The 70,340-nt window shown below is 37.4% G+C and overlaps 5 protein-coding genes and 1 pseudogene across 5 annotated transcripts in view; 3 read left to right on the top strand and 3 right to left on the bottom strand.

Annotated features, from left to right (window-relative positions):
• Window positions 1–18,348: 18,348 nt before the first annotated feature.
• On the bottom strand, window positions 18,349–21,709 carry LOC132100392 (macrophage mannose receptor 1-like). The gene is made up of 5 exons (XM_059505805.1): window positions 21,077–21,709; window positions 20,851–20,889; window positions 20,411–20,758; window positions 18,979–19,326; window positions 18,349–18,815 (listed from the first exon to the last, which is right to left on the bottom strand). Exons 2-5 carry the CDS (start codon window positions 20,885–20,887, stop codon window positions 18,454–18,456), a joined length of 1,095 nt encoding a protein of 364 aa, XP_059361788.1. The 5' UTR covers window positions 20,888–20,889; window positions 21,077–21,709; the 3' UTR covers window positions 18,349–18,453.
• An 11,512-nt stretch (window positions 21,710–33,221) lies between these two features.
• On the top strand, window positions 33,222–43,308 carry slc12a10.1 (solute carrier family 12 member 10, tandem duplicate 1). The gene is made up of 27 exons (XM_059501540.1): window positions 33,222–33,490; window positions 33,864–34,205; window positions 34,621–34,764; window positions 34,849–34,924; window positions 35,181–35,276; window positions 35,621–35,760; window positions 35,861–35,971; window positions 36,227–36,338; window positions 36,884–37,014; window positions 37,191–37,275; window positions 37,372–37,529; window positions 37,694–37,801; window positions 37,915–38,038; window positions 38,424–38,525; window positions 38,780–38,935; window positions 39,030–39,129; window positions 39,666–39,777; window positions 39,877–40,008; window positions 40,236–40,342; window positions 40,809–40,891; window positions 40,972–41,037; window positions 41,119–41,223; window positions 41,343–41,454; window positions 42,407–42,493; window positions 42,603–42,738; window positions 42,818–42,885; window positions 43,071–43,308. The coding sequence occupies exons 2-27, from the start codon at window positions 33,897–33,899 to the stop codon at window positions 43,207–43,209; spliced, it is 3,099 nt and encodes a 1,032-aa protein (XP_059357523.1). The 5' UTR covers window positions 33,222–33,490; window positions 33,864–33,896; the 3' UTR covers window positions 43,210–43,308.
• A 1,452-nt stretch (window positions 43,309–44,760) lies between these two features.
• LOC132100376 (solute carrier family 12 member 3-like) lies at window positions 44,761–56,576 on the bottom strand. Its single transcript, XM_059505804.1, has 26 exons — window positions 56,197–56,576; window positions 55,949–56,038; window positions 55,750–55,825; window positions 55,472–55,567; window positions 55,110–55,249; window positions 54,851–54,961; window positions 54,642–54,753; window positions 53,852–53,979; window positions 53,487–53,571; window positions 51,564–51,721; window positions 51,242–51,349; window positions 51,036–51,159; window positions 50,858–50,959; window positions 50,628–50,783; window positions 50,450–50,549; window positions 50,265–50,376; window positions 50,009–50,143; window positions 49,815–49,921; window positions 49,659–49,741; window positions 49,479–49,562; window positions 49,163–49,261; window positions 48,978–49,089; window positions 48,807–48,893; window positions 48,587–48,719; window positions 48,380–48,447; window positions 44,761–44,924 (listed from the first exon to the last, which is right to left on the bottom strand). The coding sequence occupies exons 1-26, from the start codon at window positions 56,428–56,430 to the stop codon at window positions 44,786–44,788; spliced, it is 2,979 nt and encodes a 992-aa protein (XP_059361787.1). The 5' UTR covers window positions 56,431–56,576; the 3' UTR covers window positions 44,761–44,785.
• Window positions 56,577–60,727: 4,151 nt separating this feature from the next.
• On the top strand, window positions 60,728–64,362 carry si:ch211-63p21.8 (kelch-like protein 33). The gene is made up of 4 exons (XM_059505803.1): window positions 60,728–61,577; window positions 62,146–63,094; window positions 63,274–63,444; window positions 63,730–64,362. Exons 1-4 carry the CDS (start codon window positions 60,851–60,853, stop codon window positions 64,247–64,249), a joined length of 2,367 nt encoding a protein of 788 aa, XP_059361786.1. The 5' UTR covers window positions 60,728–60,850; the 3' UTR covers window positions 64,250–64,362.
• Window positions 64,363–67,257: 2,895 nt separating this feature from the next.
• LOC132096268 (cerebellin-2-like) lies at window positions 67,258–68,309 on the top strand (annotated as a pseudogene).
• Window positions 68,310–69,157: 848 nt separating this feature from the next.
• Window positions 69,158–70,340, bottom strand: part of LOC132100344 (kelch-like protein 13) — a 4,161-nt gene continuing 2,978 nt past the window's right edge. The window contains exons 2-4 of the mRNA XM_059505802.1: window positions 70,272–70,340; window positions 70,013–70,183; window positions 69,158–69,740 (exon numbers count right to left, since the gene is read on the bottom strand). The exon at window positions 70,272–70,340 is cut by the window's right edge and continues 871 nt beyond it. Of these exons, the coding sequence (XP_059361785.1) occupies window positions 69,218–69,740; window positions 70,013–70,183; window positions 70,272–70,340 (763 nt within the window). The 3' untranslated portion in view covers window positions 69,158–69,217. The remainder of the gene's footprint in view (window positions 69,741–70,012; window positions 70,184–70,271) is intronic.

Here is a 70,340-nt window from a genome sequence, read left to right as displayed (position 1 = left end):
TTTGGTTTCTTAATGTGAAAATCTGTTACTCCCCACTACATTTTCTTTATCATTATATTTTTATTTTTTCTTAAGTGTTGTTTTATATATTTTACATTTATTTTGTTTTATGATGTACAGAGTGTGAACAAAAATTGAGTGTAATCTCAGACCGTATTTGTAAATCTACCAGTAATGGACGTCTTTATGTTTTTAATGTTTAAAGCATCGAATAAAAAATAAAAAACACACACTAACACTTCCCCAACCACCCTAATAACGTTGGTCGCAAAGGTTTAAATGTATGTTAAAAGAATTAAACAAAGAAATGTTTTTAATAACAACACATCAGTTCTCATTCGATGAAAACATTCTACCTGGTTTTAATATTAGACCGATGTTTTAACTATAAAATTAGGTTTACATATACGATTTAATTTTTTAATCTCAACAAAATTCCTTGTTGGAAAAAGTGTTGTTTTATTTAATTTTAATAAGTCACTCACACATACTTTAGTAGTCTAAACCCTTGAATACGTCTTTTATGTTGTCAATATTAACTTCTATCATTGCTATATCATTGCTATATCAATTAAAACATGCGTTTAGGCAAACACAAATATTAAACAGGAATGAATGTGATATGTCAAGATGGGCTTTTCTTGCCAAAGAAACTTTTACAACATTACAGGAAAGGCTAAATATTTCATCTCTAGTAGTGCGTAGAAACGCGTCTGGTGTCTTTGTGTTAACTTTTACGACCATGTCAGACTTTAAAACATCTAAAGGTTTTTGGAGGGGGGTTTGCAACTCAACTGTAATCTAATTAGTTTTCCGGGGGTTCTGGTGTTTTCCGTGATCAAAGGGTGACAATTTCAACTTTATGGGTTAGACCTGGATAGTAAGTTTAGCTGAAAGTTCATCTACTGGTCAAAAGGATGTGAAATCTTTTAACAAGTCAGACCATAGAAAAATGTAGTTTAATTCGAATTAATTTAGTTTATTTTAGTTACATTTATAATTTTATTAACCCCTAGATCTTTCAACCTCAACATAGACGTACTGAGAATGCAAACAAGTACACAAACACAACCATACAATCATAAACACACACATACACACACACACACACACACATACACACACACACACACACGCACACACACACACACACACACACACATGCACACACACACAGATACAAATGTAGACATACAGAAAACATGAACATGTAACCAAACAAATACAAATATACACTCAAACAGGTACATAAATACACAAACAAACAAACAAAATAGGTCACAAACACGAAAATACCTATATTAGATTGAAAATGAGTTGTCATAAGTTTTCTTTGAAACCAAAAGTGTTTGTTGCGACAAATGTCTCACAGAACTTTATACAATAGATTAGATGGCCTTTATCACTTTCCAAATGGTGTTGTTAACCATGATGTTTTTTAAAATAGATTAAAAAGTATTATTTTTTAGCTTTCATGTAGGATTCATGTCAGCACTCAAATGTTTTTAGCAAGAGTCCAGAGACAGATGAAAATAGATGCGTGAAGAAAAAATGTAAGAGGTTTTTAATGACAGACTAGTTGGTTTAGATTGTTTAAAACAACTTGAGTTTATGCATTTCTCTTGAATGTGTGTACGGTAACTGTTGTATACATGAAACAGAAGAAATACATAAACGCATTGTGATTGATGTTAAACAATAAAAAATATATTATTTATATATCATAACTTACTTTCTTTTCAAAACACAATAAACATTCTTATGACTTTTTAACTGCGAACAACCGGTTTGGTTGGAAAATAAAAAATAAATAAAAACATATTAGGTTTCTTAGTTAGATTGCTTATAGTTTGTAGTAAAATCACATATATAAGCTAAAACATTTTTCTTTCAAACCACGCCGTTTTCACACACATTCCTCACAAAACTGCCAACAAAGACCTTAAGTTTTGGTTTTAACGTTTAGCTGTAACTGAGACCTTGGGGGGAATTATTTTACGCACAGTTTTGGGGAGGTTACTATGAACTTTGCAATAGGTTATAGATCACAAATGAACCTATTTAAAATCTAAAAGGTTGAGCAACTATATAAATTTCTTTAAAAAAAGTAATGTAACTGATAACATTTGATTACATGTTTATGACTTGTAATGTTTTTAACCGTTAATCTTTTGAAACGTGTAAACAGGACGGGGTTAACAGTGCTCAACAACTAATGACCGTCAGACTTTTCAAAATCCTTCATCACTTAAATTAGGATCGTGATCGTGATTTCATTTTAAAGCACAACCACCACAAAATCAGATTTGCTTGGAGATTAAATACATAGAGTAGTTAAAGTTAGTTAAGGTGGTTTACGAAATATATTAATTAAATCTGTACGTGTGTGAAAAAATATTCAGATGTAACATTTTCATAATTAACCGCAATTTAATTATTTTTCTGTGACTGTAACTGATTACATTTTATTTTTGTAATCAAATGATATAATTTAGCTATATGTAACTAGTTGATCCCTAACACTGATTATGCATTCTGACAATAATAGATTGTGAAAGTGTTCATTATCCTCTTTAACTTTAAAAATGCGGACAGTGTCGCTTAACACTAGTTTGGCAAACAAGGGTTTGCTCTTAAAACAACCACCAGACCCCGACTTGAAAACACCGTGACAAGTATAGCCATTGCAGAAAGTTATTATAGAGATGCAGTAAGATAAATTCTGGATGCACAGTTGACCGACTTATGACATGTTTACCATATTATTACAAGGCCCTGCTTACCTAGTTTTATAATGAAATATGTCTGTAAAATAAAAAAACATACACACAATCTCCAGAACGGGGTCTGATGATGGGGGTTCATCATTTCCTGATGAAGACAGACTGGATATTCAGACCACAGCAGCAGGACACGATTGTCTTTTTCTAAAGATAAAGACAATTATTTGGTTTCAGGACACACGAATCCTAATGGTTCACAAGATAACATAACAACGGTTGCTCTATTACAGCATAGCCAACCCTATTTTAGCCTGTTTTAGCACATGTACAGTATATCGTATTATTCTTGAATATAGTCGTTTAGTCTAAATATGTGTTAACAGTTATTTATTGTTATTATATGTATTATATGTTTTTGTTTTACAAAGGGGTTCAATTTAATACATTTAACTAATACCCCATTCAAGCTATGTAGATCTTCAGGTCAGGGAACTACAATACCCATCATACACCTTTGCAAATATCTTTTTTGTGATCTGTTTTACTGATGCAAAGTTGGATTCACTTCTGAAAATGATTCATTTGGACAGTTTGGTTCAATGAACTGATTCATAGGCCCCTTAATTCATTTTCGCAATTATGTCAGTACACATATTTTTCTTCTAACAACTCAAGAGTCATTTCATTTCTGTCAATCATCTAAATAAATGTATTGTGTGAACACATATTGGTGGTTATTATCATCTGTTCATTTAAGTTAATGCTGAATCATCTAAATAAAGTTAACTGTGTGAACACATATTGGTGGTTATTGTATTTTGCTCATTTAAGTTAGTGATGTTTGTGTTCGCAGTTTTAGGTACAGTGCCTCTGTCATTTGTTAAGCTTAAACATCGGTTTTTAGTCAGTTACAAAGGTGTCAGGCATTAAGTTTTTGTATTTTTAACTAACCTAATTATGACAGAGTTACAGGTTTCAGGTGTTTTTGGTAAGTGTAACCGGTGAAAACTTAAATGTGACCGTCGAGTAACGTTAGCTACTCAAACGAAGACAAATTGTGTAAGTGTTCATTAAGATGTCGAAATGAAAATAAGCGTACAAATATCCATAATGACAATAAGTACAATATACCCTAAAGACACAATAGCCCCTGCTAAGTACACCCAAAATTTGTTAGAGTGGTGAGATATTTACGTTTACATTTATTCATTTAGCAGACGCTTTTATCCAAAGCGACTTACAGATGAGCACGGTGGAAGCAATCAAAACAACAAAAAGAGCAATGATATATAAGTGTTATAACAAGTCTCAGTTAGGTTAACACAGTACACGAAGCATGGGCTTTTAAATAATATAATAAATAAAAAGAAAACAGATTGAATAAAAAAGAATAGAGCAAGTTAGAGAACTTTACACACACACACACATATAAATAGATATAAACCGCAATGTTTTTCATAGCGTTACACTTTGAAACCAGAACGATTATGTTTCCATGATTTTGTTAGCTCTTTCTGTTTGAATCTGTTTACCGTAGTTTTCACCATCCTAATTGCAATGCTTTGGTCTTGCGCTTAGGGCCTATACGACTCGTTTTCCCAGTTTTTGGTCTCGTGTAAGTGGGTCTCTTTGTTCATACCAAGCAATATTTCTGTGAATTTGGGTATTAAAATATTGCTTTAAACATCGTCTTCATTCGAGACGTTTACTTAACATCATTATATTATCCTAGTTTATATCAGATATAAGATATGTTGCTTATTTTTATTGAATTGTTAACAAACAAACAAGTTTCTGAACTCATAGAACAGAATAGCGAGTGAAGTGGATCAATCTTTTATTTCAACACTATATTGTTGAATATACATCGATGTAGTGAAGAAAATGATCAAATTGTCATTAAAAACAAACATGACATTACAGGGAATCTAACCAGAATAGAAAATCTCTGCAGATTAACATGTTTTGCTCCAATATAAAATCAACCAACGATGCAACAATTTCACAGGTCATAGAATCATAATTTTTGGAAGCCAACAGCACACATTGATCTGTTACAGATGTACACAGATAGAGAACATCATTAACGTCCATCTCATCTTCACATTCAGACATCACTTCCAGAATTTTACGTGCAGAAACATACACCGGGTCCATCCCAGTTAAAAATATGCTCGTCAAATCAGGCCATGTATATTTCAGACTTCTTACAAGTTTCATTTGGCTACTGAGATTTTTTTCCCGCTTGCTATCGCCCGTACAATCGTGATTTGGGTCGCATTCCGCCGTGATGATCTTTTGCATCAGACCGATCATCTCTCCTCTGTAGTGTAGTTTAAAAACAGGGTCGATAATGTCTTTTATCTTTTATAATGTCTCAACAGCGCCGCTCCATTTACCCCCCATGGGTCTTTGTGCAGCGTCAGACGACTTTTTCAGAATTCGATTCTTTCCAAGGCATAAACTTTGGCCTTAATCGATATAGAACTTTGTCGCAGAATTCGGATGTAATGTTTTAATTCACGATGAATTTACGGTTTATAGATTTATTGTATAGTTTATTGTTCACAGCAGGCAACTGTAGCATAGTAGTCTTTGTTGGTTTTAGTGATTGGACTCACCCTCAACCCCTTGTATGATGTACACGATAGGGGGGTTGTCATCAGGAAGTCATAAAGATCGGTCACGCCCAAGATGGCTCCGCCCAAGATGATCAAGATGATCACTCGAGTCGGCCGTGATATTTTGGTTTGTTTGTTAACAATTCAATAATAATAAGCAACATATCTTATATCTGATATAAACTAGGATAATATAATGATGTTAAGTAAACGTCTCGAATGAAGACGATGTTTAAAGCAATATTTTAATACCCAAATTCACAGAAATATTGCTTGGTATGAACAAAGAGACCCACTTACACGAGACCAAAAACTGGGAAAACGAGTCGTATAGGCCCTAAGCGCAAGACCAAAGCATTGCAATTAGGATGGTGAAAACTACGGTAAACAGATTCAAACAGAAAGAGCAAACAAAATCATGGAAACATATCGTTCTGGTTTCAAAGTGTAACGCTATGAAAAACATTGCGGTTTATATCTATTTATATGTGTGTGTGTAAAGTTCTCTAACTTGCTTTATTCTTTTTTATTCAATCTGTTTTCTTTTTATTTATTATATTATTTAAAAGCCCATGCTTCGTGTACTGTGTTAACCTAACTGAGACTTGTTATAACACTTATATATCATTGCTCTTTTTGTTGTTTTGATTGCTTCCACCGTGCTCATCTGTAAGTCGCTTTGGATAAAAGCGTCTGCTAAATGAATAAAGGTAAACGTAAATATCTCACCACTCTAACAAATTTTGGGTGTACTTAGCAGGGGCTATTGTGTCTTTAGGGTATATTGTACTTATTGTCATTATGGATATTTGTACGCTTATTTTCATTTCGACATCTTAATGAACACTTACACAATTTGTCTTCGTTTGAGTAGCTAACGTTACTCGACGGTCACATTTAAGTTTTCACCGGTTACACTTACCAAAAACACCTGAAACCTGTAACTCTGTCATAATTAGGTTAGTTAAAAATACAAAAACTTAATGCCTGACACCTTTGTAACTGACTAAAAACCGATGTTTAAGATAAACAAATGACAGAGGCACTGTACCTAAAACTGCGAACACAAACATCACTAACTTAAATGAGCAAAATACAATAACCACCAATATGTGTTCACACAGTTAACTTTATTTAGATGATTCAGCATTAACTTAAATGAACAGATGATAATAACCACCAATATGTGTTCACACAATACATTTATTTAGATGATTGACAGAAATAAAATGACTCTTGAGTTGTTAGAAGAAAGAAAAATGTGTACTGACATAATTGCGAAAATGAATTAAGGGGCCTATGAATCAGTTCATTGAACCAAACTGTCCAAATGAATCATTTTCAGAAGTGAATCCAACTTTGCATCAGTAAAACAGATCACAAAAAAGATATTTGCAAAGGTGTATGATGGGTATTGTAGTTCCCTGACCTGAAGATCTACATAGCTTGAATGGGGTATTAGTTTAATGTATTAAATTGAACCCCTTTGTAAAACAAAAACATATAATACATATAATAACAATAAATAACTGTTAACACATATTTAGACTAAACGACTATATTCAAGAATAATACGATATACTGTACATGTGCTAAAACAGGCTAAAATAGGGTTGGCTATGCTGTAATAGAGCAACCGTTGTTATGTTATCTTGTGAACCATTAGGATTCGTGTGTCCTGAAACCAAATAATTGTCTTTATCTTTAGAAAAAGACAATCGTGTCCTGCTGCTGTGGTCTGAATATCCAGTCTGTCTTCATCAGGAAATGATGAACCCCCATCATCAGACCCCGTTCTGGAGATTGTGTGTATGTTTTTTTATTTTACAGACATATTTCATTATAAAACTAGGTAAGCAGGGCCTTGTAATAATATGGTAAACATGTCATAAGTCGGTCAACTGTGCATCCAGAATTTATCTTACTGCATCTCTATAATAACTTTCTGCAATGGCTATACTTGTCACGGTGTTTTCAAGTCGGGGTCTGGTGGTTGTTTTAAGAGCAAACCCTTGTTTGCCAAACTAGTGTTAAGCGACACTGTCCGCATTTTTAAAGTTAAAGAGGATAATGAACACTTTCACAATCTATTATTGTCAGAATGCATAATCAGTGTTAGGGATCAACTAGTTACATATAGCTAAATTATATCATTTGATTACAAAAATAAAATGTAATCAGTTACAGTCACAGAAAAATAATTAAATTGCGGTTAATTATGAAAATGTTACATCTGAATATTTTTTCACACACGTACAGATTTAATTAATATATTTCGTAAACCACCTTAACTAACTTTAACTACTCTATGTATTTAATCTCCAAGCAAATCTGATTTGTGGTGGTTGTGCTTTAAAATGAAATCACGATCACAATCCTAATTTAAGTGATGAAGGATTTTGAAAAGTCTGACGGTCATTAGTTGTTGAGCACTGTTAACCCCGTCCTGTTTACACGTTTCAAAAGATTAACGGTTAAAAACATTACAAGTCATAAACATGTAATCAAATGTTATCAGTTACATTACTTTTTTTAAAGAAATTTATATAGTTGCTCAACCTTTTAGATTTTAAATAGGTTCATTTGTGATCTATAACCTATTGCAAAGTTCATAGTAACCTCCCCAAAACTGTGCGTAAAATAATTCCCCCCAAGGTCTCAGTTACAGCTAAACGTTAAAACCAAAACTTAAGGTCTTTGTTGGCAGTTTTGTGAGGAATGTGTGTGAAAACGGCGTGGTTTGAAAGAAAAATGTTTTAGCTTATATATGTGATTTTACTACAAACTATAAGCAATCTAACTAAGAAACCTAATATGTTTTTATTTATTTTTTATTTTCCAACCAAACCGGTTGTTCGCAGTTAAAAAGTCATAAGAATGTTTATTGTGTTTTGAAAAGAAAGTAAGTTATGATATATAAATAATATATTTTTTATTGTTTAACATCAATCACAATGCGTTTATGTATTTCTTCTGTTTCATGTATACAACAGTTACCGTACACACATTCAAGAGAAATGCATAAACTCAAGTTGTTTTAAACAATCTAAACCAACTAGTCTGTCATTAAAAACCTCTTACATTTTTTTCTTCACGCATCTATTTTCATCTGTCTCTGGACTCTTGCTAAAAACATTTGAGTGCTGACATGAATCCTACATGAAAGCTAAAAAATAATACTTTTTAATCTATTTTAAAAAACATCATGGTTAACAACACCATTTGGAAAGTGATAAAGGCCATCTAATCTATTGTATAAAGTTCTGTGAGACATTTGTCGCAACAAACACTTTTGGTTTCAAAGAAAACTCATTTTCAATCTAATATAGGTATTTTCGTGTTTGTGACCTATTTTGTTTGTTTGTTTGTGTATTTATGTACCTGTTTGAGTGTATTTTTGTATTTGTTTGGTTACATGTTCATGTTTTCTGTATGTCTACATTTGTATCTGTGTGTGTGTGCATGTGTGTGTGTGTGTGTGTGTGCGTGTGTGTGTGTGTGTGTATGTGTGTGTGTGTGTGTGTGTATGTGTGTGTTTATGATTGTATGGTTGTGTTTGTGTACTTGTTTGCATTCTCAGTACGTCTATGTTGAGGTTGAAAGATCTAGGGGTTAATAAAATTATAAATGTAACTAAAATAAACTAAATTAATTCGAATTAAACTACATTTTTCTATGGTCTGACTTGTTAAAAGATTTCACATCCTTTTGACCAGTAGATGAACTTTCAGCTAAACTTACTATCCAGGTCTAACCCATAAAGTTGAAATTGTCACCCTTTGATCACGGAAAACACCAGAACCCCCGGAAAACTAATTAGATTACAGTTGAGTTGCAAACCCCCCTCCAAAAACCTTTAGATGTTTTAAAGTCTGACATGGTCGTAAAAGTTAACACAAAGACACCAGACGCGTTTCTACGCACTACTAGAGATGAAATATTTAGCCTTTCCTGTAATGTTGTAAAAGTTTCTTTGGCAAGAAAAGCCCATCTTGACATATCACATTCATTCCTGTTTAATATTTGTGTTTGCCTAAACGCATGTTTTAATTGATATAGCAATGATATAGCAATGATAGAAGTTAATATTGACAACATAAAAGACGTATTCAAGGGTTTAGACTACTAAAGTATGTGTGAGTGACTTATTAAAATTAAATAAAACAACACTTTTTCCAACAAGGAATTTTGTTGAGATTAAAAAATTAAATCGTATATGTAAACCTAATTTTATAGTTAAAACATCGGTCTAATATTAAAACCAGGTAGAATGTTTTCATCGAATGAGAACTGATGTGTTGTTATTAAAAACATTTCTTTGTTTAATTCTTTTAACATACATTTAAACCTTTGCGACCAACGTTATTAGGGTGGTTGGGGAAGTGTTAGTGTGTGTTTTTTATTTTTTATTCGATGCTTTAAACATTAAAAACATAAAGACGTCCATTACTGGTAGATTTACAAATACGGTCTGAGATTACACTCAATTTTTGTTCACACTCTGTACATCATAAAACAAAATAAATGTAAAATATATAAAACAACACTTAAGAAAAAATAAAAATATAATGATAAAGAAAATGTAGTGGGGAGTAACAGATTTTCACATTAAGAAACCAAAGTCCTCTAATGAAGAATACAAAAGTCTTGGTTTGGGACTTTTCATGCCTTTTAACGCCCCCCAAATACATCACAAATTCCACTTTAAACGCCACTAAACGTGGGGGAATTTTGAAAAACATACATTTATGAATCTAGAATTTCGTGCCAGAAGTTAATAAGTTAATAAGAAGTTAGTAAGTGTGAGTGGCTTATTAAAATAAAATAAAACATCAAGGTCTTTTGTTTAGATTAAAAATAAAGAGCATAGAATACCAGAAAGAACATCTAATCATCCGTCCGTTTATACTACAGAAATGATTGTCATATTTTTGGCTCTTCAGTGGGGTTGAACACATTAAAGTAGTCATATGTTCAGACTCATTTTCAGTACTATCAAGTTTAAAGAGTGGTGAAGCTTCTACTAGACAAAGCATTTTGTCAGGCATTTTACAGAGTTTGTTCAGAATACAAGCAATAACAAAGATTTATTTTGTATGGATACCCACACATATAGTTAATGAAAGTAGTGGACCAGATAAAAGTGGACCATTAAAATGTCAGACATCTTATTTAATACTCCAATGAGTAAATTAGAAATAAAAAGGTCTAATTAAAAATAAATAAAAATAAAAAGATACGTGTCAAATTAAATGGGTTGGTTAGAATAAATGCCAGCATTTATATAATATTCAAAGACCGGTTGGAAATGAATGGAGAATTTTTGGGAATAGAAGAGAAGATCTCGCCATAGAATTGGACGCATTGCACTTAATCAGTCATTATTTATAAGATGAAATACATGTGTCTGGACTTTGTGTTAAATGCGATATTGTGAAACAGTTGAACCTATTTTAATAAAATGTAAAAGATATGACAACGAAAGATTACAACTTACAGAAGCATTTAATATAGCAATAAATCAGATCTCATTTTAGATTTTGTTAAATAAAGATGTGGCTATAGAAATGTTTCACAGAATAAGCATGGGGGAAGGAAAGTATGTGTGTGTGTTTTATATATATATAAAACACCCTTTGAAATTAGTTAGTTTCACAAGCCAGTTACAAGCATTTCAAATCCTGTTAGATGTTTTTACAACCGCTTGATGTCTAACTGATATGTAGACGCCTGTAATCACACAGACACCGACACATTCGGGTTTCGGTGCTTGAGATGACCGAGATGACGTCTGGTTTATTTACTAGATAATGCGACACAAGCTTGACAGAAGGAAAGTGTGTGTGTGTGTGTGTGTGTGTGTGTGTTAATTGACATAGCTTGAGAAATTAAGCTTGACAAAAATAAAAAAATATATCGACGGAGATAGTCTAAATTTAGACTAGTCATAGATTAAAGTAATTAACTTAACACATTAAAAACAAATAACGCTTTTTCAACTATGTTTTTTTTTTTTTTTTTTTTTTTTTTTTTAAGACTAGCCTAAAAGTAAATAAAAATCGTATAGGCCTACATCATTTAAAAAGTAAAAATTGACCATATGTTTAAACGGATATAAAGTTTTCACTAATTAAGGACTGATGTCTATTTATTAAAAACTACTTAGTTTAATTATTGTAACGTTTAAATCTATTTAATGCTGCTATCACGCCTCCTGCCCGGCCCTCTCTAGCGCTGGAGGCGTGGTTTATTTCCGGAGCATTCCCGAGCCTCATTCTAACTGTTCATCGGTGCCGGGAGGTTGTTTTACGGACGCTTCACAACTCTGCCGGAGGATCTTTTTTTTTTTTTCTTTCGTCTAACAGTCTCGCTTTTTAAAATTGTAGTTAGTGGTAAAGTACTGCATAGATTTGACAAGTATCTTGTCTGATGTAGGCTATTTTCTTTTAGATCCGCGTAAATGCCTAAGTTATCTAAGTTACCTATTTTTTTCTTTTGTTTTAACTTTTCACCCGATGTGACAAACGCCTACTTTCTTGGTTTATAACATTGCTTTACGTTCGCTTCTTTTTTTTTTTGAGTCGAGCTAACGTTACCAGAGACGTCATAACACTTTGCTGTGAGATCTTTTTTTTCTTTTGTTTAACTCTTGTCAGTAAAATTTTAGTTAGTGGTAAAGTACAACATAGTTTTGACAAGTATCTTGTGCTGGTGTTTTAAAGACGGGGTCTGGTGTATTTTATTTTAGATCCGCGTAATGTCTACCATCTTTTTTCTTTTGTTTTAAATTTTCTCTAACATCGTGACAAAACGCCTACTTTCTTGGTTTGTATCGCTGCTTTACATTCGTTTCTTTTTTTCAGTTTGAGGTAAGGTACAAATGCTAAAACTCTATTACCTAGTTTTCTTTATTTTCTAACTGGTAACAAAACACCAGTTTTAAATTGCTATGCTACAAGCTCTCACATCTTTTTCACGTATTGCTTAACGAAAACATATCTGATAGTTTTGACTCGTTTGATTGTATCAGATAAATAACCAGGAACCTAGTTTTATTTCATTTGTAACAACTTTAACAACGTTTTTACACTTTTCCAACTACGAAAACGATCATCACATTGTTTCCATTGCTGCTATGTGTTTATAATCTGTTTCTTGAAATACACTGTTTATTTAAAACCTTAATAAAATCTTCCCTTGCACCATTTTCATGATTTCGCCCCTTTTCAAAGTTTAAAAAAAGCACATAGCTTCCCACAACTTCTCCCCCCCTCCGAAATTCCTCCTTGGTTCATAAGTTCATATTGAGGTCACTGGAGGGTGTACAGGGAGGGGAGGGGGGTGTACAAACAGGTGTCCAGAACAGATGGCTTTTATGACCCTCATCAATCAAATTTTTGGAGACAAGGGGCCCTGGATCCTCTCTAACATCTCATAATTATGAAATTAGTAAATAAAAGACACGTTGTCAGAATTTGTAAACACAAAACATACATTAACAGTGATTATGGGGCTCTTAAATTGGAGGAAACAAACCCACATGAATCATATGATGAATGAACAGAAATTCATCTACCTGAAGAGAAACAGACCCACGACAGAACAAATCAGACCATTTACAGCTAAATAACAGTTTACTGTAGAATATATTTGAACTAAATATACAATCATCTGAACAAAAGATTTCTACGTTTTTAACCCTAGAGTGTCTACTGAAATTAGTGCGTGTAAAATGATAACTTTACAAAGTGATGAATGAAAATGAAGTTAAACGAAGTGAACACACAAGCACTTGTTTCCTCACATGAAAGGTCTTCCAGATAGCATACATATCCGGGCCTCATCTGGGCCAACTATGGCACATCTTGCTCAGTTATTCTTTCACTCTTAATATCTGCTGCAGATGAAGTTGAGTTTGTCAGTTTCAGGACGGCTGATCCAGCGCTGATCTCCTCCAGACTGAACTGCTCCAGATCTCACTGTGTGTTCACAGTCCTCCTCTGATGTGCCGTTCCCTGGAGCCCAGTTCTGAATGAACCGAGACCAGATCCACATGATTCTGTCTGCAGTATCTCAGAGCTTCAAACCACGTCAAACCACTCTCTGATCACAATCACACACATAGCAAACAAACTTGGCCCACATGTTGTCTCAAGCTGGCACTGCTGGCCTAATGTCGGCAATGGCATGTACCCTTTCAGCCAGAGCTGGGCCATGTGTGGCAATGATGGCACGGCGGGCATCCGGCAAACAATATCCGGGGCGATTGTTGGTGGGAGGGGTGTGGCCCAAATCAGGCTAAGATCTGGCAGTTTATGATGTGACCCATGATAAACAAGATAAATACAAAATTGCATGATAATGGTTAAATGATCACTGACATTTTAATGAAGTATATTATTGTTTATTATATTGTTAAGTATATTATATGTTTTCAAGGTGGGCTAACACTATTGGTGCTTTTCCATTACCAGTACCAGCTCAACTTGAATCGACTCGACTCGGCTCGGCTCGCTTTTGGCTCTGTTTTCCATTGCAGATAGTACTTCCATAATAGTACCTGGTCATCATAGCGGCGCCGCAGGAAACTGCCGTGACGTAATCTTCTACGCGACACACCCACTACCCACACACACAGAACAGTGGAGGAAATTGAGTATAGGCTGTTTTTGATCCTCGGGAAGTGGCTGTTTCTCACAGCAAGAAGACAAATGTTGTTTCTGGAGAGGCTGAGCGCAGCAAAACGAAACACTGCTGGCGGGGTTATTCAGGATACTCCGTCTGACGGATGCAGTGATGACACAGTAAATAGTGACGATTCTCTCTGACCAATAAGCAGTCTGCCGTGTTTTCACATCACATTTTAGTATCTCCTCAGCCCACTCAGAACCTCACCGGAGGTGGTACGAAAAAAAGTACCTGGAAGCAGGTACAGGTACAACTTTTACACAGTGGGAAACCAAACAAAGGCGAGTCAAGGCGAGCTGGTACTGTGTAGTGGAAAAGCACCTTATATTGCTGTCTGGGTTACCAAAGCATATCACAAAATGAATAATGTTCAATAATGTTCTTTAATCCAGTTCTGGGCCACTTCAGGTCCGTCCTTCTTTGCGGTACTTGTGCCAAGGGAAAAGTGATTGTTTGGCCCAGATCTAGGCCAGAAGACATATGTGGGAGGCTTGGTAGGGGCATTTTCAATATTGACTTTGTTACAATCACACACCTCTTTCAAATGAGCTGCAACACCCACAGTCTTTCTGTTACACTTTGAGCCAGGTCTTCCAGATCCAACTCTTGCTGATATGCTTCTGATTATTCGACCAAGAATCTGTGCTCTCTCGCTAGCTTGCTTGCTCTCTCTCTCTCGTGTTCCCTTTGATTTGCACTTTTTACAAATGCCAGTTGTGCTTCCATTTATGCAGCGCGATACACAATGCAACACTTAAAAAGACAGTATAACTATTTTTAATCAGTAATTATGTCCCTGTTGTAACAAATGGCTCATTTATAATGAGTTTTATTGGTGTTGTCTTGTCGCACCGGGACTCGTCATCACAGTATGGTAAGGGGTAAAATTTCCATCACACACTTTAGGAATTCGGCCAATCACAACACACTGAATAGCTGGCCAATCAGCGTACACTTGTCTTTTCAGAACAATGAGCTATGTAAAATTTGAAGCGCTTCAGAAATGCGGGGCATAGAAGAGCAATAATAATGCACATTATGTGGAAAATAATGTTTTTTTTTCACCTTATACTAACCTTATACTATAAATACATTACATTTGACCAAATACACAAAATAATGTTTTTTTTAGCAACATCATATGAAGTGAAGTGAAATACAGCCAGATATGGTGACCCATTCATTGACTAATGGTTAGAGAGACAGACTTGTCACCCAAAGGTTGTGGGTTTTAGTCTCAGGTCTGGCAGGGATTGTTTGTTGGGAGTGAATGACCAGTGCCTTACTTCTATGATGCTGTTCTGGACTTTCTTTGTAAGAGCGTCCTCTGGCTTAGAGTTTGAATAAAAAACAGACACTGCATGAGAGTGTTTAAGCCTTGGTCCTGACCTCATTACTGTTTTTACTGAGTGTTTTTAGGGAATATTTGCATTTATTCATATGCGATTGTATTAGTTACGCATGTGCTGGACAGTTATGATTTGGCTAATGTAGGACCCTATGCACATCAGAGGGGTTTAGAAGTGAATATACACAATACTGACTGATAAAGAAGTGGCTATAGGTCTACCTTCACATACCCTGCACTACATCACTGATTTGAGTATTACAGAGAGTATAAATTGAGAGGAGGATTTGGAAGAAAAAAATACAAAATGAAGATGATTCCCCACTAAAAATGTTCCTGCTGTTTATTTTATCTTTTTTAAAGAAAACATGAACGCGTTTTTACGTAAACACATCCTCATTAATTTGCTTATGTCCTTACTGCATTTAGACCTTCAGGCTATAGACTATATTTCAACTATATTTACATCTTTGACATACATAAAACAGGAGGATAAACAGTGAGTTTTATTGTATTTCAGTCTTATTCATCAGGGCCCGTATTCAAAAAACATCTGAAGGCTAAAAGTAGCGTATAACTCGCAGATTTATGAGAAAATCTTAAAAATAATGGCCCTGTCACTCTTAAATTAAGGACTTCTAAATTTTTGCTCATTTTAGCTCTGAAACTATAGCTCCTAAATCTGTGAAATGATAGGAGTAGTGAAGAGGGCTCCTAGGTCAATAAGACCGAACCACAAACTATCCTAAAATGGCTGTTTGCTGGCAATCCAACCTGGTCTCACAGGATTCCGTGAAATGTCCACGGGCCCTTAACTCAAAATCCGTGAAGCCATCACGGAATTGCCCCAAATTCGGCCACAGATATATCTCCAACGCAAGTCAATGACACTGACCTTCCATGGTCCACACACGGATACCCGTTTCAATGACGGAGTACAGAACTCGCTGAACGGACGTGCTTTCTCATTTGGAAATGCAACATTTGACATATCTGCAGGGGCGCTGCACAAGATCCCGGGCCCTATGCATAGGCAGTCCCAATGGGCCCCCCTCCCCTTGAAAATATATATTCCAGACTTTTCAAGGGCTCTCTCTTCCTTTGGGGCCCTTGTCAGTACTGGTTTTACCCCCAGTCCAGCGCCCCTGCGTATTTGTTTCTTTTCCAACAAAAAAATGCCATAATGACGTTAACCTGACAGTTATTGTAGTTATTGCATTGTCCTGTCATCATAAAAATTCAGTTTGTTTCAGTTAGCCTAACCAAAGTCCCGTGATGGCACCACGGACCTCAACAACCGGACCTCACTCACTGGATGTTGTAATGTTGCTGGCTTGATTAGAAACTTAAAAGCTTTATGTCAACTGTGTTGCAATGGCATCGCTTGGCTATAGTCAGAACTAAAATCTGGGTTTGTTCATGGTTTGTGATTTGGTCACGTAATTTAATCCATTTATTCGTGGCACGGACATGTTTATTTCGTTATTTTCGTGATTGTAGCACGTTTTTCAAACTAATGCATTTCAATTGGATGCATCTTTCGTGCATCAGCACAATACTTTCTGATTAATTAATTATTATTATTTTTTTCCACAGGACAACTGAAGAAACTCACTGAAACTTAAAAAAAATCGGCGCTTAACTGACTGTAACAAAACTGAGCAATATACTGTATTGCTGGTGACAAAAACACATTAAAACTTTTTTGCTGTAAAATGTGCAATGGTTCTTTTTTTAAATTTTTTTTATTGATTTTTATTTTTTTATAGGTCTAAAAAAAAATTTAAATTACAGAATTCAATATCAGGTCCTTGACACATAACTGAAACATATTTTCACATTTAGAAACAATAGAGTTTAAATAAAAAGAACAAAAAAAATAAAATAAATAAATAAACTAGCAGAGATAGGCCTACAGATCTTTTTTTTTTTTACTTTAGACTCTAAAGTTTAAAGTTTTTATTAAGGTTATTGTAAAGGCTGCTTAAAAATGCTGTTGCTGATGAGCCGCTGATCGCTGTCAGATTCTGCGATATGAATGTCCGCGTTGGATTGTGGCTAATGGGCTTAGAATGAGCCCCGCTCGGCCCGTGTTCTGGCTTACTGTAATATTTCACCGGTAATAAGACCGAAATAATAAAATTAAAATAAAGAAATGAATGAATACAATGATAACATCTAAATAAATGTTGATAGATGTAGCCTTATAGTTTTAAAAATATCAATAAACAGCAAATCAACACAGCTTCGAAATAATAACCGAAAAAGACCTAAATAATAATAATACATAATTAATATACAGCGCCGCCACTCCCACCACGCGCATCACGCGCTTTGCGTCAACCCATTCACTCCCAAAGCGTCAAAAACTGAAGCGTGGTCAAATCACGTTCAAGAAGTCACATTCAGCACACATCGCGATACTTGCCATCAGTTTACAAGAGTCGCAGGTTGGGTGAGTAGTAGTAAATATGCTCTTTTAATGCCTGTTATAAAATGTATTCTGTCTTCTTTATTAATCAGATGAGCGCCTTATGTTTACTCTCTGTATTATATCGGTCATCTGAGGCTGTCTATGAGTTTCATTGTGTTTAACATGGACCATGGAAGGTCAGTGTCATTGACTTGCGTTGGAGATATATCCGTGGCCGCGTCACGGATTTTGGGGCAATTCCGTGATGGCTTCACGGATTTTGAGTTAAGGGCCCGTGGACATTTCACGGAATCCTGTGAGACCAGGTTGCCCAGACTGACAATTAGCTGAACATATACAAACCCACAGGAATCACACTGATGAATGAACAGAAATTCATCCATCTTATGGAAAACAGACCCTCGACAGAACAAATCAGAAAATTACACAAATGCAGCTTACTGTTGAATATTTTTGAACTAAATATACAAACATCTGAAAAAAAGATTTCTATGTTTCTAAAACTAAAAAGTGTCTACTGAAATTACGTATTACGTGTAAAATGATTACATTACAAAGTGATGAATGAAAGTGAAGTTAAAGGAAGTGAACACACAAGCACTTGTTTCCTCACATGAAGGTCTGTGTATCCTTTCACTCTTAATATCTGCTGCAGATGAAGTTGAGTTTGTCAGTTTCAGGACGGCTGATCCAGCGCTGATCTCCTCCAGACTGAACTGCTCCAGATCTCACTGTGTGTTCACAGTCCTCCTCTGATGTGCCGTTCCCTGGAGCCCAGTTCTGATAGCACACGGTCTCTCCACTCACCCAGAACCAGATGCCCACAGTGCAGGAGTGACGTAAACCCAACCACAGCTCTGCAGTAGACGCCAGGTGTACCACGTTCATCACACGACGCTGAATCTCTTGTGAATGAACCGAGACCAGATCCACATGATTCTGTCTGCAGTATCTCAGAGCTTCAGACCACGTCAGATTCTCTCTGATCACAATCAGTTTATCTGGAAACCAAACAGAGCACAAGCAGAAACTAGAGAGAGACTGATCAAAAACATCATCAGAACAAACACTGTGGATGAATTTGTCATGTCAGACATGTAGCGGGAACTTTAAGAGATCTGGAGGAGATGATGTATTGTGTGTGTTTCGTGAGGATCTACTCACCTTCATGACACACAAAAGGATATTCTTTGTTACAAGAGATGTCAATCCATTGTCCCTGAGCGCTCTTTGCAACAGCTGTACAGTTTTCTTTACCTCCATCATTATTAGGTTCACCAGTGTTCCAGTATCTGAATGAAGAGTTACTCCGATCTGACCACTGCCATGAGTCTCTGAACAGACCGATCCAGACATATTTTTCAGATGAGTTATTATCACTAATGATCTTCTTAACCTTCTCATTCTCATCCTGGTTTCTCACACTGACCAGATCAGTGTGATTCTGTCTGCAGTAACTCTGAGCGTCTCTCCAGTTCATCGTCTGATTAATAAAGACGAGTCTTGTGTTCACTTAAAGAAAGACAAATGGTAAAAGATTCATGAATCAGTTTGTTCATTATTCTTTTAGCTGCTTTCTGGTTTGGATGTGAACAGGAGCAACGGTGGAAACATCAGAAACACATCTCTCAAAGACTTGAGCTGCTTCTACAGCTGGTGATTTATTGAATATTAACTATATTTTCAGGATTATATTAAAGATCTAACATAAAGTAACACTGAGGAACATTGTGATGATTTTAAAGCTCTCTCTATTGATCGATTATGAACACTTGACTCAGACACAAAGAGCCGATGAGAGAAACATCAAACAGAGGAAGATGTTACACTGCAGCTAAATATGATCGTTAACATTCATTTGTACTGTAGATCACTAATTTATAGATTAATAGATAATAAATCAATTGTTTTAATGGAGTATCATGAACTGGACTTGAGTTCATGTACAAGTGAAATAAAGATGTTACAGGTTTGTATTGAGATACAGAAGACTGAAATAACAAACTTTATCAACTCTAGTCACTGCTATTTTAGTTAATATGAACTATCAAGAACAATTATTCTACAGCATTTATTAATCTTAGTTAATGTTAATTTCAACATTTACAATGCATTATTCAAATTAAAAGTTGTGCTTGTTATCATGAGTTAATGCACTCTGAATCAACATGAACTAACAATAAATAACTATATTTTCATAACAAAGATTAATAAATACAGTAATACATGTATTGTTCATTGTTTGTTCATGTTAATTAATACATTAATTAAAATAAACTAATGGAACCTTATTCTAAAGTGTTAACGATTATTGTTATGATTATTATTAATTAGAGCCATATCAATATCTCTCTCTGTGATTTATTTCTCTCTAGTCTCTTTAACTGCAGGTTATCATTGTGACAAATTACCTAAGTCTTTTCTTTTCATTTCTGGAAAATATTGTGTCTGTACAGAAATTGTTTTAACAATGAAAGTGAAACATATACAGTCACCTCTATGTTCATAATCAAATTAAAATAGTGGTTAGTATTGCATAAAAATTTGGTATTTACACATCAATTTCTATAAATTCATTTTAAATAGCTGCACTCACTGTTGTTGCAGATGAATTGCCAGTTATTACTACATCCCAAATCATGCCATTGTCCATTTTTCATCCCAGCGCACTCATCACTGCCATCAGGTTGTTTATCTCCCCAGTTCAGATAGATAACAGGTTCACCTGAAGACCACTGCCATTGATCACGACCCGTCTTCTGCAGCCCAATCCAGAAACGTTCATCAATCACACTCTTCATCAGCTCCTTCATGTCGTTCATGTTGTCAGCGGTGGCCAGATCTGTGTATTTCTCTCTGCAGTATATCTGAGCTTCAGTCCAAGTCTTCTTCTCATTTATAAAGTGATACTGACGCTGAACACATTCAGATACGGAGCAGAGAGCTGTGAAAGAGAGACACTGCTTTAATGCTTTTCAGAACATGATCAAACCTAATGAAACTAGAAACCATAAATACAACCACAAACACACTCACCAATGAAAAGAAGAATGAAATATAGAGTTTGCTCCATTTCTGAGAAGAATAATATAGATAAACTCATGTTTGAAGTATTCACTGATTCATTTTAGTTTAAAACATGATTTCAGTGATAATTAAAAATCCATCGTAACAGGAACATAAATGCATCACACACAATCATTAAGACAATATTAATATCTCAAAGTCTGATTTAAAGAATGAAGAAGTGAGTTGTTCTTACTTTAGAGGTCGTGTGTTTCTGAGTCTGATGTTTCTGTCTGCAGCTTCAAACTCTGTGATGATTATATCTGCTCTCATCCGTCACTTCATGTGTTTATTACTCTAAAACAAAAGCCCTTTTCATTTTTCTTCCTCATTCACATGTATTTCCTTCTGTTGCTGTTGATGTCTGTGTTGGTGTTTGTTGCTGTAATTCTGTGGAAGTGTGTTCATTTGAATGTGGTGGAGATGTTCTGGAATGAAGTGTATTTCCAGCAGCTTCACACGAACAACCTCAACATTTACATTTCTGTTTTCCATTTTCTTTCAGTTTTGATAATGTTAGAGACAACAACATGTTTCTGCTTCCCAAACTGAACAATAATTTCACAAAATGTGAACATCACCATTAGCACAGTATCTGTTGTGTCATGAGTGCTATCACACAGAGAAATGAAAACATGCAAATAAAAGACAACAGCAACATTACACTCAACTCTTTAATTATGAAAATCATAGCCTCAGAAAACATCCACATTATTTCACTACGCACCATTGCTCTCTTCATATAATGTCAACTTATATAACAGTAATTTTCATTCAGTGGAGTTACAAATCATGCTTGCATTTGATTTAAATGCTACTTTAACCTCTTTCTTGCATTTACCTGATTCTTTTTAATCTTTTTTTTTCATTTTTTTTTTTCACTTATCTACATGCAGACATGAGGCGAAGCCAGATAAAAAGGTTCATTTTTAATTCTAAAGTTCATGTTCACATTCACCATTTTTACTCTGGAACAGCAGCAGAAGCTACATAATATAGCACAAAAATGTGCATACAGCATAAATGTATTTGCATACGAGGTACAAGAGCAGGAAACTAAACTAAAAATAGAAAATGTATGAAACATTGAATTCTGATGCAGTTTCATTTTCATCAGTCAATCAGTGTTGACATGATGTCATTTTCCTGCAGCTCTAGTCAGTTACTTGTCCAGCTCTACTGCCTCATGAATATTTAAGGTTCACGTTTTTCGTGTTTTTTGAAGCTTTGATTGTGTTTACAGTGTGCAATATAACGTGTTCATGTTTCGTGAGTAAAAAAACAGTATTTTTCACACAGTTCACCTATCTGTATACCACTGTTTTCACTGTCATAAAAATGGGCAGATGACTTCCTTGTTCTATAAAGTCCCTCCTTCAGAAATACGTGACGAGTTCTGATTGGACCAGCGGTTCCTGTGTTGTGATTCGACAGCAGCTGAGCGCACGTTACCCTCCTGGAAACGCGATTGGGCTAGTTTTGAGAAGCAAGTTAACAAAGGTAAACAGAGTTGCCCTTTGTGTAATAAGTTACAGAAACTGTTAAACGCACCAACTTAAATAATAAAATACACGGCTGAAACTCTCACCTGAGCTGCTGTCCGAGTCTGACTCGGACAGCAGCTCAGGTGAGAGTCGCAGCCGTCTGACACAAACATCTGTATGTTCAACACGGCCTCGGCATGACCTCTAAATATTCAATATGTTGCTGTTGAATTACACAATTTTGAATGAAAAATAGGCCTATAGGCGTGATTCATAATTGAATGTGTGAGAGAATAAATATCGAAGTCGTTTTCAACAGATTCTGTATGATTATAAAGAGAGTGTGTTTAGGCTATTTTAAAATATAGCCTAATTAGGATTATAGACAAAATATAATTTGCAAATAGATCAAATGAGTTCATTTACAATGCATTTTAGTTGTCTAGTCTTCAGATTTTTTCTCTGTTTATTTATTTCCTTTAAATAAAACAGTCCATTATCTTGATCAAAATTGCTTTGGTCCTCTTCTAAAGTAGAAAGGAGATATTTAAAATGTGCTAGAGAAAAAAATCCCACTAATTTATATGAGCAAAACCATGATTTACAGGCTGGACCTCCAGGTGTTTTCCTCAGGTGCGTAACACTCCACTGACTCCAATGACATTTGTTTTTATGTAGTATTCACCACAAAACATTTTTTTATCTGTGTAGTAACTCAGTATCATTTTTCATATCTATCTGAAATAACAATAAGTTGGGGTTTCCTTTATGTACGTACATGGTAATAAAACAAAGTTTAACAATAAAGACCGCATTTTGTGGCAATGTTTGTCTATTAATATAAAAACCTTATTTGTCATGCATTATCTTTTAGGCAGAAACCATGAAGATTTCCAGTCAATGCACTCAAATTCAGAATGATTTAGAAGATATTGGGCTGTATTCTGTTAATAACTTCCTGATAAAGTAATTATTCAATTTTCTATCATTAATAGTGTGGCAAGGCAGGCTGGATTCCGCCCTGTGATTTGTGTTGAGTGACGGGGGTGACAGCCTATCGGCAGCCACCCCTGGCTTACTTAAAGCGGAGTTCAGGCCACCTGGGTATATGTCATCGTCATGGACGTTGTTGTGGGTGCGTGCGCAGTTCCGTGGGAGGTATGTACCTAGCTGTTTGGCTAATGTTGTTGCTAATGCATTCCCACGTTAATAGTGAATGTGTACATGTTTTAGCCAGGTTACTGTTCGAATCAATGCGATGTTGCTTTTGGGTGCAGGCTGTCCCTATCCGAGGTCTGTTTATTCTGACAGACTAACGTTTGTTTTGATGTGATCTCCGGTAAACGGTTTCCATCATAGCGCGGCTAATGTGTTTGAGCAGATGCAACATCTCTGTACACTTGCAGGTTGCCTATTGTGAACGAGACTGCGTGTGAGTAACTGAATCTTCTGTGGGTCTAGCGATCTACCATTGGGTATGTAAATCTAACCACTCGAATAACCTGAGGTGGGTTTTTTTTTTTTTTTAATTCATTTATTAATTGTGTGTGTGTGGTTTTTTTTTTATTTTATTTTTTTTACTGCATTAAACCACTTGTGAGCGGTACATCACTGTGGACTGGGGGCAAAATGCTCCATTGACAACGTCGCTAAGACGGCACTTTTGTTCTGCTGCCATTTAATATCACTGTGACCATCGTGATTCATTATTTGTTTCCGTTAGTTCATACTGCATCTGCATTAGAGTTGTGACGTTTGCGAACAAACCGATTCTTTTGAACGGCTCATAAACATGAACGATGGGAGCCGAGTCGCGGCTGGAGGGGAGCCGTTCTTTCTGTCGTTCTTTTTTCATATGCGTTTCACACAGAAATCTTGAGTCACACATTTTACTCTTGTTCATAGCCTTTGGCTGCTGTAACGTGGCCATATTGTGAACCTTCTAGGTCCCCACCAGCCAGGTTAACTACTGTGCCCAGTAATTTGCAGAGTGTTGATTTCTTTGAATTTGTTTTATAATTTCATACGTTTGCAGCCAACTGTGAAAGTATATTATATTGTTTTTTTTTTTTGCTGCTTTCAGGAGCTGAAGGCCCGCCTCGTGCAGGGAAGCTAGCTGTCTGTCCTCTTTTGGTGGTGGTTCCTTCACTGAGCGTTTTTGCCGTTGGCACCTGTGTCTTTCACCTAGTGAGTGGGAGTGTTGTGTGGAGTGGAATTTGATGAGTGGTGTGATCTTAGGACACTCACTGTCCAGCTAGCTCCCTGCTGGCAAGCCTCAGCCCAAAAGTGTTTTTGTTTTTTTTTGTTTTTTATTTCTGGCCTGGTGCACACTTAACAGTGCAAAACTTTTGTTCACCTCAAAGTTTTTATATTAAATTGTTTATAAAATAAAAGTATTTTGTATTCTGATCCACGTCTCTTGTCGTCTGTGGTCACAAACCAGCGTGTCTTGTATAAATTTCTCCGTTTAGTGAAACGGGGTGGCATGGTCTGCTCTTCATTTTGTAATCGTAATTTACCCGATCCTTCACCTCACCACATTCGTAACTAAATTACTTGCAACATCATGTCTTCTCATTTACATTCACTTAAAACAGACATTCTAATCCAGAAGGTGAAGCATCAAACACTATACTGTCACAAACACGCCAGGTTCCTTTCCTCCTCTCCGCTCTGCCGACCAGAGAACGTCAGCTCCCCAGAACCAGCCAGCGAGCCCATGTAAGTGGACTCCTACCGCCTCACGATGGCGGAGCGTCAAAGACGGCTGGCCCAGAATCTCTGTCTATATTGTATAGCTTCGGGGCATACCATAGCTGGGTGCCCCGTTCGTCCTCCTCGTCCCATGGTGAGTGCCATCCTTCACGATACCAAATGAAACCACTCACCACTGTTGTGACACTTACTGCGGCTGATGTGTCTCTTCCAGTTTCCGCCCATCTCGATTCTGGGTCAGCTGGCAACTTCATCTCCGGCGCCCTCTGCCGTCAGCTCAGGCTCCCAACTGCGGCCACGCCGGCCGCTTACCAGATCCACACCATCACCGGCAGGCTGTTAAGCAAGAAGTATGTACGCCACTGCGTGGGCCCAATCTCCCTCCAAACAGGACTCCTACATCGCGAGGACATCCATCTGCTGGTTCTGGAGGATTCCACCGCTGACGTCATCCTAGGGCACCCATGGTTGGAGCAGCACAACCTGGTGATCTCCTGGAAGACCGGAGAAATCCTGAAGTGGGGCAAAGCCTGCTTTCAATCATGCATCTCCGGCTGTCCTGTTCCAGTGGAACGTCCCCCCGAACCACTAAGAGTCTACTCCACCTCGATTGAAAGCCCTGTCGAGAACCAGTCCATCTCCATACCCCAGTGCTACGCCCCCTTCAGTGATGTCTTCTGCCCGAAGCGGGCCTCCAAGCTGCCTCCACACTGGCCGTGGGACTGTGCTATAGATCTGCTGCCGGGTGAACCAGTGCCTAGGGGACGGATCTATCCCCTATCCGTTCCCAAGGAGAAGGCCATGGAGGATTACATCAGGGAGGCGCTGGCTCAAGGATACATCCGCCCATCTACCTCCCCTGCTGCTTCGAGTTTCTTCTTCGTGGCCAAGAAGGATGGAGGTTTACGGACTTGTATTGATTATATAGCCCTTAACAAGATAACACAGAAGTTTCGCTATCCTCTTCCCCTCGTCCCAGCGGCCCTAGAACATCTCCGTGGTGCCACTGTGTTCTCCAAGTTGGACCTCCGCAGCACGTATAACCTCATCCGGATACGTGAGGGGGACGAGTGGAATACCGCCTTCATCACCCCTACGAGGGGAAGGTAAGCGCCGTCCGGGATTGGCCCATTCCTACCACCATAAAGGAACTGCAGCGATTCCTTGGCTTCGCTAACTTTTATAGATGATTCATTCAGAATTTTAGTACTATCACCAGTCCTCTAACCAACCTCCTTCGTCAGAAGCCCAAGTCCCTGTCATGGACTCCTGCCGCCACCGAAGCCTTCCAGGCCTTGAAGCTGGCCTTTACAACCGCCCCACTCCTCGTGCATCCTGACCCAGATCTGCCATTCGTTGTGGAGGTGGACGCCTCTACCACCGGAATGGGTGCGGTCCTGTCTCAGCAGCAGGGGACGCCCAGCCGCCTCCATCCATGTGCCTTCTTCTCCAGGAAGCTCAACCCGGCGGAGATTAATTACGACATCGGTAGCCGGGAGCTACTTGCCATCAAGCTTGCTCTGGAGGAATGGGAACATTGGCTGGAGGGAGCCAAACGTCCTTTTCAAGTTCTCACTGACCATAAAAATCTGGAATACCTTAGAGCAGCCAAGAGACTCAACCCCAGACAAGCCAGCGCGGCGCTATTCGTGGAGGTAACTCTCCACGTTCTGTAGCAAGTTACAGTTGATGGATATCATTGACTTCCACAGTGGAAAAAATTAATAAAAAATACTATGGAAGTCAATGATGCCCATCAACGGTTCGGATACTAACATTTTTCAGAATATCATCTTTTGTGTTCAACAAAGGAAAGAAACTCTTACAGTTTTGGAGCAAGAACAGGGTGAGTAAATGATTACATAATTTTTATTCTGAAAGTGAACTATTCCATCAAGACAAAATAATAATAATAATAATAATAATAATACGTTTGAAAATTTAAAAATACTGTAAGATAAAAAGAAATCTATTTTAAAATATTCTATTATTTTGTCTTGAATTTTTAAATCTTATAGTTACCAGAGAACGGGTCTCCACTGTGTGTCTGTATGATGACATCACAGCCAGTGTTTCTCTCCCACAGTGTCCGTATGTCCCTCAGGCTTCTTTCTCTCTTTTCGCTCCTGCTACAGGCTTTCAGCACCTCATCTGTTTCTCCTCCTCCACCTCTCTCTACTGTAGCTGAAGTCCAGCACAGCCTTCAGTCCTGCAGGAGTCACCCGTCCTCCATCCAGCTCCACTTCCTTAAGCCCCGCCTCTCTGGATAACAGCCATGCCTCTGCCTTTTGACTGACAGTGGTGAGCACCAGTCAGTGAGCCTTGCGGGAGTTGCCTAGAACTGCATTCCAGAAGCCCCTCCTCCCTGAGTCATCAGTCTGAGGAAAGCACAAAGGGGCGGAGCTCCAGCTCAAAGAGAGGTTTTATAGGAGGAGGTTTTCTGAAAGTGGGCGGGGAAATGGTTGATGTGGGAGGAATTAGAGTTTTCTCAAACATCTCTCTTTAGGCTTGATGAGAAGACTGGAGATGAACAGACATGTCTGCTAAATGAAAAATCTATGAAACGTATCAGCTGGCTTTTTGTATTTGTTTATTTTTATTTCCCTCTGGTTTTGTACTAAGACATTGGAAACTTATTAAAAGTGTGAAATAATTCTGTAACTAAACAGTTATCTGAACCAGGGCTGTCGCTAGTGGGGTGAAAGGTGGTGAAGATTACAGGGGCCCACGGCTGAGGCACGGCCTAAAAAGACACTTAGGACAGTTGATGGGGCATTGCTGCACATCGCCATGCAGTGGCGGATCTAGAAAATTTTGCATGGGGGGGCAAAGGGGTGGCAAGAGGTCTTGGCAGGGTGGCAGGGGTACATGGAATCCCTATATATGAATTGCTTTAAAAAAAAACACAAAAACACTTTTAAACTACAGTAGTTATTGTTTAATCATGCCCTTACACACTACAACTACAACACACACACCAGTTATGTTTAGACTACTTAATTCTATTGTATTTGTTATTTCCCCAGTTGTAACCTGGTTTCATTGCTGTGATATCTGAGGAATTGGATTTAATAGGACTGCTTAGGCTTAGCTAATCAAATGATCGATCTCCTAACTGGCACTGTATTGTGTTGTAACGTAACAGCCCAAATTAAAATTGGGTATTTTTATTTAAAGTAATTAATTAATTATTAAGGCGATTTAAGGGAATAAAGAAAAAGAAAGGCTTGTTGTATTAGTGAAATAATTGTAACTATTTGCAACTAAAATTTTATTTTTAATTTACGTAAATGAATCAAGGAAATTATAGCATATTTTCAATTCAAAAAGGCAAAATTTAATAAATAAATAAAAAAAGTTGAACTTTTCTATTGTAAAACAGTCAAATATTAAATTATCTACTTACATTTTACCAGGCATTTGTTAACTTATTTAATAATTTTGACATTGATGAGCTAGACCGCTGAACTTTTAGTCTTCCTAACAACAAACAGAGCGTTGCGTAATGTAGTGCATCAGAGCAGCATCAATAATAATATCAAGTGAATCTCTTATCTGCATCTTAAGTTTATTGCCAATAATAATGACAGGTTTGCGAACGTGAACTCGGTGAGCTCGCGCAAAACACATCTTCAGCACAGCGACTCATTTAAACGCCTCTGATTGGCCGATGTGATCAACAGACATGTCTGTGATTGGCTACAATGCTCAACGTTGCAAAAGCACGTCAAAAGTACCTTTAATGCAAAGGGAAAAATATAAATAAAAATGTAATATGCAATGTTCATGATTAGTTAATCGCGGCCGCTGTAATCTTATTCACATTTGTTTTTCTGATGAATTGTTTTGCTCTGTGAGAAAGACAATTTAACAAAATATTCGGGGCTTTACTAAAAACTTTCGGGGCTTAAGCCCCATTAGCCCAGCCCTAGCGCTGCCCCTCAATATTTTATATTTTTTTTATTAAGCTGTTCTTGTCTTTACTAAAATCAAAATCAGGCTAATCAAAGAGAAGAGTGCTCTTACAAATCATGAGGGAGCGTAATAGACTCGCTGTTTTTGCTGATGCTGAATCGTCTTTAGCATACAATACATTCATTACAAATGTAACTTTAAGTTAAACGTGTGTTTAAACTACACCTGGGGAAACTCACTTCACCTTCAGAGGATCTGTCCGGGGCAGCTCAGTCTCTGGTTGCAGGGCCACCGCACCGAAGCTGACTCGCTGTGTGTATGAGCCAGACTGAGCGAACGCCGCTCTGCACGTTTGAATCAGGGACGTAACTAAGTATTTGAGGGGCAGGGGGGAAGGGCGAATAATACATTTAAAATTGAAAATTAAATTGTTCACTTTTGGTAAATGTATTGGACATAGTGGTGGGTTGTTTGCCCCCCTGTAGATCCGCCCATGTCGCCATGAAAGCTTATCATTTTCACATGTTTTTAAAGCTTGCCAATTTAAACATTCAAAAGAGTTTAAGGCATTCAAACATGACACAGAAAAACTCAGCTGAGTACTTGCACGCCGTGTCCGGTGCACATGCAGAGAGCTGCATCTCACAGACAGCAACACCGAACCGAGCTCTCCATCGCATCTCCAGCACCTTAATGAACAAATACAAATTGCACTTTAAACATGTAAAAAGAAAAAGATGTGAAAGAGCCCAATTCAGCACCCGCGCGCGGTGTTGTGTGCACATAGGGTGTATGCAGAAAGATGTGTCTCAAAGCACTTGAACACTGGATGCATTGTCTCCAAAAGTGACTGCACTAATTTGCTAGCTACTGTCAAGGTCCTTAATGTTAATCCAAGAAAATTAAAGACAGAAAATCACTCATTCTCTTGAATGAATTACTTTGTAGTTTAACAAGAATTAATCCTCAGTCAAAACAACAATTATTCAGACACCAGATACATGTTTGGGTATAATTTTACCAGTGAGTGCAGGACCCTATAGTTCAATTATGTGAATAACTATAGGAAAGTAAAGTGAACTGTGACATATTATACCCAAAAATTATTAATAGAGTGGACTAGCAGTAAAATTGATTAAGATAAAAAAAAAATTAGGACCAAAAATTAATATGACACTTTGACCTAACCATGTTTTACTTAAGTGTTTTTTTGTTTTCTTTTCTTTAATTGCTAATGCAAACGTTTTATACCACAGACTGAACAAAATTAAGCATTGCTTGGTAATTGGTTGACAAAATATTGATAGTTGTGTAAATATTGTCATACTAACAGTTGTTTGTTGATTGTAATCCATTACACACCTTTCTATCAAAGGTATCTGACATTATCAAGATGAATTTATTCATACACAGTTTACCTTGTGAGTTCTTGTCATATTTTATTACCATTTTCTAAACTAGCAAATAAACTGTGATAATGTGAGAAATGTTGAAGGTGTCTGAATACATTTTAGTTTAACTATATTTAACTTTACATTAAAGACTATGCATGTTAAATCGGTTTCTGTACCTGGACACCTAGAAACTTGAAAAAAAAAAAAAAAATGTCAACATTGTGTAAATAGCACAAATAAATAAATAGAACAACATACGAATTAAACAATTTCAAACAGGGCCCACTGGTATAACCTGCACCGGGGCCTGCTGACCCCAGTATTTCTGGTAAAAAAGAAAAAAAAGGTGGCAAAGTGCCATTGGCTCTGAAGATGAAAACAGAGAAAAATAAAATAAAATAAAATTGCCACCCATTGCATTTGTTGCTGCATTATTTTTCCTATTATATAACATATATTGCATTATATGTGTGTGTTTAACAATTAGATCTTATAATTATTTTTGTTTCCGTGCTTTGAAATGCAAACAAATGTCAGTGTAATTTATTAGTTCAGTCAAATAAATTGGTCAAGGGACTTAACATGTCTTTTTTTGAAAGTCACTTTATATATTTACAGTAGCACACACGTGGTCCAACATACTTTATCTTTTACAGAGTTAATAAGTAATTTCCATTGGCAGTCATTTTTAAAAGAAAAGAATAAACGAGGAGGTTTTATTCCCTGTCATTGTTCTTTGAGCAGTGAGTCTTTATCGTGTTTATTATATCGGAGGTGACCCCTCTGAAACACAGTCTCTGGAGACACGGGCATGTTTGCACTGCTCTTGAACAGCAATAATGACTGTGCAATGCTCCCCTGACTACAGTTTAACCTGCTCCAACACCGTTACTCCTGTCGTAAATATCAGCTTTACGCGCTTGTCCTGGAAGCAGCTCCTGTGGAAAGAAAGGAAAATTCAAATGTTATTGTACAAATATTATGTTTTAAGTGTGTTTGTAGTTCCTCTCTTGACCGAGATACAGTCACGTTAGATGACCTCCTGTGCGTTTTTATTTGTGCCCAGATGTGTTTATGACTGATGGACTAATAATTAATTTCGCAATGTGTATGACCTGAGAGAAATAAAGAGAAGAACAGTAATATAAGATAACACATGGTTAATACTCAAGAGGAAAGAAAAAATAAATAGCCTACTAAAATTTTTAATAAACTAATTGTAGGGGAGACGGTTGTAAGACGGGCCAGATCCAATTTCTCATATAAGGAACAAGTTAAAAATCACATGTGAGGAGGAAGAGAAACTGGACCCGTTTTCTTGAAGAGGAGAAAACTCAAATGTGTATATAAAGTCATATTTTATTCTTCATTTGTTTAGGGTTTTTTTTTTTTTTTTTTTTTTTGTGATAGCAATCCCTGCCTTGTAGTTAAACTCAACAATGAAATAGAGTAAGATAACATTTATTTATTTATTTATTATTATTGTTATTTTTTTCACTTTGTGGAAGAGAGAGACAAACTGAGGGGTGTCTCAAATGTTCAAGTTCAATTATATTCCGGCCAGTTATATCTGACATTAACAAACATGCTTAAACACACACACACTCACACACACATGCATGTTATTGAGTTTTATTATCATGCACACAAACACATGCCAATGTTGAAAAGTCAGTGTTGATTTTTGGTCATAATCCTCATTGCATATTGTTATTTCTGGGTGGGTCTAAATTACAAATTATAAATTATAGCAGACACTTGTAAATAGTTTCAATCACATTTTGAACAAACTGGCTTAAAATAACTACAAAATACAGAAAGAAATGTCAAAAATGTTACAACCAGCCATGTTTCCCTGTATTTTTGGATCACAGGCATTAGTGTAAGTCTTCGGATGTTTTACTCTTTAGTTTCTTTCATTTCATTCTCATTTCTTATGATTCTTGTGTTTCATATCGTCCAGACAATGATTTTTAATTAATATTTGGTAGGTTATATGTAAACGCATGTTTTATTATTTTAAGAATTGTTCAGAAAGTGTAATATATATACATTGGTTTCTCATGTTTTTTTTTTTTTGAATGAATGGAAAAAATCTCAGTTTTACTAACATTTTCTTAATAAAGCTCTTTATATGTCTAAATAAGATTAAGTTCTCATGCAATTTCAGCAAAATATTAATCCTGGACCGTATATTCAGTGCTGTGTTTAATTCCTGGAATGATCTGAACCGTTCTGGCACCCGTTTACAGGCCTATATGAGTCCTGCTCCCTCTTTTTAATAGAAAGTCCTGCCAAGTAAAGCCATGATTACCTCAGTCAGTCAGTAATGAGCCAACAAATTGTTCAAGATAAGGTTTTTATACAAACATGTGAGTGTGCGCGCGCGCATAGACAGATTATGGCATATTTCAAGGTTGTGTAAAGCACTTAACACAATGTTAAAAGTTTCCTATTAAGATCACTCGTTTCTTTAAACAAGTGAACTTGAGACTTCGAGGCCATAAAAAGTCTAAAAAGTTTGTAAAAGGAGTTTCTCCAAAAGATCATAAAATCAGTGACAAAGCACATTACTTTTGTGTCTTTTGTTGCCTTTGTGTATACTTCCAGTGCAACCAAACGCTTTTCTTCCTTCGATTACTCAGTTCAATCATATCATGAAATCATAAGTACATTTTTGAGCTCTTTTTACCACCCTTTTCTTTTACTGGTGCATTCTGTGTAATGGAATATCAGCCTCATATTAGATGTGATTATTTGGGTTAATGATTGACGAGAAACAGTTGACACAGATACCGTTATCAGGATAATCCGAGGAGGAAACGGCGCGCGCTTGACATCTTTTATGTCATCAATTACGCAGAAATGCGTCTCAGAGCTAGCGCGCGTTCACGTGGGATTAGAGGAGGTCTAACTTTTGCTATAAATTTAGAAAGCCAAGATAATAACAGAAGACAATTTTGCAGCGCTGCCCAAAAGGAGATGAAAACCTGATTCAGTTGGTTTTCTGCTGTATCTGGTCGCGTTTTCTTTATACATTCAGGAATAAAGCTTCAAAGGAAGAAGAGACCAACTGTCAACCAACAGAGGAACACAATTACAGTAAGTTCTTGAATATTGTGGTGCAATTTCTTCTCGAATCTACTATTTTGACCAAAGCCAAATCTGTCTGTAAAAGGAGTTCACATTTCAACGCAACAACTTTGATTAAAGTATTAGATTAGAAGTAGTCTATGATTTGGTATAACATTCGATTTATTTAATTTGGGGGGGGGGGGGGGGGGTGCATAAAATAATTAGAATTGTGTAGTTAACTATTTAAATAAACCATTTTATAAACATAAAAAAATATTAATTGTATGAGAGTTCATTTAATAAAAATGTTAATAGTTAACCATAGTTAAAATTAACTAATACAAAAATAAAATCAGTTCTAGACAAGCTACTGTTTAAATGCATTATCCTTTGTTTCCAGGAGAAGCTGCTATTTTGAACTCTCTGTGTTGAGATGGGGCAGCGCTTCTCCAAGCGCAGGCTGGAGGGGACGGAGGGCTTGTCTCCGGGTCGCTTCTCGGTCAGTGAAGAGGCTCCCCCGCATTACTCCTCTTACGGCACCGGCAGTGACACGGCTGTCAGCATGGAGACTCCGACACGAAGGTCATCAGAAGTTGTGAACTCCAGGCAGGACAATAGACGACCTTCCATATACAGCACCATGGATGCCATGCCGCATCTCGAGTTTTACGCCAACGCCACCGCCACAGGCCGCATCCGCCGCAGCAGGCCGTCGCTGGAGACGCTGCGCAAGGCTGCTGATGTGGGTCACGTGCTGTAAAAAATACAGTAGCCCTGATGTACCGGAGGCCGCAGATTCAGGACCGCATTTCTAAGACCCCTGTGACAGCGCCATCCAATTCATCCTCCATCTGAGGAGGCCTGACTCTAACTAAAACTAACAAATACAAGACACACGTGTTATATTTTTAACTTTTAACTATATATTAAAAAAAAAACAGAGGGTTAACAACAGTTAGCGTTAGCGGCTGGTAAGGAGAATATATCAATTCAATTTTAAATAATTATATATAGTATAAAAAAACAAAAAAACAGCTAATATCCTAATTGCGATCTTGAAACTACAGTCTCCAGTACCTCAGAGATATGCCACTCTTTTGTAATGTGACTGTGTATGCATTTAAATTGTAAATGTGCATGTATATGTATTGATCTAGGATGCAGAATCCGGCAGTAACACGGGGGACTCTGGCAGGGGGAGTGTTTCGGTGCTACAGGAGACTGCAAACGAGTCCGAGGAAAACGGGCCCGAGGCAAAGACCGCCCAGCCGGTGCGCTTCGGATGGGTCACCGGAGTTATGGTGAGGATCCGTCAAACCTAAATAAGCATTCGTGCTGAAGGTCAGTGCACACATGTGTATACATGATCTGCTTCTGTGCTTCAGATTCGCTGTATGCTGAATATCTGGGGAGTTATTCTGTTCCTGCGACTGTCCTGGATCACATCTCAAGCAGGAATCCGTAAGCCTGCGTTTCTATTAATATATAAAACAGTCCCGTAAAGTGGTTACTTTTTCACCTGGCCATTCTACTTGACGTACAATGAAACCACAGGCTATTTGCTTTGGTAAATATGATATTGCTCAAGAAATGTCCGTGGCAGGACTCACCAGAACTGTGTGTAATCTCTGATGGCCACTTATCTCTGATGTGTTTTGTCTACTCTGAGCTCTGTTCAGACATTTTGTCCTTTTCCTTTTTATTTCCTCTGCTTTAGTTCTTACATGGTTAATCATACTGATGTCGGTCCTTGTGACCTCTATAACGGCTCTGTCTGTATCTGCCATTTCCACCAATGGAAGAGTCTCTTCTGGTGAGTCACTCATCAAGCTGATCAGATTGTGATCATCAGTGATGCTTTGCTGCGTAACTTGTCCTCCACTGTTTGTGCTATGTACATATAATGATGAGTTACTGGAGAGAAGTGTGCTGGTGCATGTCTAAGCAAAAACTCCAATAGATACTGATTGAAAATGTTTAATGTGGATCAGAACTGTCTGGATTTGTTAGGTTTGGTCAATAAACCAACCCATTTTTAAGATCCGATCCTATCTGATCACTGAAAACTGGGCCCAGAATGTCACAGTAGCCTCTTTTGGCAACCAGCAGAATCATATTTCTTCTCATTTCTCTTTCATATCTCTCCTCTCCCGCCAGGCGGCGCATACTTCATGATCTCCCGTACTCTGGGTCCTGAGTTGGGGGGTCCCATTGGTGTGGTGTTTTCTTTCGCCAATGCTCTCGCTTGTGCGCTCAACACGGTGGGATTTTCAGAGACTGTCAGAGATCTTCTCATTGTAAGAGCGACTCGGATGAACACAGCACTTTTGTTGCATGACATCGTTACGTGTGCATGTTATGCCAATTATAATATGATATATGTTTATGATGCAACAGGAGTATGACTCACAAATTGTGGACTCAATCAATGACGTCCGGATTATAGGATCCATCACAGTCACTGTGCTGCTTCTCATCTCAATGGCTGGGATGGAGTGGGAATCGAAGGTACAGTCACTGTTGGATATATGTTTGTTAATGCATTGGGAAACATCTTCTTTCTGCTTTTGAATAACTGAATGAATCCATGCATGTGTTTGTGTTTTGATGTACATATTGTGTCACAAACGATCACCAATGAGCTTGCTGTTTCTTGACACATGTCTAGAGATCTACAAAGCGCTTGTTAGGAAACTCTTAAACAGAGCTTCAGATCATCAGCTTATAATGTAGTGTTTTCCTTTTCTTTTTGTTCTCTCATAGACCCAGATCCTGTTCTTCTTGGTTCTTATGATTTCTTTCACCAACTATTTTGTTGGCACTTTGATTCCAGCGACCCCCCAGAAGCAGTCCATAGGGGTCTTCGGTTACCGCAGTGAGTGTGAAACGTGCCGCATCCCAGAAATCTTTCGTAAAAAACCGTCTGTCAAGAACCAAATAGCTTTTAGTCAGTTCCTAGAAGTTTCATTAGTTTAGAAATATTTAACTTCTATAAAACCAGACAAGATTACCTAGTACCATAAATATAACTGTAAAGATTTAGGCAACATGTTGTTTCAACATTCATTATTTCCTTACATAGTTTATGGGTTTGGAATGACACACAAAACAGTTATTTTTCTGTGAAACACAAAATCACAGATTATTTTGTTTTCTGACTTTAGTTTTGGTCTTTTCAAACTTATTGTGGGGTCTTTTTTGCCTTTTTGTAGTTTGTTAGACATATTCAGTATGAAGTGATAAATGGAAAAACATGTTCTGAATAAAATAAATAAATTGTTAAATAATATCATCATTAATAGCAACATAAGAATATCTAAATTATGACTTTCATTGGTGGCGATTGTTTCCTTTCAACACACCCTAGAAATGATCTTGCAAAATAACTAAAGTATTTTGATAACAACATTGCTTTTCCAGGAGAGATCTTCTTGGATAACCTCTTCCCAGACTGGAGAGGGCCGGAGGGCGACTTCTTCCGAATGTTTGCCATCTTCTTCCCATCTGCCATTGGGATCCTTGCTGGAGCAAACATCTCAGGAGATCTGAAGGTACTGAGCATCTGCAAACATGCCAAAAACAAACGCTACTAACCTTTAGAACTCTTTAGAGTATTTTACAGTTACATAGATGAATGCGTGAAGTTGCTGTGACAGTTATTTGGATTGGAGACCTGTGATTACGGCTCTAAGGTGTTGATCAGATGCTGTGTTTGTGAATGTTTCAGGAGCCTGAGATTGCCATCCCAAGAGGGACACTGATGGCCATATTCTGGACCACCGTTAGCTATTTAGCCATTTCTTCAACTGTAGGTGAGTAGTTTATTACCAAATTCAAACGCCATTATATATATTTTCTAATGTGTTGGTCATAGAGCAGAGGTTTAAAGGCCTGTGTTCGTCCCGCAGGAGCGTGTGTGCTGCGCGACGCCTCGGGGAACATGAACGACAGTCTGCCGCTGAACTTCACCGAGGCGTGTGAGGGACTGAGCTGCGGTCTGGGCTGGAACTTCACCGAGTGTCAGCAGAGCGGCACCTGCACCTTCGGTCTCTCGAATAACTTCCAGGTGAGGCACTTCAGTTTGAAGCTGTCCTGTCCATGAATATATAACTGTAGGTCACTTATAATCAGACTGTTCTCTACTCTTCTGTATTGCTCTTTCAGACGCTCCATTGTTTTGACAGCTGAAATCATTTTTTCATTAATGTGGTTTCCCTCTCAAATCCCCAGGTCCTGATCCAGGTCTCTGGCTTTGGTCCGTTGATCTATGCAGGCATATTTGCGGCCACCCTGTCGTCTGCCCTTGCGTTCCTTGTCTCCGCACCCAAAGTCTTCCAGGTAAAATGGCATACTCTAAACCAGATAATGTGCAACTTCATACCTTCATCAAAGTAAACATAGCCTGTAAAATTCAAACAAAAACACATTTTTCCCACTTCCTCTTGGGACAGTGTCTCTGCAAAGACAACATCTACCCGTACATCGGCTTCTTTGCAAAGGGTTATGGGAAGAACAACGAGCCACTGCGAGCGTATCTGCTGTGTTACATCATTGCCATGTGCTTCATTCTGATTGGTGAGCCAAAAAGCGACATAATATTTAACACAACTTGTATTATTCAAAGATGATGTACACTGATATATTACATGCACATTTGTTTATGGGTAACTGGGATAAAAAAAACTCCATCTAAACCCAATTTAAACATAATTTTGCCATTGATTTAGAATGCAAATTTTATAAACTCATTGTAATTAAGACATTAAATATTTGAAGGATAATTTCAAATAAACTAGTCAAGACAATAAAAGTGTTTAAATGCAAAAAAGGTGACTAGTAGCAGTATGCCATTTCCTTTATACATTTTTTACCATGTAATCATGATGTTGTCAGCTGTCATTTTATACTGTATGCTTTCTGTATGTTTATTGTACAAATAATTTTTAATATATTTCCACAGCTGAGCTGAACGTAATCGCTCCTCTGATCTCCAATTTCTTCCTCTGTTCTTACGCTCTCATCAACTTCAGTTGTTTTCACGCTTCTATCACTAATTCACCCGGTGAGTAAATATAAATTAATCTGATGACCTGTTCTATGCATATTTTGAGGAATGAATATGTTATAAACACATGCAATTACACTGAAGTGTTTGATAAAATTTGCTGTTGAAAACTGTTATAAATAATAATGCAAATAGTAACAAATAACAAGTAATGCTTACATTTGAGCTGCTTTTTAAAAAGCCAGTCGAGTCCAGATCTATATTAACACACTCTTTTCTGTTTCCTGAACATTTCTTCTGCTCGTTTTCAGGATGGAGGCCATCGTTTCGGTATTTCAGCCCCTGGACGGGTTTGTTTGGTGCTGTTATTTCTGTGGTCCTGATGTTCCTGCTCACCTGGTGGGCGGCGCTCATTGCTTTTGGTTTAATCATCTTCTTATTCGGCTACGTCATCTATAAGAAACCCGGTGAGATTCTGACCCTTCAAAATAATGATTGCTCTTAATGGTATGCTTTCACATAAAATGACCAGGATGTCTTAATGTTTTTGTGTCGTTCAAGAGGTGAATTGGGGGTCGTCGATCCAGGCCAGTACCTACAACATGGCTCTGTCCTACTCCGTGTCTCTAGCAGGAATTGAAGATCACGTCAAGAACTACAGGTCAGATCTGTTTATACAGCACAATCCGTCTTTAATTCATGTTCCTGGGTTTATTGTGAATGGTTCATCAGTGCATTTTATGCACAATGCTTTGAGTGCATAGATCTTAATGCTGAAATCATTTTAATCACAAAAGGACTAGTTAATAATGATAACCGATAGCCGAATAGCTATAGCCATAACTATGAGATTAATTTCAAAAGGATGACTTGCAGTAGGTCATAGTTTAAAAGTAAAAGACAAAAGTCAAAATTATGAGTTGAAAATGAAAATGTGTGATTTTTTCATAATTATCTCATAATTATGCACTGTCATAATTATGATTTACCAAAGCATGACGTGTTTTCAATGTGGTGGAAATGGGCTTTTCACCATCTGATGATGATAATTATACAAACTTGATAATCAGTCCTGTCCTGTTTTATCTGTTGAATAGTCAACAGCTGTTCAACCCATCAAAAAGCCTCATTTTTATTAACTTTAAATAAAACCATGATATGGGTCCATATATTCACTTGTTGGTCTCGTCTCATCAGGCCTCAGTGTCTGGTTCTGACGGGTCCTCCGACTCTGCGTCCAGCGCTGGTGGACTTTGTGGGCTCTTTCACTAAAAATGTCAGTTTGATGATTTGTGGCGACATTCTCATGGTAAGAACCAGCTGAATGATGTTTTTGCCATTTAACAAGAATAATAATTATAATAATAATTGCCTACAAAAGAAAAAAAATGGTTCTGTTTGTTTTTAGGACGATGAGAAGTCTGTGTCTCAGCGCAGTTCTAATGAGATGATAAAGTGGCTCAATCAGAGGAAGGTTCGTTCCTTCTACACGTCTTTCAAGGCGTCCGATCTGAGAGAAGGAACCCGGCATCTTCTGCAGGTTACAGACACCACAATCCTTCAGTGATGAAACATGAGTAGAACAGATCACTGTGCAAATCACTTTTTGCATGAACAGTTATATTTAATTCAGTAGGACAATTACTGTACTTTAAAATAGTATTGTACGCTGCACAGAATGAAATCTGTAGTGTTTTTTAATCTCTATATGTTTATTGGTTTACTTTGTTTAATGTACAAAATGTGTAGTTTTTTTCCCCTCTCAAGGCTTCTGGTTTGGGGAAGTTGAAGCCGAATATTCTGGTGATGGGATTCAAAATGAACTGGCAGGAAAGCAGCAGTAAAGGCATAGAGGACTATATCAACACTATATAGTGAGTGAAAAGAGCCTGTTAACTCTGAGATCTGCAGAGAAAGAGAGGGAAGCGTAATCTCATTCTTTTGAGAGTACTGCAGAAACAAACATTAGTTAAAATTTATTAATTGTTTTATAAAGTTTATAAAACTTTTATAAAACACCATGAAAGTTTTTGTTCTACTACTTTAATTTATGCTTTTTTAAATAATATTAATAATAATAAAACAACATGGTAAAGTAAAATTTTTCTAAAGAAAATCTCCATTGAGATTCATAATTTGGAATTTGGAGGGAAAATTTGGAATTTGAATGGAAAATACGAAAATTTTGGAGGGAAAATGTAAAGATTTGGAGGGAAAACATGCATAATTGTCTTTATGTAAATTAGTGTGACCTGAAATTGGCCTTGAAATGTGACCTGGACAGTTTTGGGAAATTCATTCGACTAAAAACTAAAATAAAGTATATTTGTTTGGCCTCAGTGATGCTTTTGACTCCAACCACGGTGTGTGTGTTCTCCGCATTATGGATGGACTGGACATCCGAGATGAGTTAGAGACGGAGGGTATGTTGTGTTCATCTGTGTGTGCATGTCTCGTACAATCTTTGAACAATTTCAGTAATGCTTTCCTGTGTGTTTGACAGTCAACCAGGCTTTTGAGGTGGATGAGGCCATAGAGTCTGACGATCAGATTTCAGACGCTGACTCAGGTGAATAAACCGATCGATGCGTCTTCTCTTTGTTCTTCAACCTTATCTCGCTTCTCCTTTCATCTAATCCTGTCCTTTTAGATGTTGACAACATAAAGAACATGGCGAACGATCAGATCAAAACTGTGTTCCAGAGCAAACAAGGGAAGAAGACCATTGACGTGTACTGGATCTCTGATGATGGAGGTCAGATATGGACTGTAATCATTACAAGGCTTCAATCGTCATAATTTGTGTCTGATAACCCGTCAGTTAACACCGAACAGTTGAGTAATGTGGGTAAAGTCTCCCTCTCTTTGTCTCAGGTTTGACTCTGTTAGTGCCATACTTGTTGACCAGAAGAAAACGCTGGAGACGGAGCAAAGTCAGAGTGTTCATCATTGGAGAACAGCAAACCATGGAGAACGACCGCAAGGAGTGAGACTCATGAATCATTACAGACATCTGAATTATTTGAACCATCACCCGAAGAAAAGAAAAAGTGACAGCGGAGATTTGAATATCTCATAGACAGCAATTTGAATAAACTGATAAATGTTCTGATGTTTGTCCTTCGAAAAAAAGTCTCCAAAAAGCAGAACAGATCTCACTTATGTCTCAAGATGTGCTTGGATTTGCCTAGATAAAATCAGTTCTCTATATGAACTCTATAAAGCATTTCTGTCATATTCCCCCAATATCTAATTATCTTTTGCTGTTTAATAATTGGAATAATCAGATTCAAGAATGTTAGATCTAATTATTTCAAATCAGGAGGATCATTAGTATCATTAATGATATATTTGACCTAAAATTGTAACCATTCAACTGAATAGAGTCATCGAATTGAGACTCATTTGATTCTCCAAACATCAGTTATTATAAAGAGTTATCCGAATTATTAGAATCAACAGAATCATTAAAAGAATCATTCTAATCGCCTGAATCAATAGGGAATTATCTGAATCATCAAAAGAATTAGAATCCGTCAACTATCCCATAAATTCAAGTTCCTTTAAAATCCAAAGCATAATTTTAAAAGCGAAGAGCATTTTGTATCGCAAGTCTACAGAGCCCCTCAAATTTTGCAAACGATTACAAATTCGTTCTCTCGATTTATAAATTGTGCGCACAATTAACTAATTCATTCTCTCGATTTATAAATTGTGCGCACAATCGGCGGACTAAAATAGTAAATTGTGTGCATAATTTATTAATCGAGGGAACGAAATAGTAAATTGTGCACGTGATTTAGCCCACTATTTTTTCCTGCATGCCATGTTCGGGGCTCTGTATAAGTCTGCTTGTATTTTGAAAATTCACATAAAAGCTAGTTACTGTACTGTTCTTGAATATATATTTATTATTTTATTAATAAAATCTTCTTCAGAATGATGACTTTGCTCCAGCGTTTCCGGCTGGATGTTCACGATGTCATTGTGATGACGGACAGCGAAAGGCCACCACTTGTCAAGAAGTAGGTTTAGCCCATATGGATAATTAATGTGTAATTAATTTGAAGCAAAGAAAGTGATGCGCTCTGGGAATAAGATCTAAATGCAGTAACACATTGTCTTTGTCGTCAGCATGAGGCGCTTTGAGGAAACGCTCGCCCCCTTCAGGCTGAATGATGGACAGCTGGACGAGAGGACGGCGCAGCAGCAGAGGTCACAGTTTCCGTGGAAAGTCACAGACAAAGAGATGGACGCACTGAGACTTAAGGTATGTGTGTAAGGTCTGTTTGTCCTCAATGTCCAGCTCCAATACTCTCCAGCTCAATGCTTCTTTCTTCCTTTGACAGACGGAGAAGAAAGTGCGGCTGAATGAAATCATACGGAGGAATTCGAAGTACGCCGCGCTGGTTCTAGTGTGAGTATTGACTGTAATACCATTAACCATTACCGGCTGCTGGTCAATATGTAATTCATACACAAAGCACAATCTGATAATATTCGGAGCCTCATGAATCATTTACGTTTTAAATGTAAGAATCATAATTTGAGGGCAAACACACCTGTTAATTATTAATAAACGTGTGTGTATCTGTGTGTTAGGTGTCTCCCCGTACCACAGGCAGACTGTCCCAGTTCTCTCTATATGTCCTGGCTGGACACGCTGAGCAGCGGTCTGCACTGTCCCGTCCTGCTCATACGAGGAAACCAGCAGAACGTCATGACCTTCTACTGCCAGTGAAACACGCCGTTTACTCACTTATCTGGCTCTTTAAGACAAGACACCAAAGGAAAACTATTTGGCTTGCTTCATGTTTCAGAATACTGGATGGAAAACATTCAAAATACACTTTCTTTATTTGTGTCTGTAGATTTCAGTTTCAACCCATGTCTTTAAAGGCCTGTATCTAAAAATGAGTTTCAAATCTCAGCACTTAGATTCAGAAGATTTGTTCATATTATTTGCCTGATTTGCATGTCTGTAGTTTTCATTTGCAGTCCATATATTTAAAGGCCATTTTTTTATAATCAGTAACTATCTACGTTTTAGCAGCACTTAGATCCAATAACACATGTCTATATTCTAAAGGATTTTATTATTGCACTTTAACTGTTTGTGTTTGTAATTGCAATGCTTATCTTTAAAGGCTATGTTCTCCTATCTCCTCTTAAGCGCCTACTTACATCATATTTCACAGTTTTATTCTTGTTTATGTTCTGATTTGCTAAGATATCATTCAATATACACAACATTTTAATCTTTAAAAACATGTTGAAATTGTCAAGTGGTATTTTCTTTACAGAGTGATAGAAAGAGAAATCCAAAATCCCCCTCCAAGCTTAACCCCCTCATCATTACTTAAGATTTAGAAAACGTATATTTGCAGCTGTTGGATTTTGTTTGTTGTTTTGCATTAAACATATCTAAAATAAAGTACAGTAGCCCCGAAACATATCTGGACACCTGACACACTTGTTTCGGATATTTGAACTATATTTGAGGCCACTGTAAATTTAGCTGCATAATATATTAATTCTTCTGTTGAACGTTTTGTCTTATTCTTTCGGCATGCTTAGCTCGTTTGTGTTGTTTCTCGTTTTTATTTGTGTTGTGAATTCATGTCTGTGTTATGGTCTTGTATGGTGAAAGGGAAGTTGCTGAAAATAATTTTATAATGGGGGAAAAACAAACTTTTAAATTAGTGTATCATGTTAATGATTCATATACTTTTTCCCCTTCATTTTACTCTCATTATTTTGAGCTTTGAGAAGGGGCAGCTGTATGTTGAAATCTGTGTTTATTTCAGCTGTCATATATTGTGATGTTTAATTCTTACTTTTCATGTGATTGAATAGCTTTTATGATGTTTTTATACTTGGTGTAATGAGACAATCAATAGAGGTTGAGATGTTTGTCACTGTGCTTAATTGTATTTTTCACATTGAAAAGCAGATCAAAACACTTGTAATTCATAACAATCTACTGTTTATTTGCAGTCGAAATGTAACCTTAATTATTCATTATAATGTTTAAATGTAATTTTACAAAGCAAGAACGAATAAACTTATTTTATCATATTATAATTGTGTCTTGTTTAAATTTCATGAAACCTCAAGCATTAAACGGAGATCCAGAGATCAGAGGCAAAGTGCTTCACCATCTCTATTCTATTCTTTCTAGCCAAATTATTAACATGTATCATCAATAATGTGCAATAAACATATATCCACAGTCATTGTAAAATAGGATTATGCGGTTGATTTCAGTTCAACATCTTGACATCACTGAAGAAGTGTTTAATGATGAACAGTCACATTCACTGGCAGTAGAAGGTCATGACGTTCTCCTGGTTTCCTCGTATGAGCAGGACGGGACAGTGGATGCCGTAGCTGAGCACGTCCAGCCAGGACATATAGAGAGAACTGGGACAGGTGACATCAGGGACTGGGAGGGAACTGAAACACACACACAGAGAGAGAGAGATTATATACACACACTCAGGCACGTGCACACATAGACATGAAAGGGGGCTTGAGCACCTGCCCTTTTTATTCCTGGAGAGAAAGTGCCCTTTTTTCTGGGATGCTTTTTTTTTATTTTTGAAAAATAATATATATTTCTGTTTGCACACAGCTTCCCTGTCAAACAAATATATTTATTGAAATATAGTATCTAAATATCAGGTCAGGAGTTCTGAAGTGCTCCCTCTCCCTCTCCCCCGATTGTTTTGCTTCCGCTAAAGAAAATAGTCCGCTCCGTCTCTACGGTTAGAATCCTGTGAGTCCATAGCAACGCTCTGTTTTTCATGGCAACCGTCTGTTATACTCCGCACACGGTCTGTTGGTTATAACTGACCGCATTCTACATTGGAATTAAACCAAGCCATGTAATAAAATAAGTTAATAAAATACGCATATATCACCACCAGGTGATATGCTTTAGTTATTTTGTTTATCCTATTTACCTGCATTTCCCGTTAACATTAAACTTTAAAAATGAAAGTGAAAGTGAAGTGAAAGTGAAAGTGAGATTCAGCCAAGTATGGTGACCCATACTCAGAATTTGTGCTCTGCATTTAACCCATCCGAAATGCACACACACAGAGCAGTGAACACACACACACTGTGAGCACACACCCGGAGCAGTGGGCAGCCATTTATGCTGCGGCGCCCGGGGAGCAGTTGGGGGTTCGATGCCTTGCTCAAGGGCATCTAAGTCGTGGTATTGAAGGTGGAGAGAGAACTGTACATGCACTCCCCCCACCCACAATTCCTGCCGGCCCGGGACTCGAACTCACAACCTTTCGATTGGGAGTCCGACTCTCTAACCATTAGGCCACGACTTCCCCTAATAAAATAGTGAAGTGACATTCAGCCAAGTATGGTGACCCATACTCAGAATTTGTGCTCTGCATTTAACCCATCCGAAATGCACACACACAGAGCAGTGAACACACACACACACACACTGTGAGCATACACCCGGAGCAGTGGGCAGCCATTTTATGCTGCGGCGCCCGGGGAGCAGTTGGGGGTTCGATGCCTTGCTCAAGGGCACCTAAGTCGTGGTATTGAGGGTGGAGAGAGAACTGTACATGCACTCCCCCCACCCCCAATTCCTGCCGGCCCGGGACTCAAACTCACAACCTTTCGATTGGGAGTCCGACTCTCTAACCATTAGGCCACGACTCCCCTGAATAAATAACAATATTTATAAATTAACTATTTAAGTAATTTAACTTTTTTTATTTCCTCGAAACCTTTATAAAATAGTATTCCATACCACCACAAATACATACATGACATTGGCTTTAATTGAATTTTTACTCAATAATTTTTAAGTTTAATTTTAAAGTGTTATGTATTCTGATAACACCAAAATAATTAAAACGATGTAGTGCCTTGTGCAAAAATAAACAAATTTTTAGTAAAATACGCCCCTCTGTTTGATACAGTTATTTAGATTATTCTAAATATTAAGATTTCAGATGAAAAACTGCCATCTGAAATTTCCTTCAATAATGATCATTTTTATCAAGCTTGTATGTTTATGTTCACTTATTTCACATTACTGGCAATGAAAATTACCTATTAATTGTCATTTAAGTAAAATTACTGAACTTAAATACGAGCTTAAAAAAAAAAGCTCATAAGAAAATTTCAGATGAACTCTTCATATATACTTGAAACTAGTAGCATAGAAAATGTGTTCAAAACATGCACATTGTGGAATGGTTTCCTTTGCTGCTCTATAAACCTAGTGAATACTAAGGAGACCATGGTTTCTGTCATCTGATTATTTTGTAGACATCTTTTGAAAATGAAACAATTGCGTGAGTTTGAGGAAGATAAAATTAATTAACTTTTTAAATTATTTTTTTTTAAAGGAAGTCAAGAGTTGAGTTAATATATATATATATATATATATATATATATATATATATATATATATATATATATATATATATATATATGTATATATACTTTTTTGTTTAAAAAAAAAAAAAAAAACTAATTATGAGAAGTGCCCTTTATTTCACTTGAGCCCCTGCCCCTCAACATGTCTGTGCACGTCCCTGTACACACTGGCAGTTACATATTCGCTTAAATGATTGAAATCAGCTTTAAAAGACAAATATAAATTGGGCAACACTTTATAATACTGTTCCGTCATTAATAAATATTTACAGAAGAACACTTGTGTAAGACAATATTAGCACTCTAGTAATCAACAAGAAACTGATTAATGAAATAGTAAAACAATTGTGCTTAATCTAATGTGTTAGTTCACTATAAGTTAATCAGGAACTAATATTTCCCCATAGGTCATAACCTCTAGTGAGTCAAGTATTACCAAATTCTTCAAAAAGAAGTACTATTATTTGGATAAGTATTCTTAAGTGAATAACACAATAACTCTCTAGTAATTACTGAAATCAATGTAAGCTTTTGAGGTTTTTTGTAAGATTCTGGATAGTAATTCCTTATTTGCATTATTTGATTCATTATTAGTGAGTTACTGAAATCTACACTTTAGAATAGTGATGCAAATAATTAATTATTTTTGAAGGATGTAGTAACACTTGAGTCATTACTATCAAAGACCTTGCATATATCTGTATCTCAAAAGCTTACAGTGACGTCAGTCAATATCACGGAGTTATAATGCTTTTCTCTTTAGAATACGGATCCAGATAATTAGTAGTTCCTTTAGAAGGATCTGTGCCATACTGGTGGGTTACCATGATTTTCATTTTAGAATTAATTATATATACATAATTCATATTAATTATTAACCCAGGAGTAGCTCTTAGTAGTTATTTGTAAAAAAATAAAAAATAAAATAAATAAAAGTAGTTACTGATTAGCTAATAGTGTACTACCACTTTCAAGTGCTACATACTTAGTCGTTAATCAGAGTTTATTGTTAGTTAATAATGATTACTAAAATATTATCAGTGCATTAGGTATTTATTCATTAATGACATAACAGTATTCTACGTGTAACGGTAAATTGTGTTAATGTGCGATTTTCCTTTCAAAACTATTTAATTTGATCTTCTCTTTGAAGTTTTCTTACTTTACCTTTTTAAGAATTCCCTGTTTTATTTATTTAGATTTTGTCAATTTTGACTAAAGTATGCATATTAAGAGATTTGCAATGCCAAATTATGACAAATTGTGTGTGATGTCATTCATTTGTCATTTATGTATTGGCTGAACATCATTATAGCATTTAAGTTTAGGCTAAAGTTGAAGTTACTTCAACTAACTGGAGATGAGAAATGTTGAATTTGCAAGTAGTTGAAATTAAGTTTTTATATTATTTATTCCAATGAATGTTTATTTTATTTCAAGTCATGGTTTTATTATGGTTCTAGTTCAAATTAATAACCCTATTCTATACTCACATTACAACCAGAGCAGCGTTAATGGAGTTCTTCTTGATTATCTCATTTAGTCTCACTGTCCTCTGTACCTGAAAATAAAAGACTGATGATTACACATTATTTCCATCAGCTTCACAGAAACTAACTGTTGTCTATAATGCATCATTGCTTTAATACTGAGCAGCTTTACTCATGTTCAAAATGCCACACACTAGCGCACACACACACCTTTGGTTTTATGGCCTCCAGGTCTTTGTCGGACACTTTCCATGGACTCAGTCTCTTGAGCTCATGTACATCTCCTCCAGCCTGTTCTTCACTCAGCCTGAAGGGGGCGATGTATTCCTCATACCGCTGCAAACTACAGGAACAGAGAGGAAGAAAAAAACATGAAAGTTACTACAACTCTGCATGTTTTTATATGCATGTTTATGATTGTGTTTCTCACTTTTTAGCTAGAGGAGGTTTATCCACGTCTGTTATCACAACAATGTCCTCGATCTCCAGTCGGAACCTCTTTAACAGCATCTTCATGCTGCAAAGACAAACATGTTTAAAGAACCAACATTTCTGCACTTCAAAACTAGAAATTTGGTTACAAAAATGATGTTCAGCTGACTCTTTACGGTCGTCCTCCATGGTTTCTCTGCCTCCTAAGATGAACACTCTGAGTTTGCTCTTTTTCCAACGGTTTCTTCTGGTCAACAAATACGGGACTAGAAGAGTCAGACCTGAGAGGGAACAATGGCATTTCACAGTGAGAAAACAATAATGGAAATTGGTTTCAAGGCAGCTGTGTCTTACCTCCATCATCAGAGATCCAGTAGATGTCGATGCTCTTCCTGCCCTGTTTCATCTGAAACACCGATCTGACCTGCTCATTTGAGCCATCGTCAGAAACATCTGGATGGGGAGACAAAAAAGGAACTTCATATGGTCAGATGGTCACATCAAATTAAGCTTAATTGAACCTGAACAGCTCTGTTATTATAATGGCAGCATTGCCATTGGTCTACTGAGTGTCATCAGAACTTAAAGTGTTGATTATAATTGTACAATTTCACAGTGTTTGTCAAATTACATTTATGAGCACAAAAATACATTTGGATGCGTGTCTCACCTGAATTCCTATCAGTCTCATCCTTTTCAGACTGCGGGACTTCGTCTGCGTCAAATGCCGGGTTGTCAATTGCAGATGATCTGCCTTCAGACACAACAATCCCACATCTGACTTAATTTTACGTCTCCAAACTGCAGTTTTGACCCATTTTGAAGTCGTCATACTGTATAAAACACACACCTGCACTGTGCAAATCATCCATTACATCCAGTCCGTCCATCATTCTCAGAATCGCGATGCCGTAGCTAGAGTCGAATGCGTCGCTGAACAGGAAACATTAAACAACGTTTTAAGCAACCGATTCACTGACATTTGTGAACAAAAACAGCAGCCCACCTGATGGTGTCAACATAGTCCTGTAAGCTCTCCGGTTTACTTTCCTGCCAGTTCATCTTGTATCCCAAAACCAGAGTGTTGGGTTTAAGTTTACCTAGACCTGAAGCCTAGAAGGATGATTGACGAGAAGAGCAAAGACTCTGTGAAACGTATGAAATGAGAAGAAGCGGATGTGAAGCTATTGACGGTCGTACCTGCATGAGATGATGTGCGCCCTCTTTCAGACTGTCAGCGGTGAAGGATGTATAGAAAGAGCGAACTTTCCTCTGATTCAGCCAGTCCACCAGCAAATCAGTGCTGTGCTGTGGAAAACTGGACTTCTCATCCTCCTGAAAGCATAAGAGAGTGAGAACTGCCTTCACATCACAGGTTTCTAAAGAAACAAGTTACGTCCTTTAGCAAGAAAGCATTAAGTTGCCAGTTTATCTGAATAAGATGAACATCTCGTACCATGATAATATTCCCGCAGATCATCAGGCTGATGTTTTTGGTGAAAGTTCCCACAAAGTCCACCAGAGCGGGACGAAAGTTCGGAGGGCCAGTCAGAACGAGACACTGAGGCCTAAGAGAGATTTTATACATGAGTGGCTAGTGTATTGTGAGCTGAAGCAGTGAGTTTTGGTAAAAACTCTCACCTGAAGTTTTTGACGTGGTCTTCAACACCAGACAGAGACATCGAGAAGGACAAAGCCATGTTGTAGAAACCCGCCTGATAAGACGTGCCCCAGTTCACATCTGGACACATAATCAGATAAGACAACAGTCCGTACATTACATTTTTTAATTTGGTTATAATTTTCACCATTTACTCACGAGGTTTTTTATAGGTGACGTAGCCTAAGAGACAGAGAACAATAGCAAAAGTTACAAGAGCGGCCCACCACGTGAACAAAAACATGAGGACGAAAGACAAGAACGCAGCAAACAGAGATGTCCATGGATTGAAGTAACGATACTGCGGCCGCCAACCTGTGAGAGACAATAAACAGGATTGTTAAACACCGATGATGGACTGAATTACAGAATGATAATCTGATTCTCACCAGGTGATTTGGTGACCGATGCGTGGAAGCAGCTGAAGTTGATGAGTCCATAAGAGCAAAGGAAGAAGTTGGAGATCAGAGGAGCGATTGTGTTCAGGTCACCTGAAAAGATCACAATTACACCAAATGTTGACATGTCTGGAGAGAGAAACTGTGCTGGAGGAGATCCAGGACTCACCGATGAGGATGAAAGCCAAAGCAATGATGAACATGAGCATGTAGCCTCGCAGAGGCTCGTTGTTTTTACCATAGCCTTTCCCAAAGAAGCCGATGTAGGGGTAGATGTTATCATTACACAAACACTGGGACAATAACACACAAAACATTAGAATGAAATGTGTTTTGAATAAATAGCATTACCCTCAGAACAGCCACACCATCTACCTGGAAAATTTTAGGAGCAGAAACCAAGAAACCCAGCGCTGATGACAAGGTGGCGGCAAAGATCCCTATGGTGATCAAATGGCCAGATCCTGAAACTGTGGCAAGAATCTGGAGAAAAATAGTATCCAAAAGCTAAAATATACTATTTTGAGCCACATTTGTGTAGCTTTAAGAACTAAGTTAGAAAAGTACATTGTTAGCAATGCCATGGTCATGGGTTTGATGGGTCTGATGGAATTATATGAAAGTAAAATCTAGTCCAGCTGTCAGAATTCACAAAATGTGAAAACTGTGTTTTTGCTAACAAGGCCGATGTTCTTACCTGGAAATGGTTTGCCAGTCCAAAGTTACATGTGCGGTTCTGCTCACACTCGTCAAAATTCCAGCCAAATTTACAGCCCAAACCACTGCAGTGGTTCGAAGAATTGAGCGCTAAGCTATCGTTCAAACTTCCAGAAGCATCTCTAACAACAGTTGCAGCTGAGGGAGAAGAGAGGAAAGTGCCTTAGCGAGCAGTTTATTAATAAGACACACATTTCATGTCATCAGAGTTTAAGATATGGAACATCGTGACAGAAATATGCCTGATAATATTAGTTGTTTTGTATTTTTTAATAATTGGCAATGGCCTCTACATTACTCTTTATAGCTGATGGTTTCGGAAAAGTTGCCAATAATTGGAAGCTAACATTCCCATATAACATTCCCATTCCACTTTTGTTTTTGCCCCCATTTTTCATGAGCTGAACTCAGAAAGAGCTTTACTGCCAAGTATGCTTGCGCATACAAGGAATTTGTTTTAGTGACATAAGCTTCCAGTACACAGAGACAACAACACACATACAAAAAAAAAGGAGAATTACAAATTGGCAAATAAATAAGTGTATAAATAATTGTGCTATAAATATAAACTCGGTGATCTAAGTCTTTATCTATGTACACAAAAGGCCTATTTCTCTCAAATATTGTTCACAATTCTGTCTAAAACCAGTCAGTATCTGGTGAGACCACCAATTGCCTCATGCAGTGCAACACATCTTCTTGAAACATGGGGCCATGCATTGTCATTCTGCAACATGAGGTGATGGTCATGGATGAATGGCACAACAATGGGCCTCAGGATCTCGTCATGGTATCTCTGTGTATTCAAAATGTCATCAGTTAAATGCACCTGTGTTCACTGTCCATAACATACGCCTGCCCATACCATAACCCCACTGCCACCATGGGCCACTCGATCCATGACATTGACATCAGCAAACCGCTCATCCAAACAATGCCATACACACTGTCTGTCATCTGCCCTGTACAGTGAAAACCGGGATTCATTCGCAAAGAGAACACCTCTCTAAAGTGCCAGATGCCATCAAATGTGAACATTTGCCAACTGAAGTCAGGTCGAGACATCGATGAGGATGACGAGCATGCTGATGAGCTTCCCTTAGATGGTTTCTGACAGTTTGTGCAAAGATTATTTGGTTATGCAAACTGATTGTTGCAGCAGCTGTCCGGGTGGCTGGTCTCAGATGATCTTGGTGGTGAAGATGCTGTATGTGGAGGTCCTGGGCTGGTGTGGTGACACGTGATCCGCGGTTGTGAGGCCGGTTGGATTCTCTGTAATGCATTTGGAGACAGGCTTATGGTAGAGAAATGAACATTCAATTCACGGGCAACAGCTCAGGTGGACATTCTTGCAGTCAGCATGGCAACTGCACGCTCCCTCAAAACTTGCAACATCTGTGGCATTGTGCTGTGTGATAAAACTGCAGATTTTAGAGTGGCCTTTTATTGTGGCCAGCCTAAGGCACACCTATGCAATAATCATGCTGTCTAATCACCATCTTGATATGCCACACCTGTGAGGTGGATGGATTACCTTGGCAAAGGAGAAGTGCTCACTAACACAGATTTAGACAGATCTGTGAACAATATTTGAGAGAAATGGGCCTTGTACATAGAAAAAGACTTAGATCTTTGAGTTCAGCTATTTTTTACAGAAACATTTTTTTTTTAAAATAAATAAATGATAAAATCTAACTAATTCCCAAAATGTTCTAGGTGCCAAAATTCAGAAACAATTAATTTTTATTAAGTTCCAATTATGTTTTTCACTTTATTTATTTATTTATTTTAATAGTGTGATAGCATCAGTCACACTCTAAGATATCAGCATTAGCCATTAAAATAAATAAATAAATACAAATCAATCAATCATTGATGGTTGACATCTAATGTCTGATCTCACCAACAGTGATTAAGATCAATAAATAGCTCAAGGTGGTCCAGAATATGGCCAGAAGGGTCCCTTTAGGAATCCCACCCGATGGATCCTGGAATAACACAGACATACACATAATTTCTGTAGCATTTGAAAGGCACATCAACTTAAGCACAAAATAGGGGTGGTGTTGGCGCAGTGGATAAGACACATGCCTTTGGCATGAGAGACCCAGGTTCGAATCCACTGTGAGACACCAATGTGTCCCTGAGCAAGACACTTAACCCCTAGTTGCTCCAGAGGCATGCGACCTCTGACATATATAGCAATTGTAAGTCGCTTTGGATAAAAGCGTCAGCTAAATGAATAAATGTAAGCAATAGCAAGATAACCTTGAGATCTCCACAGATGTTGACTCCAGACAGAATTCCTGTGGCAGAAGGGAAGAAGATGGAAAACATCCTGAAGAAAGATCCATCTTTGCGGAAGGAAGGCAGCAGATTATCCACGAAAATCTCAGCTTTGAGGAAAAACAGCTGGTTAGATTTGGCTGTTGCTTCACCAAGTGCTCTGGCTGGTGGACCACCATCACTCGATGAAGTCATAATTATGGGATAAAAAGTTGAAGTAAAGATTGAAAAATTGAGGTAAAGATAATTTAAGGGGATTAAAAGTAATGACTATGAGAAGTCAAATAATGACATGTGGATACAATTCTAAACTATGAATACTAAGTCATAATTGAGAGACATAAGGTAAACATAATGAAATAATTATTTGTTCGATAAAAAGTCAAAATTATGAGAACATAGAACATACTAAGTCATAATTGGGATGTTAAAAGTCAACATAAGTTACAATTATGGCAAAATGATAATTATGTGAAAGAAAAGTGAAAATGAACATATACTAAGTTAATGATGAGATAAGTTAAACATTGTGACACTAAGTCATAATTGAAAAGTCAATTATGAGAAGTAAAAAATGACAAAAAGTGTCATGATTGTGAGGAAAAAGTCTGAATCATGACATACTTACATAAAAAAATGTATTAAATAATTATGCATTTTTATTTCAGAATTCTGATTTAATGTCATCATATTTACTTATGTTTTAATAATGATTTCTCAGGTTTATTGGATGCATTTGAGGCTGTATTAGATCCGGATCTCGTGTACTCACCACGGTAGCCGAAACATCCCATAGCCTGCTTCTCTATGCCGGGGGGAATGAACGTCCCTACAAAATAATTAACTAAGGAGAGCAAGAGTGCGATGAAGAACAGGATCTGAGCCTGTGGTGGGGCGAAAACCAAGAATAATAATAGCAAGTATGCATGTCAAACGATACAGTACTGGGAAATTAGCAAAAACCAAAGCAGAGGACCTTACCTTTGCCTCCCAAGCCATGCCACCAAATGTGATGCAGAGCAGGAGGACGACAGTAATCGTCCCAATGATCCTCACGTCATTGACATCGTCCACCATCTGAGCACTATTGTCCTGAAAAGAGAGAAAACGATTGTGAGTGAGATATTAAAAACAGTCAAGTCACATATTGAAAGTGCTTGTATGGAATACATTTTTCAAGCAGCTCTCTGAAATTCCAACAACCTGACTATTAATACATTTATTTGTGAGTATGTCTCACTTTAAGAACATCTCTGACGGTCTCGGCGAACCCCACTGTGTTGAGAGAACAGGCGAGAGCATTAGCAAATGCAAAGAGCAAACCGATGGGCGCTCCGAGCTCCGGACCCAGACTCCGAGAGATCATGAAGTATGTGCCACCTGGAGGAAAGATCACTTTAAAAAAAATACTGCACAGACTACAAGTGTTTAAAACAAATAAAAGCAGTGCATTTCTTCCACAGTTTTACTTCTCAGGTAAACACATTTTGAATACGTTTATAATTTTTTACATGCAAAACAAGACATGATTCTGATTAAAACCAACATGAAATCTAATAAAACCCATGGCTGCTCTTGTGGTGAACAGTTCATTTCTCTCACCAGAGTAGACCTTCCCGTTAGTGGAGATGGCAGACACTGAGGTTGCTGTAATCGTTGTGATGGTGACAGACATGAGGATGATGACGCAGGTCAGAACTGCAAACAAAAATTACGAATTTAAGGAATTCCTGCGGCACATATGTACAATGTCTCTAGATAAAGCCTAAAATAATTAAGTGAGGTAGGATTCAATTGACAGTTTAAAAGTCTTACAAGTGACTTTAACTGAATTTAGGATAATTACTGGCTTAAATATAGCAGATGGAGGATGGACTCACTGATTCCAGCTTGAGACGTGATCCACGGCAGCCGCAGGTACATAATGACTCCCCAGATGTTCAACATACAGCGGATCTGATATGAAAACACAAAACTGACTTTGATTAAAGAATTTATACAATTTATATTTTGAAGTATTCTCAAGTAAATTGCGTATAGATAATGCTAAATAACAACGTTTCAATGCTTCTTTCTCACCATGACTCCCAGAACCCATCCAAAGCGAACAAGCTTGACTTTGGGCCGTCCGTCGTCCTCTGGTGGTGGAGGAAGATCATCAGGATCCGGCTGTTGACAGAAATATACAGAGAATCAACATCAAAATCAAAAGTGTTGCCATATAAGCAGTACTCTTAGTGTGCAGTATTCATTCAGACTCACTTGTATGTGCTTATGAACTTAATTAGTACGTCCATAGAGATTACCACTTCTGGAGTTTTACTTACTGGTTTGCGCAGAACATCCAGTGACGGTCTGTTGCTTTTTATACGTCCCGACCATGTGTCTTTGGCATAAAATTCATATTTTGGCACGGGGTCCATCGGGTTGTAGAATGACATTTTTCCCTTGTCCTTTTCTTTCTCGTAATCAACCTCTCCCATATCCACGCTAACACCTTGAGGCGAGATGTTGCTGTCTCCTGAACTGAATTTTCCGATTCGAGCAATATATCTGCTCATTGTGGATTCGGTAGGAGCTTTGCCTGTGAATTTCCTTCGCTTCCTGCTTCAATCCTTGTGAAGATCACAGAATGATTCCTCAGATCCAGAGAAATCACATCAGGCAATCACAGCGTGCTCCAGCCAGCCTGACCTTCCTCGGCTATCAGGAAATGAGTTGTGTTTTCTTTTATACCTTGACTGAGCCTTCTCACATACACCCACAAAAACACATTATTATACATAGACATTGCTGCAGAGCCATGACTGAAGGCTATTTGTATTGTGTTCTCATGCTATCTTTAAAATCTTGTTTGGAAATATTAAACTGGCTTCGCATAAATCTGTCAAACAGAGACTTTGTCTGCCACAAGCAAAACTCTTATACTCAGTCATGTAGAAAAAAACTGATTAATATAAAACTAGTCAACATTTCAAGCATGCAATTTGGCCATCCGAAGATCAGATCTCCTTCACCCAAAGTCACCATCATAAATTAAATGATTACAGATTATGCTGATGAGCTGACGGATGGAGAGTTTACTGGTCTGAGTGTTTTTCATGAATACATAGTGATTGGATTGGCCTGGAAATTAATCATATAGCTGGGGTTATTCATGCTTTAAAGATTAAAGTTTGTCCAGCTGTTGTCAGAGCAGCATCCAACATCTCAAACCCGCTCACACACCTCAAAACTTGCAGGAAAGAAAGAGACACAAATGAGATTTTCGTCTCAAATAAAATGTTTAAGTTCAGTTCAGTTGACCTCTGATGACAGACTTCGGTCTCTCTGCAAACCTGAGACATTGTTGACATCTCTACTGAAAGAGGAAGCACATGTGAGATTATTGCTTTCATCTGAGAAGGAGGAAACTCTAGAAACAATTTGAACAGTTTACCATAAAGACCCACAATACATTAACAACATGCAGGGCTGAACTGTATTCTCAGGACAAGAATTGTGTTCATGAATGTCAAATCAGGGCAAGTCTCATGTATCTTGTAAGTTTTATGAATTCATTAATACAGTACAATTTATGTTGACCAAAATAATGTTTTGTTGTGTAGTATTCAAAACCTACCAATGAGCTGGTTGATGAGGGTTTGTGTTAATCAGTGAAGACAGGTCAGATTGGTTACTGCGAGCCAAAAACTCCAGTGAAAGAAATGCTTCAAAGGTGAAACTATATAGTGTGACTGTTTAGCAAGACTTTGTGTTGAGAGGAGGGTTTGGAGGTTTAAAAAAAAAGCAAGTTGAAGGAAAATATTTGTGTTTGTAATTTTGGGGAAAAGACTGAATTTATTATTATAATTTTTTTAGAGTGTGATATCAGATGGGGTGGAATTTATCAAAGAAGGAAAATCTAAATCAACTGCTTTATTTCTCGATTGTGATTTGAATAAACACCACATAGCTATAAAGGCTTCCCTTTTCCACCAGCCTCTCAAACTGCTATCAGTGGAGTTCAAGTTTGTTCAAATGTTTGGGACCTAACATATGATCATTTGATGAGAAATGTTTCAGCTCATATTGAGACCCTTGATGACTTATCTGGGCAAACCTGATTACAATCAGAGACAGTGAGTTTTCTTCTGAAACTCTAGAGAAAACACCTGTGATTTCTGGGGTCTTTTAAAGAAGAAAGATCTGAAAACTTGTAATATGTCTCAATTTGGCATTTGCTTCTGTCTAAGGAAAAACAGTTGAGATATTAAAGAGATGATGTTTCCAAATTGCTTTAGATGGACACCAGTCTTAGAATTGATTATTCAATAACAATCTGTTTATTTTAATTTGGCCTAGTATTAAATGTGTTGTAAACTGAGTCTGGATATTTCCAAGGTTTCTTCCTCCCAAAACACTGAAGGGCGTTTTTACAATGCTTACTAATACTTCCCCCTATAAAAACACTATATAAAACAATTTAACTGAACTGAAACTCTGTATCAGTGAAAAAAGGGTTCATTATGACAGCACATAAAACTTCATAGCAAGATAATAAATGTCATGAAAATGTACTTGAGAACATTTCCATAATGATTTGATTTTTCTCATATGGAATTACTGTAAAGAAACCTTGTTGTTTTCAAGTGAAAGGTGATGATTTGAACTGGCAATACCCAGCTTTTGTGCGTCATCTGAAATCTGCTACTATTGTTTAGTGCTCCAATCTTTTTGTTGACGTGGGTTTTTTTGTGAACGTGAACCTGCTTCATCACGATCTTTCCAACTATCTATACAGCCGTGTTTAGTAAACACACCCACATCCTCATCTAACCAATCAGATCTTGGCATGGTGGTGTTTAATGGAACCATCATGCTTTTCATGAGGGCAAAACATGGATGGCCAAAGGATATGTAATTTATAGTGTGGATATCGGCCAATCAGTTCCATTCCTAGAATTTAGATTTCAAAGAGCACTTGAGTCAACAATCAGAACGGGCCGAAAGAACACAATAAATCTTTTCCACAGTTTATACAAGTTTCAAGGAACCGTGTGCCATAAAAAGTTCATAAAAGGTTATTTTTATGAACAGTAAACTTTTTTGTCATTTATTGGAACACATAACCCATTTGGGTGGGCTTGTCCACTTTATGTACTCAGGTCTCTTGTGTAATTGACCTTGGTTTTCAAAGCATGTTCAAATGCAAGGAAAAGTACCAAACAAGAAATGATGTGCTGCATGTACAGAACATTTTCATAAATGAGTCTTAAACTTAAAAAATGTAGGAGGAAAAAAGTTCTTTATAAAATGCTGGTGTTTAATGGTTCATTTGTTGGCTAATATTAACAAGCATTCAGACGGCTGTGTAAACACACAGTTAATGCTTATCTTCTTTCCCATCTAAATAGTGCAAATAGATTATAACTATCAGGTGGATACATGATGATTTTTCTTAATTTTATGATAATTTTAATGTTTCATGAATAAATACGCTGAGTTCAGAAACAGCGTGACTGGACTAAATAAGAATAATTTGAACCATTCTGAAAAAGTGCATGTCTACTTTGTGATAAACAGAGGAAAAATGTTATCAAATGAAATCAGCCTGCTGGGTTACTGGTATCATGCAGCACTGAGGCTTCTGGAAAAGAAATCCCTGATGAAAGCATGTTTCTTAGTCATCGCATGTAATTAAAAACATAATTTATCTCTAAAAAAATATATATATTAACATTACTGCATAATTATACATGCAGTTTTCAGAACTTGATTACATGGAAAAAATAACTTAAATTATATAGAATAAATATATATATATATATATAACTCAATCATAAATATGAAACAATAAATAAAGAAAAAAAAAATAATCACATATTATTTGATATTATTTGACTTGCCAAATAATTGTGATAGCATTTAGCCTTAAAACGTTGGATCTGGGTGCCAGGTGTAAAAACCACAACAATTATGAACAAATTCATCACTGAAGACACTTCATATAGGAATAACACTTAATCAGTTCTTTTATAGGAAACAAATAGGATAAGGAACAACAAGAGTTGATTCAAAAAGATGTATTTTAAAGCTTAATTCCAATCATATTACACATCTCAACACAATACTTCATATTCAACACACACACACACACACTCTCTCACACACACACACACACACACACACACACACACACACACACACACACATAGATAAATACAAATAAAATAATAGGTCACATAAAATTCCAGGCCATTTACCTTTTAAATACCTTACAACAATAATAAACTAGTGATAAATGAATCAGCAAATAATTGAATTCATACAATTAAATGTAATGCAATAAATCATATGCAGGAAAATCTTCATATGGATCTAAAAATTCAAAAGGAGAAAGGGAAAAAAAACTACTTTTTTTTAACTCCTATACAAATATACTATTTTAACACAATAACAATATTTCAGCCAACTTTCATTCTTAAACCCAAGCAAAATGGTTAATTTTACTGTTGCTTTACATTAATTTGCTTACCGTGTCACTCATTGATAAACTAAACCTAAAAAAAAATTAAATCACTAAATATTTACAAAATAAATTGACAACTCGAGTGGCAAAATAAAGACCCTAAACAAATACATCTGTCATACTCACTGAATGTATCTCATTTGTGCAAGCCTCATTTCATTGGCTTTGTAATAATTTTGAATCTAATCTAATCTGATCTAAAAATGAACAGTAACTTTGTAATAGTTTGACTACTGATCTGAACCCAGAGCAGCAGACTGTGACCTCTCTGTAAAGGCTGCAGGTCTATCGAAATGAGATCTACTGGCCCAGAACCTATAATTAGCATGTTGTTGACTTCAGGGAAATACAGAGTGCAGGAGCGCCGACAAGAGTTAGTGCTGTAAACAGAGAACGATAATAAGAAGAAGTATTTCTAAAACAAGAATAAAACCCAGACGAGAACAGCAGAGCACTTGAGGCTGGTTTTCATGGAATTTACAAGAAAATATCTGCCCATGGAATGGGAGGAACGCTGGAGAAAAGAGAAAGAGAGCAGGAAAAAGATAATAGAAGAAGGTGGAGAGAAGTTTGAGGAGGAGAGCAGGAAGCTAAAATGGATCATGTCCTACAATGACAGGAGGATAGGAATGAAAGAAGGGGCGGTGAAAGAAACAGAGGCTGGTGATATGGAGGAAGATGCACCAATGCGAAGGTACCATAGACAAAGTTACCCAAGTGAGATCGTCCAGACTCTGGAGGAGATGAAGCAGGAGAATGTCCTCACTGACCTGATCATGAGCACTGAGGATGGGTTCAGCCTCCACGTTCACTTGCTTGTCATGGCTGCAGTGAGCTCCGTCATCCAGCAAAAGCTCCGGGAGAGGGATGGAGATGAGAAGGAGATCTCGCTGAGATTGGGTCCTGAGGTTAATGGTTTTGGTTTGGCTGCAGTGGTGGAGCTCGCTTACACTGGAGCCATCACCGGTCTAAACAAAGACAACATGACACAGATCCAGACTACAGCTGTTAGTCTGGGAGCTCAGAGAGTCCTGGAGCTCGTCGAATTGGAGGAAGATGGAGGTAACAAGGAAGTAAAACAGAAAAAGGTCTCAGCAGAAGAGCAAATGAAGGTCAACCTGCAGTCCATGAAGGACTTATGGGACAAAAGAGTGGGATGTGATGTAGAACTGGTTGCAGAAGGATCTGTTTTCTGTGGTAAGGCACCTGACACTGTAACATACCCACATAATATGTTCAATTTGTACAAGAAAGTGTGATATTTTCCCATGAAAAATATTTCTGATTGGTTGCTCTTGATTTCATTCCATCCATTATTCAAATTGGAATGTTTTGAAATCTGAATTTCTATAAGGAAGTGACAAACTTTTATTTGACAAAAAAATGACAGTTGTGTCAGTGGGTTTTAATAAAATTTTCATTAAGTTTTAATTTAAACGGGAAGAGAAAATTAAAAGTTTTTAGCATGTGTGCTTGACTTTTACCAAGCTGTAGAAAAAAAAGTTTAAAAGTGGAAAACAGAGGTAGAGAAAAATGTTAAGTCAGTGACACAAATCTTTTATTTCCATTCCATCCATTATTTACATTTGAATATATGTTCTGAACATTTTAAACGTTTCCCTCCATTTTGTCGGGTTTATAGAGCTTGAGAAAAAAAGACACCAAAAACTTGACAATGATAGTTTAGTTAAGTTTAGATAGTTTAAATAAATACATTTCAGTATTGTCCTTAATTAGTGCTGAATCAATTCTTTGGCTCATGAAGCTCACAGAGTGCTCCTGGCAGCCAGCAGCGACTACTTCAGAGGCATGTTCACCAGCGGTATGAAGGAGAGCCAGCAGGAGTCTGTGCCTCTGCTGTTAGTTGGAGCCGCTGAGCTCGAGACCCTCCTGCACTGTGCCTACAGCGGCGCTCTTGTGCTCGGATGGGGCTGCGTGTTCGAACTTGCCTGTACCTCACTCCAGTTCCAATTTCAGCCCGCCATCTCACTCTGCCTCAAGTTCCTGGAGCAAGAGATGGACATCCACAACTGTCTGGACGTGGCGTCTTTCGCAGAGGCCTACGGGATGGCTGACTTGCTAGAGCTGGCTGAGGATTTTGTCCTTAGACACTTCCAAGAAATATCTGCCACCCCAAAGTTTCAGGACCTCCCAGCTCAGAAGCTTCTGCAGTTCCTCCGATGCGACGCGCTGTCCACTCCATCGGAACTGGCTGTTTTCCGAGCAGTCGTCACTTGGGTGGATGCGGATCCCAACGAACGGCTCCCGCAGGCCGAAGAGCTCATGCGAGCAGTGCGTTTTCCATTCATGACCTTCCGGGAATTTCGAGAGGTTCGTGCTGTGAACCTGAGCATGGAATGCAGTGGAGAAGTCGAGGTTGAACTCTACAAAACAGCACTAAAAGAGTTTGGATTTGGCATCTCTGATCGTGTGGCACACCAACGTGTACGTCACCCCAAAGACGCCCTGGTTTTGGTCGGAGGTGATGAGCTGCATCCAGACATGGGTAAACGGCTTCCCAGCAAGCAGCTCTGGTTTGCCAACTCTCTGAGAAGCGGAACAGGCCTCGTGAAGGAGATTGAGTGGAGATTGCTGGGTGACATGCCAGATCAGGCCAGATTAAGGCACGGTGTTGGGGTTCTTGACCGTCAACTATATGTAGCTGGAGGCTGCCATTTCTATGCAAAGTCTGACACCTTGAAATCTGTTTACAGGTAAAGTAATGGCTATTTAAGTCAAATAAATTATTTAATGGGGTATTTAAGCCATGTTCTATTCATTTAGCTAAAAAAAACATAAATATATTTTCTGAGTGCCAGTCTGTAATTGTAACATTTTCTATTCACCTGTTCTCAGTGTTTCTCTTTCTCCAACAACACATCTGCATAAACAGGTACGACCCTGAGCAAGACCACTGGAAAAGACTGGCAGACCTTCATGAATTTAGGAGTAACTTTATGCTGGTGGTGAGTGGAGACAGTCTGTATGCTATTGGAGGAGACAAAGACATCAACACAAATCTTGAGAGTGTGGAAAAATACTCACCAGAAACAGATACATGGAGGTAAGAGGAAAACATACAATAAGATAAAATGACAAGTTCATTTCTAAAAGATACCTTTATAAACGTTAACTTTATTCTGCCCGTTTATTATGAAAATGTAAAAGCAATGCAGAGACTGAATGAACCGACTGACACCTAGTGGTTCCTAGAAGCACGACAACATGCCTTTAAATGAATGATGCTCTTCGGAGCATAATCTGTTTGGTGAAAAATGTTCCTCTTTCTGACACAAATGAGTCATTAAATAGAGCTATTAAATATTGACTTTTCTGTCCTATGGATCAGCTTCTGCCATCCTTTGGACCAAGCCTTGAGCGGTCATGCTGCCACCGTCTGGGGAGGCGAGATCTTCATCTCAGGAGGCTTCAACTGCAAGTACGAATGCCTGGTGTCCATGTTCCTCTACCACCCAGAGAGAGGAACCACGTACCTCGCTGAGATGACCCACGACCGAGCCCAACACTGCATGGAGAGTCTGAATAACCGTTTCTATGTAGCTGGCGGGGTGTGCAACCTCCGAAAGTACTACACCGACCAACTGGTCTGTGAGATGTACAGTCCTGTAAGTGACATCTGGACAGTGTTAACTCCTCTCCCAATTCCCCACGTCGGCGCTGCCTCTGCCATCCTGGAGGAGAGGCTGTATATTCTAGGTGGTTATTGCCAGGAGGACTATAGCGAAGCCAGACTCACCCATCGCTATGATCCAGTGATGCAGAGATGGGAGAGCATGGGAAAGATGCATGGTGCCGTCACAGATGTACGTGCATGCCTCCTCTCTCTGCCTGATCACATCAGAAAATGAGAATCAGATGAGCAAATGTTTGTTAGCTTTATTTGTGAAACTTGACAATCTAGTGAGATACCTTGTTGTCTGCATAGGAGCTGAGTATCGGAAATGTTAACTCAGAAGTGATTGTGTTGGAATGTATAGGCAGCATGTACGGGTGTCTTAACGCTCTTTGATAGTCTATTTTTAATAAGAACTATTTTATTGCTACATTTTGGTATGTAAATATATTTATAAGTGACATTTCTTTTGTTGGCTATCTTGTATGATAATGGCACTTCACACACAGTATTGTTTGGATGGGTTTTTACACGATACCGAACACAGATAACGTAAACAGCTGAAGTTGATATGTAATTACAATCCATTAAATTCACACCCTCAAATGTCTCCATTAAATGTCACTGATGAAGAACACATCTTTGCTATTGATCAACACAGTCTACACAGTCACAATCTATCAGTTGTTAGAGCAGTGTTTCCCAATCCTAGTCAAGGAGAACCCCCAACACTGCAGGTTTTTGGTGTCTCTCTTATCTGACACACACATTTGAGGCCTCTTCATTTATGAGCTGATGAGTTGAATCAGGTGTGTTTTAATAGGAAAACGTCTAAAATGTGCAGTGTTGAGGGTTCTCCAGTACCAGGATTGGTACCCCCACTGGGTTAGAGAGTCAGAGCTCGTGTTTTGATTTGAAGATGTTTATTTATTTATTTATTTATTTAATAAATAAAGGTTTGAATTTCAGAACTGGCAGGAACCTCTAGTTATGTCAAGTGTGCCATGCAAATCCTGAAAAGTGAAGCCAAGATTGGAGCAGTACAGCTACTTGAAAGGTGGTTCAGGGGTGTGTGGTTGCAATCTAATGTGGGCGGAGCCTGATACCGTGACTCCTCTTTGCTCACTACTGTGCAGACTCTCTTCCCGAAACAGCGAAAGATGTCAGTGACATATTGAGACACTGGAAGCTTCACTTTTCTGCAAAGCAAGAAAGTGAAGATGCATCATGATTCATGGACAGAATAGAGGATTATTTGAGAACCATATCATTCTCTTCACACTCCATCACAGTAGGTGGCGGTATGCACTTATGAATTTAGTTCACAACCTGCCATAAATCCAGAAGAAGAAGAAGGTGTGTCATCCATCCTTTCTTTTTTTTTCTTTTTTTTATGGCTTGTGTGCACATGAATGGGATAAATGCAAAGCACAAATTTCAAGTATTTGTTACCGTACTTGGCCAAATGTCACGTCACTTTCATCTTCATCTGATGCTTGTAAACAACTCTGGAGTGCAGGTAGAGATTTTCCAACAGTATCAAAACACTAACAGTACACGAACACAGGTAAACGTATCAAATGCTCCATTACATATATGTATTATGAATACTTTGATATTTGGCAATCATGATCGTAGTAGTGTATTACCTCCTGACTGTACCATGGTACATCCACAACACTTGATATATTTGTCTATTTTTATGCCAAGTAAACGTTTTACTGGTGATTTGTAACCCAATAGAATGGAAAATGGAAATGAATCAGTGTTTGAGTGTTTTTAAGAGGCCTACAGCATTTCCTTACAAAATAAGTGTGCACTGTTTTACTTGATGGCCCTGCCAGTATTATAACATTGTTTACTTTTTGTTAATGGTTATTTGTATTTATAAATCAATAGCATGATATGGCTTTGTTGATTTAAGCATGTTGGTTTTAGTTTGCATGTTGTCTAGGTATTAGGATTTAAAAGTATCCACAATGTAATTTTGTCTCAAAAGTAAAAATCTACAACGACACTTGTATTTTAGTATGTAATGTTTTGAATTTGTTTGAGCATTGCAGGTTCAAAATGTGTTGCTTATACTGTAGTTTAATGTTCATATACATTATAATATTAATAAGAATATTATTGAATTTGTTGGAAGCAAGTTTAGTTTGTAGCAAGTCATGTATATTGACTTGCTACAAACGTAATGTAAATGTAATGTATATCCAACGATGTCTCTCTATCGTGTGAATCATGGGATTAAACCAAAGAGATAGAAATATTAAAATGTAAGAAAATGAAATAACATTTGCAAGTGGGGTGGCCAGGCTTTAGTCTGGGTTCGTTGGCTGGTAAGTTTCCACATTTAACTGGTAAAGACTTGAACTAACCTATAATGTGGACAAAAATAATGTTTCTCCATTGATTGATTCTCAAATGTAGCAGTCTATTCTGATGAAATAAAAATGTTGTTTTAAGATTCATCCAGTTAAATATATTTCCAAAATACATGGTTTGGTTCTAAGAACGATGGTGTACTTACTAAGAAAAAACATGTCCAAAGATTTCATTGAATCTTTTATCACAGATTCTTCCACTTAGAGCACATACACATTTTACAACAAAATAAAGAGAAAACAATTAATCTGCTTTTATAGGACTTGATCATTGAACTTGTTATATGAGTTGAGCAGTTAGCCAACAATAAGGTGACCAAACATGCCATTTCCCCAGGACACATATTGGCCAGTATTTCTTTATTGCCTAAAATATCTGTTTTCTTACTTAATGAAGGTAATAATCGTTTGACCAATAACATGCAGACCTCGACCAATTGTGGTGCTTGAGAAGGTGGGATCTAGAGAGTATGGTCAAAGCAATGCACATATGTGTACACATTAGTGTTGGACTTGAAGTAGCACGGGGCATACCAATCGGGGTATGACATCAAAGTACCATGAGAGCAATCCAAAAGCACAACAAGCCATCTGCTCTCTAGAGCTTTCACTGTACTTTGTCATACAACAATTGGTCAGTGCAGCGCAAACAAAGTCAAAACTTTGATATTTTAGCCAATATAGAAATCCTGGTCTGGACTTGTCCTGGGAAAATGGCACGTTTGGTCACCCTAGCCAACAACATAATGACTGAATCATTGTGCAATTCTAGAAAACTAATCATTAACCAAAAGTAACTCTATACAAATAAGATGCACAGAGACCGAAGATCATTTGTTCTTCTCTTTAGCACCATACAGTCATCATGGCTTTATTTCAGCTTGTCTTAATATTAAGTTCCTGCATGGCACAGGATGAGGATATTATGACTCCTGTGGTGAACATCTCCTCTGAGTTGATGGAGCTTAAAGCTTCAATTAATAAACTGACAACGGATCTGAATACTGCTAACAATGAACTTGCAGAGCAGAAAAGCTTGATTCAGGAGTTGCAGAAACAGATTAAAGGTACATTCTCTGGTTTGTTTAAAATGTTTATGCATGTTTAAACAAATTAGGATATTGAAATATTTTTGCAACCACTTTAGCATTTGGCATCACATTTCCTTAATGACTGCTTTAAACTAAACTAAATTGTTTTATTGTGTGTGTTTTTTTTTCATTCACAGAGAGTCCTAAAGTGGCATTTACTGCATCCATGTCAGCTACAGAGAGCACAAACCGAGGGCCTTTTAGTACAGAGACCAAGCTCATCTTTGATAAAGTCCTAACCAACATTGGCAATGCATATGACCCAGTCACAGGTTGTGCATATTCAATTCAACATTTATTTATATATATATATATATATATATATATATATATATATATATATATATATATATATATATATATATATATATATATATATATATATATATATATATATATATATATATATAAAATTATAATAATCATATTTTTTTGTGATTTAATTGAGATCCTTGCTTTTCTCTGTTGCAGGAGTCTTCACAGCACCTGTTAAAGGTGTGTATTACTTCAGGTACTCAGGCTCTGCGTTTTCCTCCCATGATATGGGTCTGAGCATCTTTAAAGGCACAAAACGATTTGTGTCTTCATATGAATATAATTCTGGTGAGAGAAATGACCAAATGGCCAATGGAGCTGGAAGTTGGCGAGGAGGTTCACATGAAGCTGTGGATCAGATCTTGGATCTTTGTGGATCGACGCTTCAATTATTCCACTTTCACAGGCTACCTGCTTTACGCACTGGATTCTACTTCTATATAATTGATCTGTGTATGTTATATTGTAACATTTTAAAATTAAAATTGTTTAACAGACCTAAAAATATATCACGTTCCTTAACTCTGTTAATTGTGCATAAATGTAATTAAAAGGTCACTATTTTTAGTTCCTTCTTTACCCTTGGCTATCCAAATGGGGACTTGTCATAGACTTCTATTGTTTTATACAAAGCTACAGACTAAATTTCTTCCAGACTAAATGCACAGACACTATTTAATTGAACAGAGATGACATAACTGAATTCAATGATGAACTGCCTTTAACTATCATTTTTTCATTATTGACACACTGTTTTCCTAATGAATGTTGTTCAGTTGCTTTGACGCAATGTATTTTGTTTAAAGCGCTATATAAATAAAGGTGACTTTGACTATGTTTTCTATTGAATATATTCCTAGATGGCAACTTAATGATTGCAACCTAACAAATTCACACACACAAAACACCAGTTAAATGAAAACTAAGCTTGGTTGACAGTTTTTGAAACACAGAGAAAGTAAGTTTGATCTTCAGTTAGCAAAAATGAAAAACGTGGACAACAATGCACTTGAATGCACAAAATAGAAATAAACAATTTTCCCTTGTTTTCCTTCATTCTAGGATAATTCTACAAAACAAATGTAAAATCTTGTAAAATTTTTATGCACAATTTCAAAGAGCTGTTATTTCAAAATGCCTATGTGCAGTGGGGATAATGCCATTATGTCAATAATATATCCAGACTTTCGATGGTTTGTACATTCCCTTGAAAATCACCTGTTCAAATCATTTCAGAAAACGTCTTTTGACCCAATTTGAAATTCAGATCAGAGTTTTCATCCTCGTGTTTTGATTTGAAGATGTTTTATTTTTATTTTATTTATTATTATTATTTTTTTTATCTCGGAGATCATGTACAATGCAGTAACTGAGGACAATGCATTGTATTCAATGTTATCCCATGTTATTGTCTTATTGTCTAAGATGAGCAGGTATTGGCAGCACACAGGCAGCTATGTATGTGTTTGGGCCTGGTGTTATGCTCATGTTCTCCCAGCGTTCTGTTGCAGGATCATAGCGATGCACTGTTTTGGTATCATTGTAGTCTTCATGGCAGTAACCTCCGATTACATAGACCTTCCCCTCTAAGACCGCTGATGCTGACCCAACATGAGGCACTGGAAATGGCATAATGGCACTCCAGGAGTTGGCTACAGGGTTATAGGCCTCACAGGCTAATTGATCTAACAGATGGCCATCAGCATCGCACGAAACCCCTCCAGCCACATAAAGACGGTCACCTAGGGTCTCCATGCAGTGCAGGGCTCTGTCATGTGTCATCTCAGCCAAGTAAGTGGATCCCTGTTCTGGGTTGTACAGGGTCATGGACGAGAGGCATTGATACTGGTTGTTAAAGCCTCCCGATAGGAAGATTGTACCATTCCATACACTGGCCTCATGGCAGCACAGAGCTTGATCTAATGGGTGGACAAAACTGGAGTAGGAGAAAATGAAACAGAAAGGATTTTCATTTGAAAAAAAATGTGGTGCCTTATCTGACTATGATCCAAAAACAAAGTTTAGGGTAAGGTTTTGATCTGGGCTTGGGTCTTTAACAACATTCAGACATATGGGTAGTTTTTGGCCATTGATTACTTTCTACAAACATTGTTCCAGGAACAACAGCTAATATTGATCATGCATGCCTTTTAGATTCTTCCTGTAATTACAAATGCATTTATTGTGCTATTCATTTACTCTACTTACCTCCAAGAATTTGTGTTGGGGCAGTAAACCTCAGCACTCTCCATATTGACCCCTGAGTCCCTCTCTCCACCAATAGCATATATTTTACCATTTAGGACCACTAGAGTGAAGCTGCCTCTTCTCTCGTGCATATCGGTCAACCTTTGCCAAGAGTTTTGAATGGGATCATACCTAATTCAAAGATTGAACAAGAGGTCCACAATATGAGGAGGCAACCCTGGACAAGGTAAAATAGATGAGTCTTCATGTTACATCTTACCTGTAGGTGCAATTCATGGTATCAGCTTTGCCGTAATAATGCCGTCCGCCAACTACGTAAAGCTTGCCC

This window comes from Carassius carassius, chromosome 2 (assembly GCF_963082965.1).
Source record: "Carassius carassius chromosome 2, fCarCar2.1, whole genome shotgun sequence".
Classification (NCBI taxonomy): Eukaryota; Metazoa; Chordata; class Actinopteri; order Cypriniformes; family Cyprinidae; genus Carassius; species Carassius carassius.
Note: the sequence above shows the minus strand (reverse complement) of the source record. Positions and strands in the feature narration are given on the sequence as shown.

Excerpts from the sequence above, each read along its gene's own strand:
- LOC132100392 (XM_059505805.1), bottom strand. The coding sequence starts at position 20,887 with ATGGAGCAAACTCTATATTTCATTCTTCTTTTCATTG. Across the intron at positions 19,327-20,410 it reads GCAATTCATCTGCAACAACA|TGAACACAAGACTCGTCTTT; the intron begins GTGAGTGCAGCT and ends TCTTTCTTTAAG. Across the intron at positions 18,816-18,978 it reads TCCTTTTGTGTGTCATGAAG|ATAAACTGATTGTGATCAGA; the intron begins GTGAGTAGATCC and ends TTTGGTTTCCAG.
- si:ch211-63p21.8 (XM_059505803.1), top strand. The coding sequence starts at position 60,851 with ATGGAATTTACAAGAAAATATCTGCCCATGGAATGGGAGGAACGCTGG. Across the intron at positions 61,578-62,145 it reads AGAAGGATCTGTTTTCTGTG|CTCACAGAGTGCTCCTGGCA; the intron begins GTAAGGCACCTG and ends TGGCTCATGAAG. Across the intron at positions 63,095-63,273 it reads ACCTTGAAATCTGTTTACAG|GTACGACCCTGAGCAAGACC; the intron begins GTAAAGTAATGG and ends CTGCATAAACAG.
- slc12a10.1 (XM_059501540.1), top strand. The coding sequence starts at position 33,897 with ATGGGGCAGCGCTTCTCCAAGCGCAGGCTGGAGGGGACGGAGGGCTTG. Across the intron at positions 37,276-37,371 it reads AGCCATTTCTTCAACTGTAG|GAGCGTGTGTGCTGCGCGAC; the intron begins GTGAGTAGTTTA and ends TTCGTCCCGCAG. Across the intron at positions 39,130-39,665 it reads GATCACGTCAAGAACTACAG|GCCTCAGTGTCTGGTTCTGA; the intron begins GTCAGATCTGTT and ends TCGTCTCATCAG.
- LOC132100376 (XM_059505804.1), bottom strand. The coding sequence starts at position 56,430 with ATGAGCAGATATATTGCTCGAATCGGAAAATTCAGTTCAGGAGACAGC. Across the intron at positions 49,742-49,814 it reads GACTATGTTGACACCATCAG|CGACGCATTCGACTCTAGCT; the intron begins GTGGGCTGCTGT and ends TTTCCTGTTCAG. Across the intron at positions 48,720-48,806 it reads AAACCTCCTCTAGCTAAAAA|TTTGCAGCGGTATGAGGAAT; the intron begins GTGAGAAACACA and ends CTGTTCCTGTAG.